The 61,920-nt window shown below is 32.4% G+C and overlaps 1 protein-coding gene across 3 annotated transcripts; it reads left to right on the plus strand.

Annotated features, from left to right (window-relative positions):
• The first annotated feature begins 732 nt into the window (after window positions 1-732).
• LOC140665236 (uncharacterized) lies at window positions 733-46,217 on the plus strand. 3 transcript variants are annotated; one of them, XM_072891103.1, is made up of 9 exons: window positions 733-1,106; window positions 19,119-19,379; window positions 20,392-21,340; window positions 25,484-25,638; window positions 28,475-28,724; window positions 31,745-31,966; window positions 33,058-33,253; window positions 33,484-33,565; window positions 34,232-46,217. In XM_072891103.1, the coding sequence occupies exons 2-8, from the start codon at window positions 19,140-19,142 to the stop codon at window positions 33,545-33,547; spliced, it is 2,076 nt and encodes a 691-aa protein (XP_072747204.1). In that variant the 5' UTR covers window positions 733-1,106; window positions 19,119-19,139; the 3' UTR covers window positions 33,548-33,565; window positions 34,232-46,217. The 3 variants fall into 3 exon arrangements, with proteins under 3 accessions (XP_072747204.1, XP_072747203.1, XP_072747205.1); XM_072891102.1 differs by having other exon boundaries at window positions 33,484-46,217; XM_072891104.1 differs by lacking the exon at window positions 33,484-33,565.
• Window positions 46,218-61,920: the final 15,703 nt, after the last annotated feature.

Genomic DNA, 61,920 nt, shown 5'->3' on the forward strand with positions numbered 1-61,920 from the left:
AGCTGCAAAGCGATTGTTAATTCATGCATAAACGATACCCTGTTAATATCGTTCCCAGTTAGTTACACGAATCTACTATACATTTAGAGCATTTCTCTATTTGCGGTAATTACAAAAGTGACAGGCGACTGTTCCTAGTTTATGTATGCACAGAGGTAGATTTGCATATCAACCATAACGAAATGCATTTAGTAACTGATATTCTTGTGATATCGACTTTAACATTATACATGTGATTATATGTAATAAGAGGGGAAGTCGTTTTACACAGTTTTAACAAGTATAGAAGATATTATGTAATTTTTTCCAAATCGAAAATAATTTCTACATATTTAAGGGAATATATATATGATATACTATACGAAAATAAAATTCATATATATCACTCTCTTTAATTTTTCCGATAATGAATCGCACTCTATTTTCAGCTAAAAACATTTTATTTTAATATTCTTGAACTCAATGTTAAAATAAGAAATTCGAAATGATCCATTTAAATCTACAGATGCACAATTTCAATTAAATCATCGATGGTAGAAAATGTGAGCTTTGCTTTCTCGACATAGTTTGTTTCTCAGAATCAGACTCAAGATAAGTGTTTTTCGCTATACCTTGATAAGAGCACCCCATATCATGGACAGGTCGCGTGTTAGCGCCGATCTGCGCCCCACGTCAAACACTCTCTGCCCGCACCCTCTCGCTCGGGGGTCGCGTTCAGTCAGCTCCGAGCCGCGAGTGGGGTAAGTTGTGCCGCGCGCCGGCTCGTCTAGCCCTTCTCACTGAACGAAGCATACACAACGCCGCTCCGCGTGCATCCCTCTTATTTTCATCGCCGACGATAAAAAGAAACGCAATTGACCGACAAGATCGGCACGAACGCGACGCGCTCGCGTAAAAAGCGCTCGCAAAGACGGGGTCGCGGGTGAATGCATGGGTCGTGGTGATCACGTTTCCGCGAGTTGCCTCTTCCGATTTTCGCATTTAGTTCTTTCGCGACGAGAAGAGTCTCGCTCCGATTTATGACGACCGAAAAAGAAAACGGCATCGGTGGTAGAGACGCGGGTCGCGTGTGAACGCAAGCGGAAAGTGAGCTTCATTATGTTGAGGTGAGTTCTCGCTTTTTTCCTATTCGATGTAGTTTGAACGTAATTGTGACTGCGCAATTTCTTATATAACGTAACCGTGGAAAGCCCCGTGAGCAGAAATATGTATATCTCGTTCTGTTATCGGGTTTTGCAATCACGGTTGTAAATTGGTTTTTGTTGGTTTTCTAATATGGCGCATTGTTTTTACGTTCCATACTTATGTTTCAGTTTCTTTTTACTTCTCTATACATTTTTTGGACAATTTAAAATTATTTTTTTTAATAAAATTGTTAAGGTGGTAAAACAATTGATGAATTTCGAATGATCGACAACCCATGATTTTTAATTTAAGCTTCATAAATGCATATAAGATCTTCTAAATTCAATTTTCTCTTAATAATCTTCGTTGAATAAAATTCGTGCTTAAGATATTTTCGAAGGTTTACATCCGTCTACAATAAATTATATAAATCGATGTTGCAAACATAAAAAATAAAATTTGTACTTTTAATTTTTTGAAATGAATAGGGTATCGGTATCCGAGAGAGTAGTCTCGCGCATCTTTTTACGAAAAAGTTTATGGTTATTGCCAACTGACAGTGGATCTTGTTTCGCGAAGCAGTTTAGAATAAAGATTTTTTCTAGACTTTGTGGAATAAGGGCTGTCTAATACATAATCTGTTATCAATTCTGTTAAAATGTTGGAATAGGAAATATGATCGACTAGGAATCAGAAGCGAATACTAAACGCGAATTGCAGCGCAGTTCTGTGACAATAGGAGCAAATCTCTCAAGTGGGTCAACAAGTTGAATACTCTATAGATACTCGGTTTTGTATTCGGGAGCTGTGTGTGATATGATAGGATAGAGAGAAGCAAGGAGGGTGGGAGAGAGAGGGGGAGATAAAAATCGAAAACGTGAGTAGCAATTATTGGTTTTGCTGCTCATTTCGTTTGCAGAAACTAGTTTGAATAAACGAAAAAAATCAATTAAACTTATTCTTTCTTTTAAATCATTGAAGATAAATTTAGGGATGGGCTAAAGAAATAAGATAATTATACAAATATTTAAAATACGTTATAAATTATAAATATTATTTTCTAGAAAGAAAAAGATTAATAACATTTATGTTATAATTTTACGTCAGCGATGCTTTAATACGTCTAATTTATTTATTACCTTTTAAAGAAAGATTATGACAATTCTTATGTACAATCGTCATCTTTATCATATTTTTTTATCTATTTATTTATTAATGCAATGAGAAAAAGGATATAAATCGATTCTCTGATATATTCGTAATATAAATGCATGCCTATATGTCAATAACGAATTATCTTAAAGTTGTCGGCGATATTACAGGTTTATAATATTATATCGTCACTGATGTTAGTATCACTTCTTTCAAGAAAAATCTCTAAAACTTCTTAAGATATTAATTTCTTATCTCCGTCCCCGAAGTTATTCTCACTTGTATTTCGCACGCAGCATACTCTCTGCGCAAAAATGATATCTTCCTCTGTAAATATTCTTTCTGTGTCAAAGTTCTAGACGATTCTCGACGATGGACACAGTATATACTATATGTGTACTTTAATATTTACGAACGGTACTCACCTGCGAGAACTCACATGTGCCGTATAACACCGTGGTCTTTATACATTATTCGGCGCTTCAAGATTTACTGTTAAATCTACGAACGAGTGATAGAGCAATCCAAGCTGTTTTTCGTACACACTAACAGAAGTTTAGATGATATAACATCTCAGAGAGAAAGAGAAAAAGAAAGAGAGAGAGAGTTCTTTTTTTTATTATATATTTTAAGGAAATATATAAATATGTTTCATATAATTTCTCTCTCTTTAACATCTTTATAATTAACTGCTCAAAAATTGAACTTTTTCTTTAGTTTTTCATAAGAATTAAAATACAAATACAATTCAATCATATATATATATATATATATATATATATATATATATATATATATATATATATATGGAATCGTAAACAGACGACATGACAATATGCATACAATATTGTACCGGATGATCCGCGAATATGAAAGCGATGTTAAAAACGAACCGATCAATTTCGTGCTCTATTTTTGCCGCGATCGATCGTAGGTGCCGTCGAACGCGCCACTAAAACGACGAGCGGCTTTGCATTCTCTTTCTCTCTCTCTCTTTTTTTTTTTTTTTTTTTCGTTCGTCCAGTTTACGCTTGTCATTCTGAAAGATTTCGTTGCGTTTGTGCTCGAAAATGTCACGCACAAGTCTCCCTAAAGATCCAAGTATCCCTCAGAGCTCGCCCACATAATACATGCGATTTTTTCATATTGTAGGAGTTAAATCTCTCGGCAGCCTTTAAAACACTTTAAATTCTCAGAGGAGAGACGGTCGCACGCAGAAGACGGATGATATTTTTCAGCAGTACTTTGTTACATTCACGATCTCGTATTGCCGGTATATCTTCTTGCACTAATTGTAAGTTCTATTTTTGTTTCGCCATATCGATTCCTCGTTGCGGTGTTTGAAGTCGTAATATGCCGAATCTCTTTTGGAAAACGGCGAAATTAAGCGTAGGTATTTATGGCGGTTAGTATGATAGAAAAAACGATGAGAAAAGAATGGTGCTAATACCCGGAGATATAACAATACAAGATGTATTTTAAATAAACGTTCGTTTTGCGGAACAATATACGCAAATAAATCATCGCTGATGCTGGATTAGATATAAACATTCATCATTTTATCGATGTATGTTTAATTCTCCTTTAGACATGTTCTCGATTCAAAATTGATATATTGAATTTCTATTAATGTTGAATTATGTATTTAAATAGGAAACAGAATGATAAGTATTTATGTGCTCAAAAATTGCTCGTTATTATCTTCACGATTGAGTGTTTGTAACGAGTGTTAAATGCAACATTACGGCTCTTTTTCTTTTTATGATAACTGAATGCATAGTTTTTACGACTTGGTAATTTTCTGCGAAATATAAATTGCAAGAGTAGTAAAAATTACCAAGTATGACTATAAAATCATTTTTTCTTTATCTTCTTTCTTATGCAATGTGAAATTCTTTTACTGCATAATGAATGCGAGTTTAAATCCACCATAGTGGTAAAAATCAAATTTAAAAATTCTCATTATATTTTTGAGTTTATCGAATCGAGTCTGTCGGAATGGCCAAGCTTGATAATAATTAAACGCGTTAATCCAGAATAACTACATGTGCACTACGTACAACTTTTTCCATGTAATCATTTACGCCTAAATTTTAATTAACAATCTCCATGAAATTAGTACGTCACTCTATTTTTAGAATTATTTGATGATTAATGAAATTTCGTCTACAAGATTGATACTTTTTAATTAACTATTTATTAAGTAAAGTTCATTTTCAGTCTTGAAGTTCAAATTGTTAGAGTCTTGAAATGTTTTACATTTATCTCCATAATGTTATTCAAATAATTATGTTACTCAAATTCTTGTTAAGTAGAAGTCTACAATTCCAAGAGAATTTTTTGAATTACATAGAGAGGAGAGGAGAGAAAGAGAGAGAGAGAGAGAGATAGAGATAGATTGAAAATAATAATAATAATAACGTCGAAAAAATCCTGTTCAACAGTTGTCAAACAATCTAGGGTATTTTAAATTTAAGATATTTTGCTCAGAATGTTTCTCTCGATGCGATTCTATCTCGAGGAATCGAGTATTTTGCGCATTCCTACAGAATTCAATTGTACATTAAATATGAATTAAACCAATGGGCGGGTAACGCTTGGCGATGGCATACAAAAGTCCCAGCTAAATGTTGAGTTCATCAATTAACAATCACACAGATCGATAGTCAGATTAATTATCGTTGTTAACAGTACGCCCGCTAGGGCAGAACGATCATTCCCATTTGCTGGAACGAAGTAATTAATTGCTAACTGGTAACAATGCTTGCGGACACGGTGGCGACGACAGTACTTGTTATTAATTGAGGATCCAATCGAAAGTTGCATCATATCTCGCGCGATGCAAGTCGGATTATAAAGCATCAACGAGTGCGTTTTAATGTTTGCTATTAAAATTTTTCACACATTGTTAGATTATTTATTCACAATCCTTCGCACACCAATATTTAAATTCAAATTCTTTATTAAATTTTTTATTTGGACGTGTAAAAAATAAATAAATTATTTCTGTCATTATTAGTATTTGTGGTTATATTTTTAATAATAGGTATCGATATTTTTAATTAGAAATATTTTTAATTAAAGGATGAATCTCTAATTTTAATCTTAATCATTATATATGAGAAAAAACGGAATACCATTTAATTTTTTTAAATTATAATCTGTACTGTAAGCACGAAAACTTAAGGAAACGAGATAGCGCACGGCTTATTTTTTGTTGCGTTCATTATTCTCTCGCGGAGACGAGATCTCTTATCTGCTAAAGATTTTTGCTACTCTCTCGGGAATATCGTTTACATCGTACATTTAAGCGCCAGTAAGATCTTCTGTCCGAAAACTTTCGCTTGAGAATTTTGCAACACGAAAATTACGAAAGCTAGCAGAAGGATTTTGAGCTTAATTTGAAATGTATCTTCAAATTGCCGCGGGAATAAGTCGAGTAACAGCGTTCCATGTGGAAGCTGACGGTAGCAGATTACGTCCAACACATCAATATGATAACGAGCTCGGGATATCAGAAGATTGTGTGTGCGCCGCACACTATTTATCTTCCGTCGTTTCTCTCGTTGATATCGCGATTGCCACGTGGGCGACCACCTTCGTAAATTTGCATACTAAAATTTATCGTTGTTGATTTATATCATCAAATTATACTATCGTAAAAGCTGAATAGACGACGATGGAATAGGTGATTTTTGTCGCGTCGTAAAACTTCTTTCGCAATTTCGACTTTCAATTCAATCCGAATGGTTAAAAAAATTGCATTGTAACATTTCACGTATCCAGTTACATTGAATTAGAATCTATTTGCTTATTGAAATATATTTATATTTGCATTTAATGCTTGATGCACGGTTTTCTGTCTGTCATAACATTGAATACATCTATTGTAACTCTCGATTCATTGTAGTTGAGCGTTATTGATTGATTGGTCAGGCAGATTCTCGCACTCTCTTATAGTTCATACATATCGCGTCCGTCGCTATTGTATACTTTGCGATTATCGTTGGGTTCCGGATGCGATTCTGAATAATTCGCGAACACCCGCGTAATCCCCGGTTGAACCCACCCTGGGATCCACACACATTATACAAACTCGGCTCGATACATAACAACTTGTTGGGACAGGTCGGCGTTAATGCCATTACATTACCCGTTTAATCTGAATACCATCAACATAATCATGTTTGCCAACATCTTGCCTTGGCTTGCCAGCCCTCTGTATCTCGTTTATTCAATTATGCTTCCATCTCTTTAGCAGAACGTCACGGCCGCAAGGGAAGATGTAGCGACGTTTAGCGAAGCTCGTGCGACGTCAGTCCTTAAAAGACGTCGCGATCGGTAGCCGCAGTATTGCAACTTTGATGGATTACTGTCTTTTCTCATCTTCTTGGTCGTCGGATTGGTAAAAAGTAACGGAGATGATTCTCCAGGTGCTTACTGAGAGTAAAACAGAGAGTCGAGTAGGACGTCACTTGGACAGATAAAAGGAATGAACTGTGTTAGTCGACTGCTCGTACTCTTCACGTTGCGTTCTTTTTGCCGCAAGAACCATGAGACGGTTCTTTTTAGAAGAATCAATCGTGGAAGAAGTGCGGTGCTTCTTTAACTATATGTATTGTATAAGTGAGTACTTTATTGGAGTGCTTGATATTCCGTTTCTGAAGGACCTAATGGCCGTTTTTATTTCCATTTACTTACTGAATCGTTTAATTTAATCTAACTTGCGAAAATGAAAAATTTTTTTTTCTGCCAGACTAATAAAATTTCTTCTTTAATCAGAGTTCAAGAATGGTCGACTGTTAACTTTTTCAATTGTATATATTCCCAAACTTAACCTGTCTTGAATTTTTTAAAAATACTTTTATTCTTGAAAAGATAAGACTCCTGAGAATCTTATTAAATGTTTCAATTAAGAAATTTCATCCTTTTCTTATTCAATTTCCGTTTTCATTTCCGAGAATTTCCGACATATATAAATATCAATTCACATTATGTATGAAGGTACATTAATATAAACTGCATTTATTAAGCGTATGCGTGTGTATCTGTGTATGTATGTGTATCGCTTTGTAGCGCGCTTGATGCACATTACTGAATACTTTACTATTTATGCATTAAAGTTGTTAGCATAATTATCATTTTTGAAATACTTAGAGAGAAAGAGAGAGAGAGAGAGAGAGAGAGAGAGAGAGAGAGAGAGGGGGGAGAGTCAATAAACAGAAATATATAGAAAATAATGACGTCGTCGAAAGAATTTTACAAATGTCAAAAAATCTTGTAATATAATAAACTCGTCCTTGTGTATATACTTTAATAACGTCAGATATTCTAATAATTTCAATGTTTTCAATTTCTCGGTGTTATTGCATTTTTTATGAAATATATTTTCACGCGTTCTGTTTTTGCTTTGTTTAATGCCGAAAGTTCTTGTTCTTATTTCTACCATTATTGTAGTCGTTTGTAGAAGTGAAAAAATAAAGTGATATGATTTTGACATTTAAAGTTTTAATAATGACAAACTATTAATTAAACATAGAAGCTTGAAACGTGACTCATAAAAAATAATGTATGCACGCTAATGAACTGCATGTAATAGAGATGAGAGTGCCTTCGTCATAATCTAAATAAATATTTTAAAAAAATTGTTTTTAGAACAACAGCTGTTGGTCATCTTTCTAATTGAAAATGACGTCCTTTTAACATTAAATTTTAGTATCTCGATTTCTCGACATTTCGCCTGCGAAATAACATAAAAAATTTTAAGAAAAAACTACTTTGCTCGCTCATTGTCAGTATTGCTCGTAAGATACGAATAACTTTCTAAAACAGAAATTACGATTTTTTTGTATATTTCATTATATAATTTCCCCAAGAGAAGTAATTAATTTAAGTGTCAAAAAGAAAATGTAGCAGTCATTACTCTAATTGTAAAGATATAATTATTAAAATTCCGAACTGCGTAGGAAAGATGCTACGTATATTTATCTTTTTTCTTTTTATGCATTATAACAATAGAAATAATTGTACGATTAAACTTGATTATTTATTAATAATAAGTATTTATTGCAATAGAATAGACTAATAAAATATAAAAAAAGACAAATCTTATTAGAGAATATCTTGATCTTTTCTTATTAAAATGCATTTATAGTGACACATGACTTCCGTTAAATAACCTCTAAAATGCATTTATAATGACATATAACTTCCGTCAGACCATATTGCAGAGTATAGGAAATAGCGAGTATTTAGCAAAGAAACTGATTTCCACGGAGCGATAGCAACGATTTTCTGTATCGTGTCTACCAGTGCGAATTCACGACAAATGGTACGAGAAAGCATACATGCGGGTTTTCATCTCTAAAATGATTTCCTGGTAGACGACAAAGAACGAAAAAGTAGTATTGATACGATACAGTTATATCATAAAGAAAAATATAAAATATAAAATGTTAATGTTATTTTTTAACGAATCTTTAATTTTAATTAAGGCAAATGCTCTTTCATTGTAATTTAATAGAAAATATCAATCAACGATAAAATACAATCTAAAATATATTTTTTACTTTTATGCTATTAACTCTTGCTATGTAAATGTATTTTTTCAATGAAAAAGTTATCAAAATTAATATTAAAAACATGTACCTTAACAAAATAAAATTGTCGCTCGATAATTCTCTCATCATTTCATTTTCTCCTTGTGATTATGTATTTTTATTTCTCTCATTTTATATCATTTCCTTTTCTCAGAATAATGGAGTGGAATAATGCCGCTGATCTATTCTGAGTAATAATGGCATCGATATTCTTGGGTTAGGTTGTGCAACCTATTTGATTATCTATGTTTCGCATAAAAATTTTTCAATATAGAAGAAATTTAGATTCAAAATTCTTAAATTTATAGTGAAATCAAATGTACAGTAAATGGACTTAAGTTTGTTGAAATAAATCAGCGTCAGTAATAAGCTTGTTTGAAAACTACAACAAAGCATCGTTTTGAGGAGATCCATAACTACTCTTGTGTTTCGTTGTAGTTACGTGATGACTTCTTCTCTCTCTCTCTCTCTCGACAACCACGATCCTCCAGCATTATTTCGTGCTACGTGTTTCTCGTTTATCCTCATCTCGTCAGAAACTCCCCGCTAATCCGTCTTCCGTCTTATCCTCGGAATAATTTTGCAGACGATAACAATTGAAATGAATCGCAGTCGCACGCATATACATGGCACCGCACTTCGTAGAATTGGCATAAATTCCGCGCCGTTAAACTTGCCGCTTCATTTGCCCGTCTTCCCTACCAGAAGATAAATGGTTCCTTCGGAAGCCCGAGAAAAATGATGAAGGAAAAAGGTGCGAGCGCGTGGTCGGAAGGAATGTGGCATATCAGAATAATCGCTGATCCGCTGATGTGTAGGAGTGGTTTTACTCTTAGTTTTTTTTTTTTTTAGAACTTGATTCGTGCGATAATTATTATATCGACAAAATCATTAGTTTTGATCATGCGTCTTTCGACTAGCTTATTATTAATTAATTTTTTTATGTGACTATGAGCAGCACCGATCAAAGTTTCATAAACGTTTTCACGTTATATCTGTAAGAGTATTACAAAGATTTTAATAGTGATGTATGTGATTAATTACATTGCCTTCATTTGCGCGCTGATACCGGTTTATTCCGGAAGTCAAAATGATTGATAAATGGTTGGACGATTAAGTTAAAATAATTTACTGCGGATAATAGTTTGTAAAAAGTTACTTTTTTTTAACAATATTTTATATATAATATAATAATCCACTATACTATATTTTATTATATCGAACAATGTTTTGACTTTATGTTGTCCTTTATTGATCTTATGCCATTGTTTAATCGATAAATTTTAAACTTGCTTGACAATAATTAATTATTGAATAAGCAATCAAAAGCAAATTCAAGATCGGAAATATTATATATAATTTCGGGATCATTGCCAAAACTGCCGACAAGTCTTGACTACATTGATCATATAAAATTGTATCGGTATAAAATTGCGATTCGAGAATTTAATGAAAGAGACGATTTATGGATGTAACAAATGTGAAGCTGAATCTGATATTTCGTCTTTCTAACAAAATAAACTAATGTATAAACTAAAAACTATACTACATATATCAAATTTTGCCGCGTGTTTCCCTACGTGCATTTTATTCCGAAGTCTAATTTTCACATTCGGTATTAAACATTCAACTGCTTAAAAACACCAAGTTACAGTTTTGCAAGAGAAATATGGAAAGAGAGAACACATTTGTTATTACAAGCTCATATCGTCTTTCATCTTCGTTAACGCCGTTCTTTGTTCACCTAATAATTCATACGTCTCTTCGAGCATGTACTACGACATGGTAATTACGTTCTAAGAAATTAGCCCGTAATGGACGTACGCAAGTCTCTGAATTGCCTTTCACAATCGCTCATCGTCGTGGATACGCAAAATTAATCTTCGCTGTGTAATTCAGATGCAGCGAGCATCGTATATACGTCGTGGTTCACAAGTATAGGAATGTTCGTGCCAGATAGTCGTAACCGGCTTGTAGAACGAGTAAAATACGGCACGGCCTACAATAGAGAGTCGATTCATCGAAGTATCGCGACGAATAATTGACCGCGCTCTGTTTGCTCCGATTAATTAACTTCTAGTTTGACATTGTCCTTCTGACCGCAATTCCCTAATATATCAGATATTTAATGAATATTCCCTGCATCCTTATGTGCTCTTCGATATTATAACCTTTTCTCTTTTTTTTTATCGAGAAAAAACCGAGGTGTATCTCAATGGAATTTTCCTATAGGATTTATAAAAGTTTCGTTTTTTTACCGATTTCTTTTTACATTTATTTACTTTCTTTATATTATTTACAAAACTTAGAGAATGTAACATGACTAGTTGTATTCCACGTGTTTTCCCACGCTGTTTTACAATCAGAATAAAACAGAAATTTTACCGTACTTAGAACACATTTTTCACACAGTTTAATTGCTGTTGATATTTAACAAATAGGAACATTTGTTGATGCTATTTTGTCGGTTTATTTTATGGTTCATTAATGGATTATTGCATTTAAATAGTTAATTATTCTGAACGTTGTTAGGCATAATTACAACATTGTTATCCTGTTGTATGTTAAATTTATTACGATTGATTTTAAGAGAATATTTATTTAAATCACAATTAATCAAAATTAATTCGAAAATTTATTTGGCGCGAAAGAAAATGTTATTTTGCTTTTTTTACAATTTTATTTTTTTTTTTTTAGGATTACATTTTATTAAATTTTTTTATTATTTTATTATTTTATTAAATTATGTAAAAAATACCATCTCGTTTGACGTTGTAGAGCAAAAATAATTAAGCTCCTAATTCTGTTATTGGATAATCTAACTAGTTAATCTGTACATTGTGCATCCATTAAAGCAATGTTGTATTTAAGCTGTATTTAAATTAATTAATTTCGGCGTGACATATGTAATCACAAAATGTATGTACTCGTAATAACATGTTGCAACGCACTGTCGTATGCTATTAATTACTCGCGTTTCTGAATCAGTATCAATAGAACATTGATTGGTTGGATTATCTTTGAAACTTGCGCATGATTTAATTGTCGACATAATCATGGACCATCGATGTCCGCCGAAGAAAATGCCTGATAACGTAAATAATCTTGCGACGATGCGAGAATTGCCAAGTTGACTTAACGCAGAGAGATTTTCACGTGGGCGATAAAATAACAAGCGTACGTCACGACTATTAAATGTCAGCAAAATGTTTTCAACGTTTCATCGAACGATGTCGTTGAACAAACATATCGTTCTTACACGGGATGATAACGATGTCGACAATTTCGTCTGAGATCGCTGAATTACGAAAGTCTCACTTTGAGATTCTATTGTGTGTCGCCTGTACTTTGATTATTTCGCGACGGATTTGCGAGGTTACTCAATAGTGTTCTTTGCTAAAACTTTGAACAAAGAGACAAAGACTGCGGTCTATCTTTGCAAGAAATATAACATCGCATACAGATGCATGTCTATAGAAACTTTTCACATCACGAAAATGTGTACACATGAATAGTATGTATATGTACGATCTAAGTTGCTTGCGCAGTAGATAAGGAAAATGTGTAGCCAGACATAATATCATAACGCTGTACGTGTGATTATTATGTTTTCATGCGAGGTTTTACCGAGAAGTTTCCGTCGAAAAATTTCTTTCAAAAATTGCACCTCCGTTTGGAGAGCGTAAAAACTAAAAACCAATATTAATGCCATCTTATCTTATGGCGGAAAGTTTTTCGTAATAACTAGATTCCACGCCGCTTTAATTAACGAGCCGCAAATCCACCGAATCGGAATTCCTCGCTGAATTTCACACTCGTGTCATCGGTAGACTTTATGAAATTTCTGAAAGACAGTCACCGGGAATATTAGGATCTTTCTAATAACACGGATTATTTGTATGTAACTGATGTAGAAGCTACTATAATAATGTTGGAAGCTGCAATAATAATATTCAATAATTTACGCGCCGCAGACTCATTTCAAAGGTATATCTTGTAAATTATGTTGATGCAAAAATTTCCATGAAGAGCCATAGAAACATAATTTGAAATGAAAAATTGACATAAGAAAAAACTACGCTTTAATCGAATATATATTTGTTTAACTTTTATATGAAATATACGAATAATTACTTTTGTGTATAATTAAGTTAATTATTTTAAATATTGTATCATTTCAGCTTTTAGCTTTGAAAATTACATTAATTGCTATTTATTGGATGTATATGTGGCAAGACATTATTATTATTCTTTCTCTCTCTCTCTCTCTCTCTCTCTTTCTCCTCCCTCTATCAATAAAGCCTTTCGCGATTCTAACTATTCAAACTGAATATTCACCATATAAAAATATTCGTCATATAAAACACGACTAAGTTTTATTCATCACGTTGATCGTGCCCAACAAAACAATTAACGATATTACAATCATTCATCCACATTGACAAGGGTCATATTTTCCGAATGCATTGCATTTCGTTTATATTCATATTTCTTGTTCAATTACGCAACATGAGAATAAACAGGTGTTTAATTTTCTAGTTATTATTCTGTTTTATTATACCTTTCGTTAAATAATCACATAAACTGATACTCGTTTTGATCAGAATATATGTTATTTCCAATTTTGTTTCTATTTAAATTAAATTGTAAGATATTTTTGTATGTTGTATTTGGAATGAAAAATTTTCTATATTACGTTTTGCTCATTTTCGTGACGTGCAATATCCGGCCGTAAATTAATCGTGAATCGATAATGTATGCAAGGCCTACATAGAAGAGCGATGGGAGCCACGCTCTTAACAGCGCATCAAAATGCATGTCGTAGTTACGGGTCGGAAAATTAAGAGGGTGTAATATAATGTACCGAACCGAGAGAACTGTGCATTTATCTGGGTCATCTTCCCAACATCATCCTGGCAGCATTTATATGCAGAGGATGTTCTAAGAAATCCCCATTGGACATTCAATTGGCTTCTTAGAACGTAGCCAAATGGATGTATTATATATGTATATATGTATAAGTATATATGTATTTTTGAATGTATGAGTAGTGCATGCAGTTATAAAGAAATTTTATTATAGAAGTTTTATCTCATACTATTGTATTTTTGTTTTAAAAATATTGTTAATAAAATATATAATTAAATTAAAATATATGTATGTGTAAATATATATTAATAATGATATTTAAATTGTATACAGGGTGTCACATTTTTAGAAATTTTAGAAATATGCTCAAATACCAAAATATGTCTCTCTTCGAGCCAAACGACTTTAGTACGATATTTTTGATACATTAGAACATATTTTTAAAAATGGGACACTATATATATGTATGTGTATTTATATATGTTTGTGTTGTATATATTTGTTATATCACAACACGTATGTGTAATATCATAAAACATATCGAGATGATTTTTAATATAGGGTATCTACTGTAATCTCGTAAAAAAATTGCCTAAAAATTTCCTGATTTTCCAGGTATTTTTATTCAAAATTCGAAATAAAAAGAATATTATTAATACAACTTTCTCTAAAATAAAATTTTTTATTATATTTTCTAACGTTTTTTTATTCATACGAAGAAAAAACAGAATCTGTTAAGTTTCAATGCTAGATTTATAAATGTATGTATTTAAAAAAAAACAGTGATAACTTTCATAATTTTTCATTAATATAAAATTTTCACTTTTTATCATTAAAAGTTACGAAGCGTATGTAGTATTTCATATTCAATATTAAATATATAAACAAAAAAATATATGTGTAGGTGTATATATATATATATTTATTTATTTATTTAATTTTCAGAGAGAGAGAAAGAGAATTCTACATATCAAAATTATTAGAATATTTATTAAATAAATTACAAAATAGATCGGCTCGAAATGCCAAACGTACAAGTATCGTGTTGACAATGGTCGTATTTCGATAGTTCTATCGACTTTAATGAGATTTCATGTCAGTCTAAAATAACTTTTAATTTTCAGAGAGGGTTTTATGCGTAAAAATTATTACAATTTATTAAACAAATTAGATTGACCAAAATGCCAAACGTACAAGTACTGATTGTGAGACGAGACGCTGGTTATATTTGGAATGTTCTATCTATACTTTAAATGAGATTTTGTGTTTTTTTTTGTGTCGTTTTGCAATCACTTATACTTTCTGAACAAAGTTCTAGATATGCATAAAAATTGTTAGAATATTTATTAAACAAATTAGATATCGAAATGCCAGTATAACATGAATTTCATTTACGTTTAGTGTCTCGGGCGATTTAATTTATATAATTATCTAATATAATATTCTAATTTTTACGCATATATAAAACTTTTTGTAGAAACTATTGCAACTATTGCAGCTTCTCAAGTGCTTGAAATTTGGCAAGAATGCTAAAAATTGTTGAAGGACAAAGTGAGATGCAGCCTCAATTAAACCTGGCGCTCCAGTTTGTCCCGATTTTCTCCCGACCTATTCTTTTAATGACTAGCACTATTTGTTTAATCTATATATCAAAAATTCTAAAATTACAATATTAAAATAAACCCAAACCTCTCAACTTAATTAATGAGTTTTCACGAAGTAAAGCGCCAGTTTTACATATTTACATCCAAATGGAATTGTATGAAATATGCTATGCGATAACTGTGACAAAAGAAATTAATTCCGCGAATACTTAATACGTAATAAATTACCTCATACGTAATAAATTATCTGCTTGTATCCACGAAGTCTAATCCCAAGTCTGCTCATCTTTTCCTAATCCTTCGTTGATACAGCTTGGTAAGAACTCATAAAACACTCTGGCGACATTTTGCACGACACTCCCGATTTCGATACGCATATTACGTTTATTGATACACGAAATCTATGTCGGATCGACATCTTCCCGCTTACGTATCGTCACGTGAAATAACAAAATCACGGCGTGCAGAGCGTTATGCATACAGAAAATTCGATATGTTAATAGACTTTTTTGCGGATTAATAAATACGTATAATGAAACGAACGTCCGTCTTTAATTTGGCAGTCCCAACACTCGTTCGCGCGTGATCTTCACCTCCCCCCGCAATCACTTGAACACACCGTTTCCGACGAAATTGCGATTGTTATGTAGATCTCTCCTTTGATACTTACGAATATTTGTCTACACTCCGATACTCTTTGAAATGTTACAAAACTCGCAACGTTCGTCGTTCAAGCAAATAGCATAGCCGCCGAATTACGCGTAAAAGCAACAGTGTATAAAAATATGGTGGCGGAACGACGAAGTTGCAGCATCGAATGACCTCGAAAATCGCGAAACGCTACCGGTTGCGACAATTACGTGCGGAACAATTCTGTGTTGAGACTATGGCCTGTACTTAAACCTCGATTCACTTCCGATGTACACGATATTTCGCCAAAATTGACGAAAACGACGCAAGGCAACTGTGACTTGTCTCGACTGTGCTCGGCTCCATGGACATTGTACGACTGCAACTTAACATTCGACTGTGCCGTGCGTATAACAGAGTTGACCTTTGTAGAGGTCATCTGTGGTGTAGATGACATTCGCGTCTTGTATCACTGCGCGACTGTGTTGCGTGTACAACCGTCAACCGGGAATCGTCTGCGATGTTTTTTTTCCTGTGCGCTTCGCGCCGAACATGTTCATTTTTTATATTCTTTGCTTCGCAACGAAATAATATAATAGTAATTTTTCTCTATACGGGAAAAATATAATAATAAAAATTATAATATATAATATTTATAATTGTGGAATATATATTAACATATATATAAGAAATCACGCGCGATATTTTTATTCAATAATATATAGACGAATATTATATACGAGTATTGTTTTAAAGAAATATATTGCAATTATTCAAATATTTTGATGTACAAACAAATAATCGTTAATCAACAATAGATAAATATATAATTTATCGTTTTTATAGTTTGCACAGGAAAGGTCATTAATGTCTTTATACATAAATTTATCCACATATTGGAATATAAATTTTCCATGTATGTATGTACAAAATATATAAATATATTGGTATGTATTAATATGCATAAATTTATTTATAAAGGCATTAATAACACTTTCTGTACATTTATGCACAATTAATTTATTATAGACGGAGCTTTGTGAACTTGGCACCTGACTTGCAGCAATTTTTTTTTTAATTATTTTTCGAAAGATTTTTGTATGTAGTTGAATGTAGTAACATTGATTTTGTTTGTAGTAACGCAGAAAAAAAAATATAACAAATTAAAAAAATGTCATCCCCCGACTTTGAAATTAATCAATTTTAACGATTGTTTCTTAAAGAGAATCGTTTGTAGTGGATTATAGTAAAATTATTTCCGTTTGTAGTTGCTCCGTTCGCGAGATATAATTATTTAAATAATTTCATAAAAAATAAATTTTTCTAATTTTCAAGATATTTCAAATCCGTTTGCGGATCTCGATTCGAAGTTTTAACCTGCAGCACACTCTCTCTACATTTTTATAATCCATCTTTTTGCAGTAAAATATAATACTTTAAACAATTATTAATATTTCCGAAATAATCTTGAAACACTGTAATTGACGAATAAAAAAAAAGAACTTGCAATATCTTTAAAATTAAAAAAAATTATTTTTTTCTAAATGCTTAAATAATTATTTCTCGGCAACGGTGCAACTACAAATACAAGCAAAAGCACTACAAACAACTACAATCGATTCTAAATTAGATCCCGCAAACGGATTTGCAATATCTTGAAAATTAGAAGAATTTATTTTTTATGAAATTATTTAAATAATTATATCTCGTCAAAGGTTTAACTACAAACGGAAATAATTTTACTACAATCCACTACAAACGATTATCTTTAAGAAACAATCGTTAAAATTGATTAATTTCAAAGTCGGGGGATGACGTTTTTTTAATTTGTCATATTTTTTTTTCTGCGTTACTACAAACAAAATCAATGTTACTAAATACATTTAACTACATACAAAAATCTTTCGAAAAATAATTAAAAAAAAAAGATTGCTGCAAGTCGGGTGCCAAGTTCATAAAGCCGACAAGCGGAGGTACGAACGTTTCAGTATGTTCGGTATCTCGAACGATTTAATTGTTTAATTAATATTTTAATAATTTTTACACATAAAACTTTCTGTAAAACTAACGTAGAATTTTCATGCGTTTAAAATCTTAGAAGAAATGCTAAAAAATGTTAAAAAATTGTCAACAAACAAAGCAAGTCGCAGTGAACTTAACATCTCAGTTTGTCTCGAGCCATTTTTTTTGTTTAATAGTCAGATCTATTTGTTTAATTTTATCAAAAACTTTAGAAAAATACTTTATTAAAAATAAAGCCAAAACTCTCAACAATTAATGAGTTTTTACGAAGTAAGACGCCAGTTTTACACACGGCTGACTACAATATGAAAAGCAAAATTATCCAAAAAAGAATTTTCAAGGAAATTTCTTAAACTTCAATAAAATTTTATGAGACTTCCCTGAATTTTTCAGATAAAAAAGAAATTCCTAAATATTTCCGGTTTTTTATATTTTTCCAGAGAGTAGACACCCTGTAATACGCTAATGCCATTGATTCAATGTAATTTTTTACGTATTCTTAAAGAAAAAATAAAGAACCAATTAAGTTTGTAATTCTGTATATTGCTGCGTTAATTTTTTTGTGCGATAAATCCAGAGAAAGATTTTTTAAAGAAATCTTATTGTTTCTTTTAAACTTTTAATAAATATTCTTAGTCTCTGGAAAACGTTTTTGTGATTGTATGCACTATGCTAATGATGCGGGCTCGCTTTTCGAAGTATCATTTTTTTGTCACAAAGGTGCACGAAACACAAGGTTTCTATCAGACATTAAAGCAAAATTTACTGCTTTAAGCAAGTACAATTAAAATTAATTTATTCAAATAATATAATATAATATAATATATAATATACTAAATTAACCTATTCAAAAATAACAGTCGTTCCTCGTTTAATTAGAAAAATAGGCTGTTTCAATCTATTCTACAGTCTAAAAAAAGATTTGTAACATATTTTTTAGTTAGAATATCTTATTTCGAATTATTCTCTTATAAAAACGTATTATTAACGTCTTATTCGATATTAATAGCGATGAATATTAATAATTAATGCTAAGAATTTTTGTGAATAATAATACAATATTTGTCAATGACGAAAAGAAAATATTCAGTGAATGGAAATGGAAATTATGTCACAGGGGTAAAAGAATATCACCGTGATGTTACACCGAAGTGCTTCGTCGCGACGTCGACGAGCGTCGCCAAGCATGGCAAACTCGAGCCAGCCGGCAGGGGGGGTATCTTCGACGATGCGGGGTCGACGAGCGAGCGTCGCCACCGAAAAGCCCTTTATTTTGCCGCCAAGCAGCCCCGGAGAAACGATGGAAAGACAAAGATCGCCGAGGGGTAGCATGGTTCCGAATATCGCTCTGGATACCGAGAGCGACTCCCCTGACGAGGTTAGTATTCACCCTCTTACATCTTTAGAATTTCTATATAATTTCTTTATATACATACTTTCGTGCCGTTAGTACTTTAATATATACAGTATACCCTCAAATTTGTCTTGATATATGTTCACCATAAGCCGGAGGAACATAAATTTAAAAGCTTATTTTCTCAGGAAAATTGTATGTGTAGATAAAAAAGCTGCCTGGATTTTTACAACCGTTACGAATAATTCGAGCAATTTGACTAAGCTAAATAATTTTGCGACGCTAGTTATATAGAGCGTAAATAATCAGTTCAATCAATTGAGATTCTCAATCAGTCGAGTTCGTCTGAAAAATACAGCAAAGATTTCCATTTTTCAATTTTTTTTGCCTTCTTTATAATATGCTATATATTACATAAATATTGCAGCCGGTCGATGTAAGCATATATCCATCAATGGAACCAAATATAAGCTTTTTTCATGTGTTATATGTATCATTTTATCCACAAAATTTTAACGTCATAAAATTTTCACGGCAGATAGGTTGCTATCACATGTTATTCATTAGCAGATGATTGGTACGCAATACAGGCTTGCGTTTGAAAGCTATCAGTTAGCTTTACACTATGATCGCTAAAATGATTAAAATCCATACATTTCAATCGGGTGTTTCGACATATTTCGTGAGCATGCGACTTTGCTTTCATGTACGGAGATAAATTTATCTGTTAATTAAACTATATATATATATATATATATATATATATATATATATATATATATATATAATTAATGTACACAATATAAACTCGAATAAAATATAAAAATCAATATTAATTTGAATAATAAAAAATTAAATATTTAGTAAAAGAAAAATCAAGCCAATCTCATGTCGTGACTATTTTTAACAAAAATTTAAAATATAAGTTAAAAGTTGATTTCTCTGTTCTAACAATTTTCCGCGTTTCCGTTTGCTTTATTAATAAGTTAAATAGATAGAAAACAATGTTCTATAGAGTCTCTACAATTCATTGCAGGGAGTCTGTCGTAGGATTTTGCCAGATCCCGAACAATACGGCACCGGTCGCAACTCTCTGGTGCCTGAGGCGAGCCGCAGCCCGCGAAATTCTCTGATACCTGATGATTACTGCAGAAGCCCGCGGGGTTCTCTGATACCAGATTCCAATAGAAGCCCGCGAAATAGTCTAGTGCCCGATGTGGCGCGTTCACCACGATGTAGCCTTACACCGGAGGTAACGTTAAGCCCGCGTCATTCACTGGTGCCGGATTCGGCGCTCAGTCCCAGGAACTCGCTTGTGCCGGACGTGGCATACAATCGGAGTCCGCGAAACAGCATAGCGGTCGGTGCGTCTAGGATCTCTCTGCTGCCGGAGAACGGTAATGCCATCGCGGCTGCTACCCGTAGTCCTAGACACTCGTTAGTACCGGATTTGACGAGGAGCCCGCGCGGTAGTATGGCAAACCTGGATTTCGATCGGAGTCCACGCGGCTCGATATGTCCAGACATACATAGAACACCTAGGGGTAGTATCACGCCCATGGAGGTCGTAGACCGAAGTCCCCGCGGTTCGATAGCTTCTGAGTGCCTGAACCAGAGCCCCCGCGGCTCGATTGCGCCCGATCCCAACAGATCACCCAGAGGATCGATATGTCCGGATCCTACGAATCGGTCTCCGCGCGGATCGATATGTCCGGAAAGTAACAGAAGTCCGAGAGGCTCGATAGTACCGCACGATCAGACGAATCGATCACCACGCGGTAGCATAGGCATGAATGATATCGAGAGGCACTCGAGAGGTTCTCTTGGAGCCATCAACGATGACGAAAATAGAAGCCCTAGAGGGAGCATTGGGCCTGAAGGAATCGATAGAAGTCCTAGAGGAAGTCTCGGTGGGCATCAAGATAGAAGAGCACCACGGGGCAATCTAGCTTTACAAGACCCTCGAAGAGCTTCCGCAGATCAAGGTAATAGAAAAAAATATATATATACGTATAATTTTTTTAATATTTATAATTATTAAATATTTTTTATAAATTTTTGAAATTTAAGTTAGCTTTTTATCTTTCTTCGTCTTTCTTCTATCTTGTTTTAATAGCGACAAATAATTATTGTTAAAATCGCTATTATTAAAAAAGAAATTGAACCTTAAGTTATAGGCTAATTTTTTTTTCTATTACGGCACAAGTAAACTAACAATAAGATTATAATGGAATTGTCGTTAGAATTGTTTCCCTACATTGCGACCGACGATGCGTAACTTTGACATGAGAACTACCGCGAAAATGTGGTTCTTGGACATATTCAAACCGCAATGCTCTGTATTCGAGTACTGAAATCAATGTATAATCTTCCTCACGAAATTATAGCGTCGCAGTGAAATGTAGCGCGATATTCAATGAACGTTTGTATTTGCTGCAAATTCGGTCGGATTGTTCCGATAATACGCCTACGAATACATCCATCATACCATGGCGAAATTAAACAATTGTCCGTTTATAGTATTGAGTCGAGAGAAATTATAGTTAGGATTAAAAAATGTTAGGATTAATAAATGTTAACTGTAGGATAGATTTGAGGAAAATAAAATTGCACGAGAATTTATACATAAATTATCGCCTTTCTATTGATATTCTTGATGTCAATAAATATTTAAAATAATCGACGCTTGTCAAATAAATTTCAAAAATATCCTCAACATAATAAGAAACTACTTTAAAAATATCTAGAATTTCACGCGATTATTCCTTACATTCCCGCTTTTGCGGATTGAAAATTTGCCTCGAGGCAGTATACATCTCTTCCTTCGAGACTACAATAGCAATTTGACGCTCATTACTGTACAATTCGATGTCAGGTTTCCGAGAGACCGATTAGGTCTTGTTCGTTTCACTCGGCGTGCCTGAGGCACATCGAAAGCGGATAATATATCTCGAGTGGCAGAAATTGGTTACCGAACGATACATTCTCGCGCGTACATACTCTCAATTGTCATACGATATTGTACGCTCGTACTCTTTTCGCAGATGAGACAGACATTCACTCTTTGAAGTAACATATAACGAAGGAACGGAAAAAACGATTTGCCAAGCAAAATAAAATAATATCGTCAAGTTGAAAACAATACGATAACATTATGATCCTGCAAATCTGTTATTAAAACGCAATATCGATATTCTTTTTTTTAGATTTTTTGTATTCTTACACAGTTAAATTTAAGTTGCAATTTAATCAAATCAGATAAATGTAATATCTTTGACTTTACATTGACTTTTGAACAATAGTAGAGTACATAAGTATGATATTCAACATTAGAAAACAAAATAAAGAGAAATAAGATGATATAAAAATAATTCTTTACCTGATTAATTTTACCTTAACGTTTTTAAATTAATTTCTAAATTATCAAAGTTTTCGATAAAAATTCAGTTTTCAACTCTAATAATTGTAATCGGCTTAAATGATTAATTATATTTTTATCATTCACATATAAGACTACTTAAATTATAAAACGAAAATATATATTATAATTAACGAGAATTACTCCTGTATTGGTAACTTAAAAGCCCACATTTCGTACGATAATATTAATAGTTTTAGATACGATACTAACCTTGAAAACTAACTTGTGCAATCCAAGTAGATCAGAAGCGACGGTCCATTACAAATTGCCCAAACTATGACGTTTCACGATAAACATTAGCACGCGCGAAGCGATGAACGACGATTGCAAATAATCGCGAACGCGACCGCGTAATTCAGAGGGTAAATCGTGACGATCGTTCATCGCTAGATACGACACTCCCGTCGGGGCACACGCGATTTCTTGATAACACTCGCCATAATTATCGCAGGATGCGCGAACCACGTGTTTGGAGAATGACGTCTCACGACAAACATTAGCACGCGCGAAGCGATGAACGGCGATTGCAAATAATCGCGAACGCGACCGCGTAATCCAGAGGGTAAATCGTGACGATCGTCCATCGCTAGATTCGACACTTCCGCCCGGGCACACGCGATTTCTTGAAGACACTGGCCATAATTGTCACAGGATGCGCGAACCACGTGTTTGGAGAATGACGTCTCACGACAAACATTAGCACGCGCGAAGCGATGAACGCCGATTGCAAATAATCGCGACCGCGTAATCCAGAGGGTAAATCGTGACGATCATTCATCGCTAAATACGACACTTGCACCGGAGCACACGCGATTCCTTGATAACACTCGCGATTTCTTGAAGACATTAGCCATAATTATCGCAGGATGCGCGCACCACGTGTTTGGAGAATGACGTCTCACGACAAACATTAGCACGCGCGAAGCGATGAACGGCGATTGCAAATAATCGCGAACGCGACCGCGTAATCCAGAGGGTAAATCGTGACGATCGTCCATCGCTAGATTCGACACTTCCGCCCGGGCACACACGATTTCTTGAAGACACTGGCCATAATTATCGCAGGATGCGCGAACCACGTGTTTGGAGAATGACGTCTCACGACAAACAGCACGCGCAAAACGATGAACGCCGATTGCAAATAATCGCGACCGCGTAATCCAGAGGGTAAATCGTGACGATCGTCCATCGCTAGATTCGACACTTCCGCCCGGGCACACGCGATTTCTTGAAGACACTGGCCATAATTGTCACAGGATGCGCGAACCACGTGTTTGGAGAATGACGTCTCACGACAAACATTAGCACGCGCGAAGCGATGAACGCCGAGTGCAAATAATCGCGGACGCGACCGCGTAATCCAGAGGGTAAATCGTGACGATCGTTCATCGCTAGATTCGGCACTCCCGCCCGGATGCACACGATTTCTTGAAAACATTCGCGATTTCTTGAAGACACACTCCAGTGATAATTAACATGCACATTGGTATGGATGTTTCGGTAATGTAAACTGGCTGATTTTGTTGCGCGTTCACGATGCTTATATTAATGTTCAACATGTATACCGAATTATCAGTCGCAAATTGCACATCTGATGATATATATTCTCACTTTTTTATTTCACGCTTTGAAAAGAGATTTCGTGTGTTCATAATCGACGAAATCGGCAGGACGTAGTGTGGTTCCCTTTTGGATTTTCTGAAACAATAAGAATGCAAATACAGAATGAATAATTCATTATATCATAATTCTGGAATTTTTTTCTAAGTTTATATTATGATAATTTTTGTTGTATGCTAATATATGTACATGTATATATATATATATATATATATATATATATATATATATATATATATATATATATATATATATATATTAAAACGTTTTCCTACGTTTCTATCGTGTGAATTTACTAGCTGTTCATATGATTATTCTTGTGAGATCAATATGATATGAGATTGGCCTCTTTACCAAACTACGTAGGCAGGCGAAGTCGATAAATTTCGCAGTAAATCGCGGTGAAGAACGTCGTAATAATCGAAATCTCTCCAACAGATGGGATTCGTGTAAATTGAAAGCGTGGATTTATCGCACGGAGCAGTATGCATTACGTAGAAGCTTGTTGACAAAGATATCTCATCTGAGTTTGCATGCAATCTCTTTACAACGAGTAAAATTTGTGTAGAAACACGTGAAGGGAGAATATAAATTAGATCACATATCAACATTGTTAATTGGAGCATTGTTCATAATTATTGAGTCTTAATAGTGATTTAGTATTCATTAATTACAAATATATCAAAACAAACAGAATCAGAGATTAATAGAATAATGATAAAAAATATAAACAATATAAACAATATAAATAAAATTTTATTAACCTTATCAATATTATAACTGTAACAATCTTATCGATTTTATATATTTAAAAAATATAAATTAAAAAGTTTAGGCATAATGTAAAATTTGCATAAGAAAGTTTCAAACTACAAATGCGGAAAAGAAATTTGAAACTGTTAGAAAATGTAGAAGTGCCTTTTATTGGGCCATATTGCCAAGTTTGAAATAGAAGACTCGATTTTGCAATTTCTTTATCTGCTTTTGCCGTACATACAGGCGTAAATATCCACACGAGAGACATCGTGTAAGACTGCTCGAGCTTTGAAGAGTAGTCGGAGAGATTCAAATATTTGCGTTTGTCCAGGGAGCACGAGAAACCGAAGTTCTTCGCCTTATCGCCAAAGAGAAGTGAGCTCGGGAAGTGTCAGATCGGGCGGAAGCGGAGGAGCACAGGTCAATCTGGGATATGGGACAAACGCCTGGGCCGATTCCAGGCGAGCCAGCAGCTCTGTTTCACAGGTAACCGTGCTTTCTTTTATATCACGCCCATTGCCGTTTTTCGATTTGCAATGTTCGAGGAATTTTCTTTCTGCCTTACGGCACACGCCCCAGTTGCAAATGTGGAATACGAGCGACTGAAAGACGTGCTGCCTTTCTGCCGGAACAGAATATTATATATATATATATATATATATATATACATGAATAATCTGAGAGGAAATAATTTATCACATTTATCATTCGTCGTATAGTTTATGGCGACGTGGAGTGCAGTATTTTTCTTTCTTTTATATCAATTATATATTATTATATTGTAATATATTTATGGAAAATGTATTGTAATAATTTATAAGACATATACATATAAAGCGTTTTGTCAAGTAAATTTTCATCGAGTTAAAATTCGATCGAGTACAGCGCGAAGTCGTGTAGGAGTTATTTCCTGTTTTTTTCCTCGTCGCTTAACCTCTCGCGCTTATCTTCAAAGTAATTTTCTTCGTTATTGCTCTAGAGACGTCGGCTTCGCAACTCTTTTCCATTTTTATTTTTACATAATTTGTTTAAGTTTGATTATAAAAGTAAAAAATATATTGGAAACGTGAAATGTTATAAAAAAAAGAGACAACTCATTTATTATTTTTTTTTATATTTTAGATTATATTTAAAAATTTTAAATTATATAATAACACGTAATATATAATTTAACATACAAAGTTGTAACACTAATTGAAGTATAGAAAATATTTTTCTTTTGTATCACTATCTATTAACGAAAGCAGGTCCTCTGTTAGAAAAATAACACGAGCTAAAATTGCATTCCGGACTGGTTTTCTGATGCAGATACAGCTTGGCACGATATGTTGCTAGAATGCACGCGAGGTTAAGTAACGATACTACCGGGGTAGCTTTGTCACGAGATTCTCCACACCTTTATTTCTCGTGCCTTGCCCTTTGCCCTTTGACTCAGAAAACCTTAATGAGTTCGAAAGAATTTATTTCTTGTTATTTTTTATTTTTGATTTTCACGCAAAAAAAATATCACAGAATATAACTATATCACATATAAAAAAATATGACATTGTATATGCTAAATCTTTGATTAATTTCGGTTTTACATATTCGGTTATATATATGTATGTATATTGCATATATATATATATATATATGTATACATACATACATACATACATACATACATATATGTATATATAGGGAAGAGTAACTAATATCATACTGATTTCCTAAATCTAAATCATATCTAAAAAATTGTTTGATTAAATTCAATTTTGTGCGTACTAAACATTTACAAAAATCAGGTATCATTGATGTAACTTGTGTGACCAATTTATCTTAGCTGATAATAATTTAACAATGCAGTTTTATTTTTTATGTCATTGAATTTTTCTTATAATTATTATATGTTATAATATGTTAAAATATTTAAGGAGATACAATTTTGGAAACTGATAGTTACAATTTGGGAGATCAGTTGTTTAAATCATACTTTTCGCACTGTCATAAAAAAGTTTATGATAAATTAATTTGTTCTTAAAAAGGTTAAACATCTAATAGTAGGGTAGTGTTTTAAACATCAAGCTAAAAAACCCAATATTTATTTGCGTACAAATTAGTGCCAAATAAGAAATGCAATGTAAAATATCTTAATACGATATCGTAATACGATATTGTCGGCTCTCTCTTATATACATATATGATTAAGTTTGATTATAATAACAAAAACTAAATAAATAAATAAATAAATATATATATATATATATATATATATATATATAATTTCAAGAAATAAATAATGATCGATGCGTTTTGATTCGACTACGAACGACAGCACAGATTTATTATGATGAAACTGACGCTTGCGAATTATTGAAATTTGTTATAAACGCGTACTGCTTCGTAGCGTGAGAATTAGAGTGTAAAAATGTGTGCGGAACAAAGGTACGGGCGTACTCTGTTCGTGACAGCTTAAATTTCTCCTGCACAGATCACATCCGCCGCTTATTTCCCACGTGAAAAATGTGTTCAAGACGTGTGCATGCTACCCGAGGACCTCTCAAAAGATCAATTCCGTACGACGTAGAACGAGAATCGACGGTGAGAAATAAGAGACGTGTCAGCAACCGTTCGACAAAATTGCGCTCGTGTTTTTTATGATCGCTTATTGGATCCACGTTGTACGAGTGGTAAACGGAATATAAATTGATCTTTAGTGCAAAATCTGCAGACTTTCGAAAATTTCCGACATCGATAATTAAACCGTATCTTAAAGTCTAAGAGAATTTTAAAACATAAAAAGAATATCGTCTCTCTCATTTCCCTCATTGATTGAATTACTTTTTATAACTCTTTTTATAACAGCATTAAATTTTTATTCATTTAAAAAAATGTACAAGAATTTTTGAGAAATCTTTGAATCGTTTTGCATCGCTTTTAAAATCTGGAGTTTGCTATTAATTTTTCTTTCTTTCTGTATTACGAGCGTGTTGGTTAACATGGGTTTCTAGCGAAAAAGGGAAAAAAACCGCTCTTTCTCCGTCACTAATTGGATTACTTCGTAATCAGCAAAATGCAGACAAAGTGGTACACAGCAAAGCACACTAATATAAAATAATGAGGATAAAATTTAGAAAAATAAAAATCATAATACTGAAATAAAATTACAATAAGATAAAGGAAGCTGGAATAAGTCTGTTTATAGTTTTGTTAAGTCGTTTCCATGGTAAAGTCTAACGTCGCGCATGTATATGTGCCATTAATCAGAATAAACTCGTCGGAACAAGATTGTATTATATTACAAGAGAAAATCTGATTTGAGTTGTCGCGTGTGTGCTTTCAGCTTTCAGGCGACGAGTCGCGTCGGCTTTGCGCCAGCGGTGCGAAGGTACCTGAAAAGGGCAACACGGAAACCGCGAATCTTGGCGTAGCGACATACGGCTCGGTCGTATTTCAGCTAAAGGATGCCCATCTCGAGGCAAACGGTATCTGCGATTTCGTCTTTCGCGCTTTGAGAGTTATCAGCAAGACGATGACGTTCACCATATGTCTGACCTGTCTGTCCACTGTGCCTATCTTGATGTTCATCTTTGGTGAGTAAAGATTTGAATATCGATGGTATTCGATTGTAATTTTGGTTGTGCAAAAAAATCAAAAAATTGTTGATCGATAATTGATCATGAATAATCGAATTATATTATAAAAAAAATTATATTATAAAAAATTATATGTATAAAAAAGTATTTGAGCAGCATAATGAATATTATATAATAAGTAATAGCGGAATAAGTGGGTCGAAAGAGTTGCTTTACCGCGGCTGTTCTCGACGCGACGGTTCGATCCGTTTTATATTTCCGCTTAGACGTAGCAGATCGATATTCGGTATACTTAAGAATTAACGACAGGCTCTCGTGAGACTTAGAGAGGTGATATAGCTTATCTCTACTCTTTGATCATCACAGCACTTTTTATATTCAAATACTGCCGATGTATCACTCTTTAATATAACGCCATTTAATATCTTTTCGTCTTGTTTAGTTTCCAATGCTATACCTTCTCAATATTACTTTTAGATTATTATATGAATATTCTATACGAATAAAAAGAGAAGTAGAAAAGTCAGTTCATTTAAAAAATGATGAGGAATAAATGTGATTGAACAAGATGCTCTCTTTAATTTTCTTCATGTTTCAATAAACTTTGCAAAATCTTCCAACTTTTTTTCATGTAAATTTCCCTTCATTACATAAGTCTCTAGAATTGAAGCTCTTTTATTAGCCTTTGACTTTTCTCAAGAAAATATCTTTACGCATTACATCCGATGGGAATCATTTCAAATATCAAAGAAAATTTTTAATACCCATCGGTACTATGGTGTTAGTCTACTACTCATAAGTTAATTTCTGAATTGAGACTTTTAAAAGTACGAAGTTTCTGATAGCTTAAAATGAATCTCAATGGTAGTTTATGTAAAGAATGTGTTAATTGAGAGATAAGATTCTTTTACTAGTATTCTTCTGACAAATATTTCGTATCACTAAACGATGCAAGTCTGGAATTTTATTGGGACAAATAAATGAAAAGATTTATTAGCTGACAATTTTTGCAGTTCAATCTGTCAATTAATAGTAATGTTTGCAATACGATATAATGCTATTTTTATAATTTATTAGATGCAAGTCATTAAATAATATATATTCTTTTTAGATGCGTATCTAACATAATGATAATATTTGTGAAAAGAGAATAATTTTTGAAATTTTCTGTTAACTAACTTTTGTTAACAAATTTTTCAAAATTTCTCAAAATAAGATTCGAGTCTGTTTCTGATGTTTTACTCTTGTGTAATTTCATATAACACAGTATTTACACGTAATTTTAATATACTTAATTTTCATGTACAATGAATTTGAGTCTTTTTAAACCAAATAAATTACGGTACCACATCTAGCAAAAATGCATTTGCTTTCTGGCCGGATTGAGTAAGGGAGCTCGAAATTCTACGAAATATACGACATCGTTTCCTAGTTAATTAATGCTGCCATGATTACGACACGCGAATCGCTAGCGTGTTGAGCTTACGGCATGCAAGCATATTTAATTTCTCGGCTATAGTCGGTTATTCGCGCTACAAGGGGCATGGACGCTCAACCTGATTTATTGCAGGCTCGGTGCATTCACCTTCCGGTAAAGTCAACCCGGTAAGAAATTGCAATCAATAATATAATGGCGTAGACGAGCCGCAAAAATGGCTGTAAATTGTCGAATGGAAAATAAGTCTCTTAAATCTTTCATGGATTACGACACAATAGCACGAAAGAATTATAAAAATGGCAGCCTGGACTGTAAAAGTTTGATAAGACATTTAAAATCTTAGATTGACGTAAAACGAGACTTGAGGAATAATGTGGAGCACATCGAAGATTCAATGTGTTAGAATGCCATTAAGAAAATTACCTTATTATCTATTCTAGTTTGCGGAAGGAAGTAAAGAAGCAATCGACATATATATCACGACTGTCAGTCGCTTGTTTTATGCAAAATTTAATCCAATCATGCGGTTCAGGTAGTTCGTAAATTGTTACAGCATTACAATCGAAAGACATTTAAACTGGAGTTGAAGTGATATAATTGTTTTAAAATTTGTTTCTTTTTCTCAAATAATGTACAATACACGTATATGTATATGTGTGTGTATAATTTTTTCAATTACGTTCTATCTCTACAACAATTATCAAAATATTTAATTTATTATTGATGATTGTATTGATTTATTTATTATAGCAAGTACACACAAAATAAATTTTCAAAAAACTGATTACAGTTTATGTCGCAGTAGAAATTTGATAATTTACAAAACAAGATGTGCATAATAACGATCTATTCAGGTGTATGTACATCGCAGTGGAGAACCTCTCCATGTTTGCATGTTATGTTATCCTAAGTTGAACGTCGAATCAGGACGTGATATACAGGATGGACGTCAAGCAACACGCAATTAATGCTAAATTATTCCTCGCTGGCGTTACAAAAAGTGCATAATAATGATGCACGTCATATATACGTTAGATCTTAATTGATGGGCAAGAATATCGATTAAAATGTGTTTTTATCTTTCTTAAATAAAACTAATAATTTAAAGTAATAATGAATTCATAGCGTTAAGCAAATTACTATAATACGTTATTGCTTGGTGCTGAAATTGTGAAATAAAATATTTGGGTCACAGATATTAAAAGAAATGATATAAAGGGAAAACATCATAAAAGATCCACTAACGAGGAAGGTTTCAGCGGGAAAACGAGAGAAACAAAAGTTGTGTCATCAGTTATCACATTTACTACTATATATATTCGATGCGACGTAAAATTGAAATTTTAATATGTAATGTTTACACAGAGACAATTTTACACACAGAAACATGCATGTGTATTTAAGCTAAATATTAAAAACATTATATATATATATATATATAATTATATATTATTTATTATATGTATATTATTATGTATATATCATAAAAAATTTCTAACGTGTACTTATAAGACGGATTTTTTTTCATATTGTAGTGAATAGCAAACGTATCGCGTCATGTTTAAATTTATCGTTATAGGTGTGCAGTTCATTAAGGATTGTCCGAAAGAGCCATACATTCCTGTCTACATGCTGATTGGAGGAGTTCTGGGCGCCGTGCGTATGTTTTGGGCGCTTTATTCACAGATACGTTCTCGCAGACCAGAGGTCCTGTCTGTTCCCACCGCTACACCATATGTCTCACCTATGAAATTACTCTCCATAGCTCTATCGTGCTTCCTGGTCGCATGGTTCGCATTAGGTAAGCAATTTGAAATTTCGGAATTACACGCATAGCGTTTTATACATCTCGCGCTAACACCAGCAACTTCCGAACTTTCCGAGCGTTAAAGCCACAGAGGATTTATTCAACAAGTGCAAAGCTGTATTACGAAAACATGTGCTTTAATATTCAATTGCATGATTCCATAATTACTTTACAAACCTAAATAAATGTTAGAAGATTATCACTACACAAGATAGAGAGCCAAATAAATGTCATAAAAATAACTGTCATTTTTTAATAATTTTTACTTATTCAATTTTTTCAAATTATTTTTTTATATTGACTCATACTTCGTATTATTTAGCAGAGTAATTTAAATTTTATCGCTATTCTATGTTTCCTACATAAAATTTTTTAAATAAAATTTTGCGAATCCAATAATGATGTGGATATAAGGATTTTCAATTTAAATCTGTGATACATAATATGTAGGTATATAAGATTGATAGACTCTTTATATTTTTCTATTTTTTGGGCTTCAGATTTATTTTGCTTCTTGCTGTATAAAGCAGTATAAAGTTTTAAAACGAGCGTAAATCTGCGTGCAAGAAAAAATTTCGTGATTATAAAAATCCAATATTATGACGATTGAACGTTCGTGACCAGGCATCATAGTTTTTGTATTTATATTTCGTGCAACGTGCCGTATTATCGTAAATGGCAAAATGCGACAATTCGTTGGTTGGAATGGAGTGCGGGGACGTAATTGCAGGCTGCTTAATCACGAGCACTTGATATGTGTGTCACGTAACTCCGCGCAATTGCTATTACTTCTAAAGTTTTTGGGTCGAATGCAAGAGCTAAGGTTTTGATTGAATGTGGAAATGAATAAGCGAGGAAAATTTTTCTACGTGTATTTCAAAAGAAATATTTTTTTCAAAACTATAGAGTTCCAATATTCTAGTTTTATCCATCCGGAAGCCCTTTCTCTGAGATTCAATATTTTTTTATAAACTTGATAACAATTTTACATACCTTTTTTGTGTTTTATTGCTCAGTTTTTAAAGATATTAATTCGTATGTTCATCATGTCAGCATGTCGTATTCTTTTTTTCTTTTTGTTCCAGGACATTATTGGATACTACATATAATGTGGCCGGAATACAAACTTTCGTTATACGCGCCCAATCGATGGTGTCACAAAACACTCTACATTTTTTCTTTGGTTCATCTGTGCGTGGTGTATGCGGTTTTATTTGTAATACTAATAGTAGCGATTGGTCTGGCTTTCTGCAGAATTTTGGAATGTCCTTTACCAGAAAGGTAAGTTATTTTTTTGGCGTATTCAGAATATCTGGATTTACAGGATTTCAAAGAAAAAAAAAGAAAGATTACGTTTATTAGAAGCTGATAACGTTAGATTTACGTGTAACACAATATCTTTAAAATGTATAAAAAATTTCTAGTCACATTATTTACAAAGACTTATATCTTGAATTATATTTTCGTGTATAAGTTTTTGTAAATAATTCGTCTCTTTTTGTGAATTGCAGATATAGAAAGCGGCAATTCCAATCAAGACTAATTTTCCTAAAAATTTTCAAAATGGGAGAATAACTCACAATTAGACACGTGGTACGAATTTTTCTTGAAAAATACTATAACTTATAATAAAAATAACGTGCGATGTTGACCTAATTTTCGCAGAATTAACGATGGAAATTTTTACGACGATAAATACGATTATGAAAAATGTTTCGTCGGCACCGCGTTTCAATTTGCTTATTACATTACTCGATACATTTATAGAGCCGAGTAGTATGAATCATGTATCGTATATACGCACATAAATTATGTTCCTATCATCAACGAAATGTGAATATCTCGCTCGTAGCTTGAATTGCGTGTTTAATATAACGACGTGATTAGAATATTCACAGCGATTATAAAGATACAAGTTAAAAGACTTCACAAAAATATCTGTATCGCGATACCTGTATAGCCGTTTTCTATTCCGCAGATGAATAATATACTAGGAAATGCTAAATGCTTGACTCGAAATTGTGTGTTGATACCGCCCGTTATCTAACCACTATTAAAATAATTGTTGAAACGATATATATATATATAGTTTCGATAAGGTTTCCCACTCCATCTATGTCAAAGCGATATAGAAAGTTCTATTAAAAAGTAAAATGAGATAAAATAAATTTTTTTTTTATACGTAAGACGATGCGTAACTCCCCCCGCAAGATCGATAAGAGCACACTCCAAAGTGCTCCCGTTCTGATCGACTTTCAGATACAAATAACCACGGCGATCAGTTCGCCAGAATAAAATCCGTGAGAAGAAGAAGTCGACGGTCGGTGGCAGAGGTGGCTGGCGTCTAGACAGACATAAGGTCTTGGAGGACTTGCAGGAGGAGGAGGACGACGACGACGACGACGACGACGATGACGAACGGACGACCAACGACCACGGAGAAGATTGCGATAACAAGATTGTGCAGGAAGTGAAGTACTGCAGCAAAGTACAGTTTCGCGCACCGGATATCATCGAGCTATGATGAATAAGCGATGATGCAACGGAAGAACCGCGGAGACATGTCTTGCTGCCGGTGGCAAAAAAATTAAGGAGGAAGAGGCTCGTAATCTTAAGTTTGTCACGTTAACGAGGAGAAAACGGAAACGGCTGTCCTTGGGGACATAGGAAGTTTTTTTGGAAGGAGGCGGAGAAGGAAAATGAATGAGGTCGCGAAAGAAAAGTCGCCGGAGATCGACGATGGTATATCTTTCATGAATAATCGAAGTCTCGATTCTGACACGTACGAGACTCCGGGATAGAATCTTCGTATTTTCTTCAGAGAAGATTTACGTAACGGAAACGTATTGGCGGGAATCCAAATTGATCGCAAAGGAATTAGTTGCTCGACAAGGGTAATGGGATCTACGGAGGCATGTAATTGTGACTCGATTTATTTATTCCGATTAATTTGTGGAAAATGTGATGTGGAAAAAAAGATAGTATAATTGATATTTTATAATAACATTAGAACAAAATATTAAATGCATGATGATTTTTAACAACACTTATTTTTCAGAATCTATTAAAGTGTTAATATCAAAATCAATCATTTTTAATCTTAATTTTGAGTAAATCGATGTGGAAAGTTTACATAGTTTCATAGTTTTTGGATTCAGTCGTATTCGTAGCAGCGAAAAAAACGGAATGAAATATTTATTGGTAAAAGAAGATTATTCGAAGATCCTTCCTGTAAGAACAATACCGGATGGAGCACGTCTCTGCTTCAGTAACAAAGAATATTTTCTGAAGAAATTCGTCTCCGAAAGTAATTTCGATTTAAGCGTACCTTAGCTGCGGTTCAGCGAGGAAATCGATACGAAGACCTTCACTCGTATCAAGAATCTCCGATTCCGTTCTTACAAAAACAATGCTTCTTTTTTTTTTATAAAATTAATACAGAAATCTACAGCACGTAAACACAGTCTGATTAATTTGAATTATAGCATGACTAAGCCGTATATTTTTTGCCTCCTGAGAATATTTGTCGAGCAATTCTATATTGTTTCAATAGCGATTTGTCCGAAAGATTCGCCAATTATTGATCTTCCAATATTTTTAATTCGTCTCAATAAAGAAGTTTATCGATTTTTTTTAGTTTTATCGATTTATTGATGTTTTGTTGTTTTTATTAATTTTAACTCTCTCAGCAAACAAACAAGCAACTGTAAAACATGTGCGTGTTTCTTTTTATTTTATATCATATACAACTTTGAAAAGTTGATGAATATTTCTGAATACAATTATTCCGCAAGATTCTTCTTCACAGCTTGGAAGTCTTGAGCTCGAGTTTCATTAGTTCCCACGTAAATCCGCCCCCGTGTAAAACGCGCCGCGTGGAAAACTCGTTGAACCACGTTTGAAGATCGTGTAAAGTTGAAGAAAATTCGCGGAATTTGCACGATTGCAGTTTTACCGCGTATTGTCATCCGCAAAGTTGTGGTTCACCCAAACACGAGAAATTCGCAGCTTTCCAAGTTACTTACTTTCAAAGCAGAAAATTGTACGGAGGGGAAAACCGCCATGGGCAAAAGAACGAAGCCTGGTATCGACTTATCGAGCGACGTCGACATCGACGATGACGACATCAACGAGGACGACATACTCTCCTACTGGCCGTACCGACGCGCAAATCCGCCTCGTCGAATCAAGTCTGGCAAAAGTAGTTATAGTGACTGCAGCAACTGTGTTCGCTCAGTGACGGAATTTCGATATCGAAATTTTGCATCTCAGTTACTCAATGCTCTTTCTTTTTTTTTTCACCCTTGAGGGAATAATATCATGCAAAATTTCGTCGAAGGAATATGAAATTTAATGCTCGCTCGTTGCGATTTGTCGACATGTCAAAGCTTCCAATCGTTTCTCATTATCTCTCGATAGTATTGAGCGCCGGCTGCAGGTAAGTGGATCTGATTAAGGATACTTTAATATAGGATCAAACGTATAAAGTATAGTACATTATTCCTTAACTTTCATTATCTCCTCTCGTTTTTTTCTCTTGTCTCTCCCAATTATATTATAAAAAGTTGCAAATTTTCTAATAAATTTCCTTTTTTCATAAAGGCATAGATCATGCGAATGATAAACGTTAAAGTGTACACTTTGTACTTAATCTTTCGGAAAAACATAATTTTTCGTAATCTTATTTGTTTCACGCTCTCGCGTTCAAGATTCAATCGCAGCATTTTATAGCTCTCGTTTCAAATACAGTCTATCAAAGTAGTATGTTGGAATGAGAAAAGTCTCGCATCGAGTCTCGAAAAGAATCAAGCACACTTCGAAGCGTGTAAAACCTATTAATTGTGTACTATAATACGATCGACTAAAAGTCAGTATATATATTTGTCTTGAGTGACACTTGTCGACCGTGGAAGGCATTATAAATAGATTTTTACACAACTATTACACATATCCGTGCACATATACAAAAATACTCTGACACACAACTTTTTTATGAATATTTGTATCGTCGAGCGTGGTATTTAGAATTGTTTTTAGATCTCGTCTCATTTTTCAAATTTCACGAGGTAACGATATAAATAATATGATTCTCATGTTACATATATATCATTCAGTAAAGAAATAGCATAATTAAAAATATAAAAGTTAACGAACCAATTAATGATATGCCTGAAATTCTTCTACATCGGTGCGATGCTCAAAAATGTTTTTCGAATCCGACAATTAAATGTTTAAAAAAAATTGGTTTTCATTATTTCTTGTGAAACAAACAAAGAATAAAAGGTACGATGACGCATTGCACGACAGAAGTATAAGAATGAGGATTCAGCTCGGTATCGGGCAAAAATGAAATATATCGATCATTCTGAATTTATTATAGGAATATAAATAGACGAATAGAAAAGTAGAATGAATCAGAAATCGAAGTTAAAAATCTCTTGTTCAAATAAGATGTAAGAACTGATGAGATGGTCAGATGAGTTAGCAAAGTGGGTTAAATCGAGCGAAAGTGGGTCAATGAGTGGGTTTCTCAGTAAAAATGCGATTCACCCTACAATCCCTTTCATTTTTATCTATGTACAATATTCTGATGTTATAAAAGTTGTTTAACAAATTAAGGGTACACGTATAAATGCTACTGAACGTAGACACTCATAAATAGTCGTTAGTCTAATTATAAAGAAACTTAAAACACGAAATTTAAATTTTTTTGAAGTTTTAAATTAGTGTTTTTTTATGGGTTTTATAATATTTCTCCTGCTGTATATAAAACTTTTGACGCAGAGACGATTAATCTTAAACTTACGAAATTTATCATGGGTGTTAGTAAAGAAAAAGTTACCATTTTACTAAAATAAACATTTTTAAATTTGGAAACTTTATAATTAGACTGACGATTTATTTCATTTCGTCGACATATCGCATAATACATGTTACATCAATCTAACTTGTTTTTAATCTTTTAGTAATAACACGATCAATCACATCTCAATTCGCATGCTCTATCATGCAAAGTGTATCAAAGAAAAAATAGATAGTAAAAGATGGAAGAAAAAGAAAGACACAATACGTCAATTAAATCATACATCAACAAATTTCGCTTTAAGCTGTAATATAACGAGGGTCATTTTCTTTACAAACAAAAAAATACCAAGTACATAGATATATAAAGATTGAATAGACAGTAAATAAACTTTCTTCATTTAAACGAAATCATTTAACAAAATTTCATAGCAAACGTGCGAAGCTGTTAATATTTAATTTTATGATAGAAAACATGCATATTCGTGCGCACAAGTATTTATATATTTTGATAAATATTATTTTTATACGATCTAAATATTTTTTTGGCAATAATTTACATTGTTTTTTATATAGAAATAATGCAAGACTCATGAATGTTAATTATTATAATCGTTCTTTATATAATATATTTATAATCATTATACTTATACAAGAAAAATCACGAAGTAAATGCTTTTTACAAACAGACGAAAGCAACTACATTTATTTGTATAACACATATACACAAAATGTGCGTGTAAATATAGGTATACTTTTACGCACGCAAGAATAAGAGTAATTTCTCCAATAAAAATCTGACCAAACGCAACGATAGGTGATCTATGTGAATTAATGTTTGAATGGCCGTTAATTTTACTTCATTATTCTTATGTTTGCACTTGCGACTGGTTCGAAAACGGGTCCATACTTAATCGTCTATATACAGAATAAATAAATACAGTAATTGTGTCGTAAGTAAGATTGTAGCTCAACTCATCGCATGTGTGACCGTAAAATAAATTTCCACTGGGAACGCGCCTTGCACGATATTTCCATACTCGTCATTTATTCATTTATCATTATTTCAACGAGTGAAAACTCTATTCGATTTCCAATTGAACAAACACTGAAAAACTGAAAACTACGTTTTTTTTTATTATTTTTTTTACTTTTTTACAATGACAATTATTACGCGTAAAAATAACTTCAATAATAATATAAAACATGAAGAAAAATATAAAATAATTATTCGCTAATATTATCATTCTTTAACAAAAAATAACTAAAATTGTATCGATTAATAAATCGAAAGCATGGTTCGCTTACTTTAAAATATTTTATGCAACAAAATATTTTTCAACAAAATGTTATTATTAAAATTTTCTTTGTCAGAAGGAACATTTTCTTCCTTGTGAAATAAAAGTCTTTGTAATAATAAAACTTACTTCCTTGTGTGTGCTATTTGTTGGACAATAGTGTAAAAATTTCAATTGAGATTATGATGGATAGCGATTAAATGGAGGTTTTGTCTCCAGTGTAAAAATGCGATTTTTATCACAGCAGGTTTTATAAAAGCAATGACTATATGTCACAGTCAAACGTGACAGCTACGGATATAAATCATATGATGACCAGAGACACGTGCACCTATACATATAAAACTCACGTGTAACTAAGGAAACTTTAGACAAGTTTGATACGTGAATGTGAAAATCCAATTCTAAATAAAATCATGTTGAATTAAATTCATCAAGTATCTTTATGATTGATTTATTATATTATAAAAACTTTGTGCGTTATTTTTGTCTAATTGGTCACGGTAATATTAATAATTATTATTACTTTTTTTTTCCTGTTTTTACATTTTTTAAAAAATATATCACTTTGAATCGTATTCCAAATCGCAATTGACAAATGTATCTATAATATCTGATATTACCGAATTACTTACGAATTAATTACGATGCTACATTTAACATAAATAAAATTCGCATTGAGAGAGTGCTGAGTGCAGTGAGAACATGGAGTTAAAGTTACGCATTTGTCAGTTTTATGCATATCGATAAATTGCGTATTGATTTTATTGATGAAAATTCAACGCCCATTTTGCACTTCTGTATTAGTATCTATGTCGATATCACCACACGTAGAAATCACAGAATGGAAAGAGAGAAGAAAAAAATATATATAAATCAATGCATCGCACTGTATTTACCGTGCATATTGAATCCCCAGTCTAATAGAACTAATTTGAGAATAAAAGAGTTAAATTCATCAAAAGTATGTAAATTTATACAAGTGAATATAAAATTAAAATTTTATTTAAATAACATATCTATAATTTTTTTTTTGCAAAAAATTCAAACTGCGAACCATGCATCTTGATTGATAATTAAGAGAAACTCAAAAAGTTTTATAATATTTTACATAATATATGTATATGTAAACTCTCTGCACTACCAGGGGAAGCCGAGATATTTATAAATATCTTAAAATATCTTAAAATATCTTAAGATTATCTTAAGGTTTTCATATCTTAAGATTCAGTTTTATAAAACTTGTGCGATAATTGAAATAAATATTTCATGTCTGCATTCAAATATCGGTAATTTTTATTTTTAAAATGTTTCTCTTTGTCTTTTAACTGTCATATACAAATAATATTTAAATAAAATTATTAAGAGATATAATTAAAACTCATTATAAAATTTTAATCTGGAATACAAAAGATATTTTGCTATGAATCCAAATTAACAGTTTCCGTCGTGCATGCAACTGTCATGTTGTCCGAGAGTTAAATAATATGTGGTACATTATGATACGGTAATAATGAGAGAAAAATTATGTAAAATATATTTTCCAATAAATCACGTATCTTTCATCCTTATAATCGCGCTATGGTGTCATAACGCGACCATATGCATTCTTAATAAATGTACAAACGACAACGAAAATATTAAAAAATCATAAATTACAACGAGAGTATGGGGATACCGTTAACCGTCCGATTTTGTTTTGATAGCTTAGTCACAATTGATCGCGATTTAGGCTGTCTATAAGGATAATTGATTGTACTATCCGTCGTGTATTCTGTATAGTTGTGCCAGTCATTATGTTATATCGATTCACTTATATCTACGTTATCGTCAATACTATTCAAGTTTGATGTATGTCATTAACGTGTGTTCCTAGATGCGTGAATGAGAGTGAATGTCTATAATGGATAGTGTCTATGATTTTTTAATTTACTCTTGATTATGTTATTTGTCTTTAGATATAATATTGATTTGATGCAATATTTTTAAAATTTGTTCCAAAAACTTATGTAAAAAAATTGTGTCATTTTTGAACATCAAATTATAATAGAAAAATATATGAATACCATTTTAAAGTTAAAACAATTCGCGAATAGAAAAAAAGAAATAAATACATAGAGTCACGAACATTTATCTCCGATTAGAAGAATTTGTGCGCTTGCCAGTTAATAAGAGGCAGTGATCTGACTTTTTGTTCTCATTCCATTGGTACTACGTTCACAACATTATGCGTTTTCTATTCCTTCTTGGAAAATAATAACAACTTATTACAATGCCCAATTGTAAAAATCGATAAAGTGACAAGATATAGGATATAATGATATATCGAATGATAAATGATATTTGTAATAATTGCGCGAATGCAACATAATTCTGTATTCAAGAATGAGTTGGCAGCGGGACTTTGTGATATATATAACCGTGTATACATATATATGTATATCGAGCGAGTAATTTGGAACACCACCGAGATGAAACACAAATCTCGATCCGAGATTACGGTCCTCTCCTCTACATAGCTCCACTTAGCTATAAGTAATGTCGTCGATTAGTAATTATATTAATAAATGTACTGTTGAGAAAAATGTTGAATTTCGATAGAATATTAATAGAATAGAGAGTAGAGAATTTATTTATTTTTATACTGGACACCTCGACAATGAGCGTCCGCTGTATTTAATTGGACGTATTGAGACGTCCATTATCAACGATCGCGATGTTTTCCTCGGTTGACTCGGAATTTACGTGTCAGTTTCTTCATTGATTCTTCGTAGATAATTGCAAATTCGGTTCAACGCTGATTATCATTAAATGCGCGTGTGTCATTTGACTGTTTAACGTATAATATTTACAGCGTGAAATGAATAAACGGTAAATGGTATTAACATTAATGATTAAAACGCGATACGATATTAATGGTACTTTATCTACCATGCTGAATAATCTTGCAAACGAGTGAACGATTCCAGTGGCAGTATCGGTATTCATTACGAGATGTTTCCACTCCTAAATTACTCGGGCATCAATGTGTGTCAGAGGTAGATTTGCCGAATACTGCGCTATGTGTTTAGTGATACGTGTGTTTTAGCTACTAGGAATATAATTGCACGCGTCAAAAGTCGCGAATTGTGGTCCAGGCTTTAACGTAGAATTTACATGGCAGAGCCACGCAGATCGATCTCGTTCGCTGTGACAGCGAGACGAGACGTCTCGTGCAAACATAATACATCGATCGTACTTTTCTACATCTCGTTTTCGCCTTGTCTCCTTTCGGATGACTTATGGTTGATCGCTTCGGTCCAATTTCGTAGTTAAAACTAGCGTTCTCTTTCAATCTCTTTACGAGCCACAAATGCGATAATGGCGTAAGTCAGGAGCATAAATCGCGCAATGAATTCGCAAAGTATAGAAAGACACACACATACACACACATTTGTATGAAATTAAAATATGTTATACTGTATCAAATTATATATCAAAAAAAGACCGACATTAATAAGATAATGGTGACATATAATAGTCTTTCAAAATTTATGGTTTATGTTTATAAGAAAGATGTATCCTTGAGAATATAATTACAAGAGAACTATTAAATATATACGTTATCGAATGACTGTTAAATTTATATGTTAAATTTATAAAAGTTAAAACCATGCAAAATTTCAATTCCTCGAAGATATTAATTAGTCACGAAAGAGAATTCCAAAAACGATAATATCAGTGCAATGAAGAATACATAATTATTCGATGAATGCATACAAATGTAAAGACGAAATATTAAAATTAAACTCTATTTCTCGTGAGAGTTTAAATTCCAATTGATGTATACATTGACTGACGTTGATTGTATTACTCCACGTGTGGAAAATCGGTATTTATTTCAACGGAAATCGATGCGTTCGTTCATATTCATTTCACGTATGCTGAATCAATTTCCATCGAAAAAAAATCGCGTCAATTGAACGTCACGAAACAAAAAAAAAAAACCAACGCCGAAACTTACTTACAATTCTTTGTTACATCGAAAAACATTCTAAGACGATACGTCTGTCATTTTGCAACGGATTATTATTGTGCTTACGTAAATAAAATTTATAAGTAACAGAAAAAATTCTCTCGCTTCAACGAGTTATTATCTTTAAATAATTCGAATAAAAAAAGTAACTATTGTACAAATTCTCCCATCGTACAAATAACTTACCAAAAGGTATTAAATGAAATTATCGCTAAATTTAATTTGCGTCTCTACAATTTATGTATATATATATATATATACATATATATATCAATGTGGTACTACAACTATTGTACCGTGATAATTGTTATTGTAACAACATCGTAATATTGAATTTACTTCGATAACTGAGTTATTAACGAGAGTTAGCCTGCGAGTACGTACACGAGCAACTTATTGTTAGTCGTGCCACTCAATCGCGTGATTGAGCAGCATACTGATTTTTCCATCATTACAATATTTCATTATTATATATTATATCATATATCGATTATTTCATTATTATTTTATTATATTGTATTTTCTATCAATATTATTTCTATATTTCATATATCGATGATTTAGTCACGTCGTTCAGTAGCACAAATAAATCGCTCGTGTACTCGCAGCCTTATCGATAAAACAAGTTTCGATGATTTATATGCGACGCGGCGGGACCATCATACCGTAATAATCGTTATCTTCCTGTAAAAACAACAAATCGCATCGACGCATCGACTTCGTATAAACTGTCGTTATTATCGACTTTGTTGCTGGAACGTTTCATTATTTCGCGATGTAGTCGTTTGAAACGGAAAGCACGGACTATCCGATGAAAATCAAGAATCAGATAACGTTGTGTATCAAACCATTAGTACTTATTGATTACACACGTCGATGCGATTTCGATGCTATCTTCTTAAACGCAAAGAGTCTTTCGTTGCGATTTCCAATCCTTTCGCCGCAGTCTAACGAACCATACTCATTCCATATCCAATAAATGCCGACTCGATCATTTATGTATGTGTGTGTGTGTGTGTGTGTGTGCGTGTGTGTGTTACCGTAATATGAAGACTTCAAGGGTCCAATCACAGCTTTGACTCAGTATAAGTCACGCTATAAAATATGTGCGATATCTTTTCACTTCCTTATATTCAAGTAAGTTCTGTATACAGTTTTAGAGACCTAATGCCTAATCATATCCTTTACATACTTGAATGAAAAGAAACTTAGCGGCATTTAATTTTCTAATTTTTCGAAATTAATTAAAAAAAAATTTTTTTAAATTTCTAATAAAAATATATTCAAAGAAAAAAATTAATTTAAGAAATAGATTTTACTTTCTTTTGTCATAAATTTTCTAGTAATATTCTCTTACGAAACACTTTATTATAGCATTCGAATTTATGATCATTTAAATCATTAAGAAGTTAACCAAAAAAATTTAATTTTTAAAAAAATCGCTAAGTTTTTGTTTGTTCGTATGTTATAATATTGTAACGATTGTGATTTTAATGTTGTAACAATCTGCCAAATTTAAAAGACATATAGTCTTTCGATCGTTGCAACGTTATAAATCATTATAATATGCAATTCAAACTTCACCAAATTATGACATATCGCTTTAAAAAGTAGCTACACAGTTGATTTAACCGCGATACGCGCGTTGCAAAATATTATAAAAGCTCGCATTCTTACCGCACATTTAGCGCTAATTGCGGCTGTCTATTTACGAATTTATTCTATATTCAAAGAAACGCAACAAATCACATTTAGCACTAAATGAGCGACGAAGATACGGACCAAAGTATCTTAGAGTGGAATACAGGTAGCGCTCGCGATTTGCGCGATTATTTAATGGGTTTCTGGAAATTGTATAAACTACATTTTGAGGAGAACGATTCTGCCAGACATAATTCGCCCTTTTGCACGTTATTTGCGCTCACGAAACAGCCATTTACGGTGACAAGGTGATCGCGCAGATCGTCAACTGCCTGTAATGAGCCTCGAACTCATCGTCGTAGTAGATGTAAAAGAAACATTCTCCAGTAGCACGTTTCGGCTTTTTGTCAGAAACTTAATCCATCTCTAATGAGAGCATTTATTGATCCCTGTCGAAAATCTTCAATTTCATGTCATGGAATTGGGTTACAACATATCAGCAAATAGAAGCAATTTCGTTGGATCACACGATCTTATAACTTTTCGTTACATATACACGTATGCGCACGAAGATCTGCTGCACATTCTGCATACTAAATGTTTCCGCTTTTGTACAGCCAAGATGGAGATGTAAACGTATGAGCTGTAATTTTCGTCGTTGCTCTAATTATTCCGTACGTTTCTCGGGTATGTAATCCGAATATTTGAGTAATTCTGCTGAAACTCCTTTCCAAGATAACGTGTATATATATATATATATATATATATATATACATACATATATATATATATATACTCCGCAAATTTATCAACATGCAGTATTTTATTTATATTTTTTTTGTATTTCGCGTAATACTTTTTTGTATTAGATATATATTCTAAGTAATTTGTATGTCATTTGAATTGATAACTTCTTACTGATATAAAAAAAAAGTTTTAACTTTTCAAAAGAGAAATATTATAGTATATATATATTATAATATTATAGATGCATATTATTATGTTTTCATTATCACCGCTTTGATTCAATTATAACTTTTATATCAACTTCAAATATCTTTTAATGAAATATTGAGAATTGGAAATAACTGTATGTAATATTAAAAGTGTAGTAACGTATCTATAGTAGTACGGATGTAGTACGGATCATGTTTTATTTGAACTTATACAAACAGCCGGAACGTGTTTAAAGATGTACTTGGCGTAACTGATGAAGGATGCTAACTAAATAATCGAGCAGTGCCAGTGCATGTACCACACATTTGTATAATATACATATAATATAGCGTAATATAATGTATATGATAAACATATATATACTATCTATTCCCGTAGAATTATCGACATAAAAGAATAGTAATTATATAAGTACATTTATATAGAATGTATATTGTAAACAAAGTGACTGTAAGCGGTATGGTGGACTCGTATTGTGACCTATTTATAACGTGACCGCCGAGTGCTGAAAATATAAAATGTCTACATGGTATATACAGTGATGCGTCTCACTTTTTTCCCGCAAACAGACTCTCCCACCGTCTATTTTTATACAGTATTATGTTCACCATGTCCTTTGTTTTCGCAAAATGCACCTACTTTTTTTTTAAATTTAACATGTTTTCTGCCGTGTGGGTCGCATGCGCTTCACTTTAAATATTTCAAATCATTTGATATTCATGCTATTAAAAATGTATAACATTATCATAAAATATTTTATAAATATAATTGATATGTAAATATTATGGGCAGTTATCACACTATGAGGCGTATGCCAATATAACGATCCATTTTTTAAATGTTTTTGTTGTCTTTTCATATGTCAAAACTATTTCATTCGCATCAGCTGAACAACCACTTGATTACAATTGTTGTGCTAATATTGTATAATCCAAAAATTATATAATATTTATTCGTTAAATATAAAATATAGAAAATAAATATATGTATATAAAGAAAAAAGGATGACACTATATATATGTGTATATAAAATAAACTGTATATGCATATTTATCAAACAATTATCATAATTATTAAGAAATCATTTTTTTTCGTTTTATAGAAATCATGTTATAAATTTATCCATTTTATTTGCTTACTTTTTGCTTTTGTTCTGTAAAACATTTTAAATGTGCGTTTTATCATTTTTCGCTAATAATTTTTAATTGTTTCATTTTTGTACATATTATGTAAAAATTATTAAAAGTAAAATTATTAGCATGACAATATAAAGTGCATGGGACTCATGTGACATGAATGTAAAATCAGTGCAGCACAAAATGCGCTAACATATGTAGATAAGAAATTATATATATTTATAATATATATATATATATATATATGCATATATATGTGTAATTATGCATATATATATATATATATATATGCAATTATATGAATATCAAATAAAATTTAGTAAAGATTAAAAAATATCGCTTAAAAAAGAGCTTTCTTGTATAATTATAATTTTGATATGTTCGATACATTGTTGTCTATGATGCGATTATAAGAGGTTCGAATAACATCAAGTAAATATAAATATTACATATAAAGACTGTTGCTTTTGCAAACATAAAGTTAATAAACATCTTTCACAAAATTAAGATGTCAAAATAATTTTAGTTGATATTTTTATTTTTTATCTGATTTTAAGCATATCCGTAAATTCATACTAATTTTTCAACAAACAGCTATGTGAATTTGTACGTATAGGGTGTAATTGTATACTATTCTTGTCAACTAAATTAATCACGTTAATTGAAGCGATAACTTGAACTGATACAGTATTACGAATCTGCTCATTCAAACTTCTCGTAATCACATCATAGACGAATGATACCGAGCATATTAAAATTATAATTTTTTAAACCTTTATTAGCGTCACATAACTTCTACGAAGAGAAATCTATGTTAACTCGTTTCATGTAGATTTTTCATAATTTTTAAATTATGTCACATGAATTGCATGCATCCCATATTATCAAGACTATTAATTTTATTTCTAACAATCCTTATAATATTTATAAAATACAAAAATTATTATTATTATTATTAAAAAAAGGTAATATTTATTTTCATTTAATGTTTGTTTATTAACTTTCAATTATGCTAAGCAAAAAATATTTCTAACGCAAAATCTTTATAAAAATAAAATTTCTCATTGTTTTTAAAATTTATCCATGATAAAACTCATTAATTACGAAAATATTTCTTATTAATACATACAATTTGATATATATACATAAAGCAAAAAGACATATTTATCATTATTATTGGAATTGTGTGCTGTCGTGTAAATGAATATTTCGTCGATAATCATAACTGCTGCAAAATATCGTATGTATTAATTTAATTGCGTACCATTGAACACACGATTCTATCGTAGATGTCTGCATCTGAATTGCTATTAGATACAAACCAACAGTAACCAACAATGCCGATACTATATAGTCAAGAGACAAAGTGATCGAGCAGCGATAGCCAATATATTAACAAACAATGTAGCTTCCGCTACTAACTCTATACAAAACTCTATACAAAGCGACGTACGATGATAAACACAACTCTTTTAATTAAAATTATTCATATCAGATTTTAATGTAAAAAAATGATAAAAAAAAGTAAAAGCGCACGAAGGGTAATATTTCTTATCAAGAATATTTCTGTAAATTAAAGATGTAGAAGAGAGATTAAATTTTCATTTTTTGTATATGCTTCTCAGATTTCTAGATGAATTGATGAAGTACACATTATATTTGGATAAATCTTTTACACAGCTTTAAAGAAGAAATCGCGTCAGATTGTTCATTCAAACAATGGCTACGAAAATATAGAACTCTATCTAAATGTAAATGCGTGCCGCCGCAAAATATTCGTCAGAACCGCGCGACAAGAGAACTCTGAAAAAGAAGTCGGTTTGCCAAATCCATACCACGTCAAAAGTTTTTTCACTAAAGTCTGTCAAGCACCTGCGATTATCGATACACATCTCGCAACAAGAAACTTGGAACGTGACGAAAAACATGAAGAAAAAGATTCTTTTCAATCCGATATTGACAAATTACATGCGTGGGCGCAATTGCAATTGCAATTGTAATTGCAGTTATTTATCGAAAATATGATAGACGATTCGGCTTTGAAATTATAAATGTATCCCTCTTTTAAAATACGATATCTTAGAATTATTTAATTATTTACTTAAAAAAAGATTAAAAGTGTAAAAGAGAGAATTTACAAAATATTATAAATATGTATCTACTGTTAACTGTGAAATTCTTCCAAAATTTGAATTTTTATTAAATTCAATTTTTTCTTTGCAATATAATTCTTTCAGCATTTTAGTTATCTAACACTTTAAAATATCTTGATAAATTAACAAATCTATTGATGTGTATTGATAAAGGAATTGTTATTTTATAAAATTTGATTTCTATCATACAATAGCAATATAAATTTTCTGATACAGATAATATATGAGACTTGTGCAATAAACTGTATGAAAGCGGATCGATATGATGAATTGTGAACTCTGTACAGACGTAGCTTGTATATACTTTGTGCGCTTTTCTAGAATAAATTTGACGGACCTAATATCAGATTCTATTGATTTCGAAGTTTCTTTCTGTACTCGGGTACGTCATATTTTATTTCCATATTCCATTTGTATTTTTATTCTCGAAGACAGTACAAAAAAAGCATTTCTGCACTCCAACATTTTCTATCTCGGTAAAGCCGGCAATTTCAAAAGTATGGCGTATTGTATCGATTATTGCTAATGGTGGCCATGCAGAAGCTTGATACAATTTTTCAGAATCGACACTACGTGTCCTTAAATTGCGAAGATTTTATTGAACATTTGTCCCGATTTATCACAATGATAGTTATTTTCAGTCGCAATATTTTTTCAACATAAAAATAAATGCTATTGTTTGAGTTTCTTTTGATCGACGTTATCATATTATATCGAAACTTTATTTAAAAAAAGCAAATATTTATAGTAAAAAAACTCGTAATTCTTGAATAATAATTTTTACAGCATTTTCAAGAAAAACTTCCTCTCATTTTAATAATTAATAAATTAATTACGTGTATTGTTCATTATAAGATTTTGCGTCATTATTATTGAAAAACTTGCATAAATTTCATTGCTGAGAACCAATAATAAAATTATATGAATCTATCGTCTGCTTCTAGAGACTCATATTTCTCTTTTGAGTAACTCGAGTGGTTGCGCTTACGGGTTGACATTTGACGACGAGACGATTCCCTTTCGTCCCCAGGGCAATTCTACTCTCGTCACGTGACGAGAGTATGACCTACAGAAAAAAGAACTTAACAAAGCCGATGGAGAAACCTCAAAAGAGATGGCATTAATTGTTCAAGAACAGAAATGCGCGCATTCTTGTTGTGACAGAACGTTAATCGTTCGTGCACCCTTATTGTGATGAGAAGATCGAAGCTGTGAGAACTGCTTGGCTTCATATTGAATTTGTGTGTGTGTGTGTGTGTGTATATGTATTTGTGTATTCGACATATAATAAAAAAATAATAATTTGCTAAAATATATTAACGCATGTATAAATAGGAACTCTAATATATTTCAGCTCATTAATAACTTCAATCTATTTTAATCGATCTAAAATTTGCGATAAAATTCAAAATCTATTTATAATATTACATGTATATCTCATATTCTAATATGTAAATGTACTATACATCAATATATATGTATAATTCTATATATGAATATATGTAATTATATATGTGTACTTATATGTATACATATGTGTACTTTATAATTCTTTAAAATTCTTTAAATTTTTTACATTGCAGAAATATATTATGACAAATAAAATAATAAATAAAATGTCCTAAATTATGTTAAAAATTATAAATTATCTAAAAAGATAATCTTTAATATTTGTACATGCACGACACACAAATTATACTTAGGATTAATGAATATCTTGAATGTTCATTCGTAATTTGCTGATTGCTGCTTTCACTTAATTGATTAATTTCAAAGAAGTAAATAATGACTTTAATTGAGCAAAAGTTCAAGGTAAGTATTTCTATTATCGATAAAAGTTTAGGAGAAGTATAATGAAAAATGTAATAAAGGAAGAATTATTAACTTTATAAATATCTTTAGAAGTAATTTAAATATTAATTATAGACATTATTTAAATATTATTTTAATATAATTTATAATTGATTAAATATAATAATTTCATACATTAAACATTAAGTTAGAGAAAAATCTTTGGAATTTTGTTTAAAAACTTTTAGATTGTATTTAAAATGCACTCTGTTATGGAAACAATAACATATAATAATATATGATACACATTTTAAAATACTATTAGTAACAGATCAAATTTATTATTGTACACATATGTTAAATCAATATATATAGATACAAAAAAATAGCTGTTATATGATTTCTATCTTGTTATCGGCTCGAATAAATGACATTTTAGATTTTATCGTTAAAGGCTAATCTTTACTCTGCAATTTATGCCGCTACAGATTACACACATTAGATTTCCTGATTGGAGAGCAATAACACGTGGCCGGATCATATTACCATTGAGCAGAATAAAGTTGTCAATGTTATTTTAAATGCATTAAATCGTTAAATACTTTTAAAATTTTTTTGATAAACTTATAACAAATTTATTTTCCTGTTAGCTTGTGGATGTACTATATATATTGTATACATAATATATGTATGTATAAATATATATATATATATATATATATATATATATATATATATATTGCTCTTGATTTTATAATATTTCAGAGTTGAAATTTGAACACCCTCAGTTAATATTCATATTTATATATGAGAGCCAGTTGCGTCGGTAACGTTATCGCAAGATCTGGCATCTGTCCAAAGTGCCTAGCGCTCTAATTCAGCTACTAAATAACAGTGCATGAGAGAGAAAGAAAGAACAAGAGAAAGAGAGAGAGAGAGAGAGAGAGAGAGAGAGAGAGAGAGAGAGAGAGAGAGAGAGAGAGAGAGAGAGAGAGAGAGAGAGGAAAGAACCGTTTGTCGTCCGGCGAGAAAACGGATCGGGAGGGTTAAACTGCAATGTCAAAACGAATTAAGTCATCGAGAGAAGAGATCCGTCTCTCATGTCGACCGACACTTCCATTTGGGTCGGCTCCAAGATCGCGCAGATGAACCCCTAGCGATCACTCTTGCATTCGTGTATATACATTATCTTCGAAGAATCCGATCGATCGCCTGTGAAAGGATACACTCTAGCCGATGGGTAAATCTTGAAGCGCTGACAATACTATGATTCTCGATGTCGATTATGCTGAGAAACTGTTCACGACCCCTTCATTGTTCGCGATTGTCAGACAACGACAACGTTGCCTCCTTCCTTGAGTAACTCTTGCCTCCAGAAAGAGAGGGGCAAAAGAGAAAAAGAGAAAGCTAGTACTAGATCAAACATGAAACGATCGGGCTAGATATTAGAATAAAGCAGACAGAGGCGTCGGTTTAGTTTTTTTCAAGAATGCTCCTTCGAAGAAGAAAATCCGCCAGAAGAAAAAAATATTTTTTAATAAAAAACGGTAGCTGCGTCTTAATTATTAAGATCGTCACGCAAGTTGTAGTTTTAAAAGTTGAGTTGTTCAGTGTGTTAAGCTAAATCTAAGAAACAGTTTCCTACTGGTGCTTCTTCGCTTTTTGCTTTTATGTGTTTCATGAGACGCGAAATTACGCAGCTACGGACGAGTTTCCGCTTGAGATAGAGGAAGCAGCTGCATTAATTATACCGCTTCAGATAGGCGTCGCTTAAAATGACTTGGGAAAAGCGATCTGCGTTAAAGCAGGGAAAGATGGCGAAGCAGAGAGAGCATTCGGTTCTTTTTATTTACGTACACGTACATCTCTGGACAGCAAAAGGAAAGCTCTTCGTTTAATGGAAAGTGGAATTTCTTCACTATTTTGAAAAGTTATATTATTTATTGTGCAAAATGTGCACGTTTAAGAAGACATTCAACCAACATGTGGATGTTTATCTTATATATACAGTAAAAATGATAGTGAGAAAGGCGATAAATGACTATTTTTTCCCTTGAACATATACATGTATATACCTATATAATATATATTATATTAATTATATTAATTATAATTATACATTATACATTATATTAATTATAAGATATAAAAATAATAAAACAAAAATGATGTATTAATATAGATTTATTCAATTAATTAATAAATGATGCGAATTACGAAAATTTTATTGATTCAACATTAAAATATATAACTTGTTTCAAACCCTCGTTTAACTTCAATTAGTTATGATCGATGACAAATTAACGCATCGCCGTTCAACTCGGGAATCCAGATTGAAAACAGAACAAATATTTCAAACCATAATCATAACTCGGGTGCTTTTTATATACCGCAACCCCTTGTTTTCGCGACGAGTTTCCTCAGTCTAGTCTTTCCCATTCGAAATCATTCAGGCATACATCGAAAGACGATTTGCGCTGTGCACCACGCCTACCATAAAGCACTACGTGTATCCGGTAGCCGGAGCGGTCCGGAAAACCGGATCCGCTGTCAAACGAGTCCCCACATAGGGTTTGGCTTAAGACCGCAACATTTCCCCTCCATTGTCGTTTAAAGCGTGACGGAATTGTGAATCTCGCTCGCCATCGGCTGGCCATGACGACACAGTGGCCAACTTTCCGTTGAATCACATTAGTGTATTAAAGTCGCCATGTTGACTCGTTTTTGGTATGGAAAAGTAAACCTGAGTATTTAACACAGAGCGAAAGTTTGGCGAGTAGAGATAAAAGGGACAGAAAATTTTCACCAACTTTAGAGAAGCACAACCTTCTTTGTTTACAGAGATGATAATAAATGTAAAATGTAATTTGATAGTTTTCACAATTTTTAATTAATGATATGTATTTCATTAGTTTTATACAAAGATATAAGCTTGAAAGTATTTTAGATATGAACATAAAAAAGTCGAAAGACGGAATAATTCGAGAAAGATTTGTTTTCGCGCTAATGATTACAATCTTACAATTAGGGACGATATAATCTGCTGACGCGCGGGATAATCAACTTTGAACTGTTCAAAGATATAGAAAATGAGCGTGACAGACGATAAAATGTATGCTGAGAAATAATTGAATTATCTGAATTTACGCGAGCCAGACGATAACATTGATCTGCGATGCCGTTTTTAGCTTTCGGTCGTCAGCCTGCAGCATTCTGCTTGCGGTGACGACGACCTCGTATTAGCTATATCTGTGTTCTATTTCTGTTACATATTTGAAGTGATCCGCGCGGTCTCAACTAATCCTTTCAGTAACAAGATTAATATACAATCAATTTTACAAATTAAGATTTGTCAGAGAAACTAATTTATTATACATATATATCCGCAATATATATATGATAAACTATAGTTTCTCTCTCTGACAGATCTTGTAATTTGTAGAATCGACATATATTGAATGAAAAATATTAAATTTTATCTTCTAGATTTATTTTCTAGATTATTAAGTTTTATTTTCTAAATATAATAATAAACAATTTTTAGAGAAAGCGAATTATTTTCATGTGATAGGAGTTATAAGTTTCTGCAAGAAAGAAGAGAGAAAGAGAGAATATTTTTTAATTGATATATCTATAGATATATCTATAGATCTATGAACAATTAAATTTTTATTTATACTCATATTTTCAAATCAGTTTAGTTACATTTTCTGTGAAATAAACGAGAAGCCAGAAAAAACCGAAGGGAAGAACGAGAGGGGGAAAACAACCACTGTGAAATCCTTGAAATAGTCATAAAAAAAGATATTAAAAAAAATATATATGTTTCAATCTGTATTAAAACTCAAAGAATCTCATATACATTATTTATTTCGAAATGTTGTAAAAAAAATGCATCAAGTAAAATGTAATAATATTTATTAATTATATGATATTATTCCTTTGAATTAACAACTAATACGTTGAAATGATACAAAATGGGACTATCAAGAGATATTAAAGATTCTAGAAAAACGAAGAATTAGAAAACTCTGTTACTTGAATTTTCATGTAAAATAAAAAATGCTCGAGGCTCGTTTCCACATAAAAGCAGTTTCTTTTAGTCACGCAAAATTGTGTCAAGTTTTCGTGGACAGAGTATCGCCAAGTTGCGGAATGTATTATGTATTATTTTCGCTCTTCTTTTTTTGTATCCGACAGTTTTTCAATTCTGGCCTAGAGTATTCCGCGTCCCTTTGTTTCGGTCAAAAGCACTCGCGAAAAAAAATAATGGACATGCGAATAGAGAGCGGCAAATGGAAGGCAAAAATGTACAGGCGCTTTGACGGGTGTCGACGAAAAAGTTCATTTAGTGCGATTCATGTGCAACGACAATTTGTTACAATGTGAAACTTTTGCGGCGAGTCCCGTGATTGTAGTCATGTATTTGATACTTGAAACGGAATAAGTCTTACCTGTGCATAAACTTTGACAAGGCAAAGTTGAAATTTAGATTGATTGCGAGAATGAATAACTTGTAGAAAATCAATAAAATGAAAGCTTTTTTTATCAGAGTAAAAATATAAAACAAAATAAAAATTAAAGTGCTAGTTTTTTTTACCAATAAGTCTTGTATGAATTTATATAAAAATAACAAATTAGAAAATCATGAAATATCGATTATTAAAAGAGATATTGCCCTCATGATAAGAAAATTATGTGGTACATGTCTGGGGACATGCATTTATGATGCACCTTAATAGAATTTGCGAATACATGTTTGTTCATAAAGGGATTCGTCGCGTCTCTTGGGTCTGAATTATACCTGTCTACAAGCTCATAATTATAATTAATGCTTTCAACTACCTTGTTGTTTACTACTAAGTGCACCAGCATTGTAATATTATTACATATTTCTTGCAAATAATAATTGTTTATAATTATCGATTACTTTGTAATATTGTGTAATATACATTGCATACGAATTCGCATTTGCATGTCAACAAGTATCGCGCGATAATATAGTATAACAGTATCTGTCATAGTTGATCATCAACTGATTTTTTTCTGGATTACTGTCACTCTGATCGAGCGCATATGCGCACATATAAATGTTCACTGCAATTTAACCTAATTACAGCGCGCGACAGAGAGCAATTACTTTTCTACATCGAATATATCCGTCTGTCATGGAAAACAGTTTCCGTTCGCTGCTGCGAGTGACATCGGCCGCGGTCAAATCAAACCGACGCGGTCTAATAACGCGATTAGCACAAAATTCAACACTCGTTCGTGTTCCGTAAATATCGCTTTAAATTGTTGGCCAGGCGAGAGGAAACGCCCACGACCCGGAAATTCGCGTGGGTGAATGAAGGCACCATCGTGTAAATTTACCACGGCGATTCAGATAATCCGAAATAGGTTTCATATCATCAATTAGTCTTAACGCTACAGTGAGTCTATTTATAAACTCCTATATACGGATGTACCACTTTTTACAGATCAGTAAACAAACATCGAGTTTTTTTAAATCGCGAAAACAATGAGCTTTTGTAATTTTATCACTACGGAATTATAATTGACTTTTAATTTGATAAAGAATTATATAGTATTGTTTTCACCTCTTATTGATTCTTGGGCATCGTGGGCATTTGACATACGAGAAATTTAAAATATTTCGATGAATATTTTGCTATTAAATTCTTTGAGAACATTTTTAGAAATGATTCGCCGTCGACGAGATTATTCATCCAATTAACGTTATCCCAGAAGCCTTCGAAACATGTGAGTCTGATGTTCGACAATACGGGTCTTCCACAATCAGTAAGAATGTCCTCGAAATTCTACGGAAACCATATACTCACGTAACTCGTACGGTGTCACGCAATGGAACATGTATGAGCCTGTACATACACACGTAAAATACACGCATATATATATATATATATATGTACGTCATATTGAAAATGTGCAGAATCTACGATGATATTGCTATTTTTGCTATTTCTCTCTTTCTCTCGATGTGAAATACATCTTTAATAAAAGCGAGATCGCGCAGAAACCAAGTAAATAAAATGCGGACGTGTCAAATTGTAAAATTTCCGACGTCCGGCAAAATTGCTCACGATAGTTTATATTTATTTTAATCTCGTAGAATTTATCATTGTATAGATAATTAAAATTTTCACTCGTGTAATACAACGCCGTTTCACAGTGTTAATTTCCTCCAAAAATTATATTGCTCTTTCGTCACTACATTAATAAAGCAACTCAATAAAACGATTTAATTAAACGAGAACAATGCGCTGCTTTAAATAAATTAAAATATTTTACGAAATTATTAATACATCGATTGCGTTTATTTTATTTTACTTAGTCTTCGTATATAGATAAATAAATTTGCCACAAATAATTTATAGCGCAGTTTAAGGCAAATTCAACCGAAAAATTATTTCTATCTTTAAGTCATATAGATTTATAAATAAATAAAGTAAATATATAAAATATCAAGATTTTCTTTCTTAAAAATTTATTTTCTTAAAAAAATCTAATCGTGGGGACAAAAATGTGTTTTAAAAATATGTATTATTATCTGATAAGACAGAAAATTTATTTCTCTTTCCAAGAAAATTATTCTTATTTATAAAATTCCTTCGAAATTGTATCCTTACAAGAGATTTTCGAACTATATAAATTAAAATTGCTCGCGGATTCGAATATATTGTCTAGTAGTAATCTCGACCCACATATCGAACGTAGAGTGGCCAGATCAATATATGCGGAGACACGATCAAGCTGATGTCAGCTGTCCCTTCGACCACTTCCTCATCAAGATCTCTCGTAGAGGTTTAGGTAAAGCAAACCAGTCAATTATCTTCTATCTGTGCTACTATTAGTAACATAGCTCAGAAGGGGATTTAGAGATGTAGCACGTGTCTGTCAAATAGGATGGTTAAAGGCTATAAACTGAATTTCTATTTGAGAGAGAGGCAAAATTGTCCAATGGAAGGTTTTAAAAAAATGAGTTCTTAATTTTAATTTTATAGATATAAAAAGAGCATAAAAAGTCAATATAACTGTTAGTCGTAAGTGTTCAGCAATGTTTAGAACGTTGTAGTGATGATACCGTTCGTGTCATCGATACAACAACCAAACGAGCAAAAGCCGCAAAGCAAAATAAATTAAAAAAAAAAAAAAAAGAATATTCGATTCGCACCCACGCGAGATCACATTGTGATTCTGGATGTCCTCGGGGCGAAAAGTCATCATTCGCTCGCCTGCGCTTATATCCCTGCTGTTCGTCGACATGCATATGCATACGTGGATTCTCGTACATACATTTGCGTGTAATGTGTACATACATGTGTCGACGAAAGACTGTCGAGTGCGACAGTGTCGGAAACGAATAGTAGAAATAGTTTATTCACGCGCGTGGATTGTCGGAACGAGAAATTGCGGGTAACGGCGGTTTGATCGGCAAAAAAAAAAAAAAATAAATGAGAATGTACGGAAACGAGACCGGAAAAACAGAAGTTGATGGCGCGGAAATAAAAAAATAAATAAAATAAAATAAAAAAAAGGAAATCCTCTTTGCTGTGAATTGGCTTCTCTGTCTATCTTGTTTTTGTAGAAATAACGGAAAATCAGAGATAAATGAGAATAACGCGCAATTTTACAAATGTAATTAATAAATGTTTTTTTCTCTAGCATGTGCTCGAATTAAATATACTTTATTGGCGGATTTGTCAACCACACAGATTTATACAAACAGTTTTCACACTGCGTTTTTTATCGCCAGTTTAGCACAGTGCAGTTATTCGGCATTTTTCTTGTAACAGATTCAAAAATTCCCACAAATACTGTTGCCAACATGTCAAACACGCGCATGTTTTCATGCATATTGTGAAAAGAAAGGAAAAAAGAAAAGATAAAGAATAATTCGTTGAATATGTCCGTTTTTATATTTTTGATCTCTTTTTTCAGCTACTGTTGGTTTTTCTAAACGTATGCGTTTATGTTTATTTTTCGTATCTGTCTTGTTTTTCTTTTCTTTAAATATTGTAAAAATATACAAATAAGTTTACAGTTAATTCTTTTACAAAATATTTATAACTCTGTGGACTAAAGAGAGTACAAATTTAATAAATAAATGTATCTAATGTTATTAATTTGATATTTTTGTTATCTGATTAAGCAAAGCTCATTAAGTTACTTTTATATTTTTCCTAATGTTTAAATATGTCGTCTAATCGCATCACGTTTATGTCATTTTTTTATACGGCAATAAAAGTACACAACGCGATTCTTTAGACCTAAGTCGACCGCGACACGGGTGTGGGCCATTAATAAAATTGACCACGCGCCAGTAGTCCCCTTCGCAAAGGGCACCGGTAGCATCCAAGCGAGAGATAAAGAGTCGGTTCGGAGAATAGAAGAAAAAAAAATGTATGTCGGAGAGATTGCCAGGAGATGAAGAGAGGTTCGTGAGGGCAAGCAGGCACAAAAGGACGAACATATGTCTTCGAAGCGTGCTACCATCGAAAACGAAGGTGCTATAACGGCGCTATTTTCTTTCTCGAAAATACCTTCGATTTCGGTGTCCGAATGGAAGGGCATCCCGGACTGTCCCATCCATGGTGATACAGGCGTTAAAATGACTCGACTTCTCGCGACTTTTATAATAGCATACATGTATACGTTGTATATGAAGTTAATGTCCTGGAAAATTGCCAGATTAACCATATTATGCTGGAAACTCGCCAAAATATATAGGCGTTACTGTCATTTTGTAACTGCCAGTGAATTCTCTCTTTCTCTTCTAACATTCCGGGAAGTCGGATTTACGATGACCTATTAAATTTCCAAGCACGCGATCGCAGTTGCTTTTTGTTCAATGCGCAATGCTTTGCCAGTCGTCTGGTTCACGTGTAAGCGATAACGTCGGTGGTTAGCAAAGCGGCATGGTTGGAATAGTTTAGAATCATGATAGTAGTTAAGCAAAGCAACATAGGTTGTTATCATACTCAAGTTACTTTGTCTTTATATGTATACATATATATACATATATATATATATATATATATATATATATATATATATATATATATATATTTTGTCTTCAATAAAATGATAAAAGCCGGCTAGGAGCCCAATATATGCAACTTTTGGTTTTGCTGATAAGAACTAAAATATAAAATACAAATGTATACAGCGTAATTAAAAGTTAAAAATCATCATTCAACAAGGCACATTTTTACAAAGGAACTTGAAAAAAAGAAAAAAGTAAATTAATAGAATATTTAATAATCAACCATCTTCGCGAAGAGGCAAACTTCGACTTGGACAAGCTATCGATCCATCCGCACTTTTCCGCAACGAGTTTTACTTCGTGAGAGTTAAGATCGAATAATTTATCGGCATCATGAAGTTCTAAGTTCGAAGTACTTTGGAATCACTCTTTTCGTGATATAACTCTGAATGTTCGTAGAGGAGTTTGAGCCGCTGGCTTTTGGATAAAAGAAGAATTTATGAAAACACGGCAGCCTAAATCGGTTTAATTAAACGAAAATAATGCACTTAGAAATCGCATGGCATATAATTGATGCCAGATTACAAGTATTACATATTTAATTTATGTGAGTCAGTTATCGACTAAATAATAAGACCTTAGTACTTCTAATCGTTATATCTCTTTACTTTTGGGAAATGTTTATGTGATGACGATTTACTTTACTCTTTATATATCAATAATTAGTTTTTGTAATTTTGTTAAAATGAAATAAATATTTTCCTTCTTTCCTATTAGCTTATCTTGTATGTAAAATCATTTTATATTTTGTAAATACCATATATTAATTTAATAACCCTGATTTTACTAACAGATTTATAAGATTTATACTTGAGACAAAAGATATTTGATTAATTCTTTATATATTATATTAGTTAATTAAATAAAAATTATTTTTGGCGCTTAAAGCATTCAAATAAGTCGATTAGCGAATCAAAGTTCGAATTACATGCAACATTTAATGAACCGTCTCGTAGCGACGGACACTTAAATCAACCAAGTGCTGTCGGCAAAGCTGGCTTTCCCACCAACGAAAGGGGAGAAATCCCCGGGACGAGAGAATCGATTCTCCCGAGCTACCTACGCTGTACGTGTATTCCACGAAACATTAAATCACATGGCTCAGCGGGCTGCCATCGGCAATATGCTACTTGTTTACTAAATCACTTCTCATTGACTACTTCACCAAGCAAATAACCGCTGACAATAATGAGGGACACTTGATTGTGCAGCAAAGCCGAAGACGCGTGCATCGCGTGCTGCTCCATCGAAAGAGTGTGTAAGTAGGTATATGTGGTTAATCACGTATAATGCCACGAGTATGTGTATTCGTAGATATACTTTACGGATGTGCCTCAACGCGACCGATCACGTATAATACCGAATGAATGTATATATCTGTGTGTGAAAGTAAATACATGTAAATATAGTTATATATGTGCATGTGATATGTAAGTGATCCCCGGAAGACAATAGTCGGATATTTATATATTTAAGAATAATATTTTGCAATTCCGAATCAACGGAATTTTTGTAAAATGTTGTCGTTCGTTTTATTAATTTTTTTACGACTCTTTTCTTCACGTTTTTACTGTATAAAAAAAAAAAACTTTATCGTAACACATCGTGAATTCTGCGACAATTGGGTGCCGTGAGAGTTTCACAAGCGGCATTAGCGGTGAAAATGTTCTGTTTTTATTTGTCCGTTTCTGCGAATTTCTAATTCGATTTAATCCGTGTCAGTAACATTGAGTTTCCAGGCAATACCACGTTCTAAAAGCTAATGCTAATTACTTAACTACATTGAAATCATGAATATCTCATTGTTATATTCTAGCTTCATTAAGCACAGTGTGCAACTAAAAGTCTAACTTTAACGATAATGAGAAAATGGTAGTCTGAGATAATTAAGAAAAAAGAGATGTACATGTGTTTATGTGATAAAATTTTTTAAAATCTACATGATAAGAATATTTTTTATCCGGTCTATGATATTTTTTCACGTTTTGATTATATATAAACGAGCGACGCGTATGATTGCATGTGTCATATTGAACATACAACTATACGCTGTTATCGATTGTCAGCGAAATCTACATGACAGAAGTC

Source organism: Anoplolepis gracilipes, chromosome 4 (genome assembly GCF_047496725.1).
Source record: "Anoplolepis gracilipes chromosome 4, ASM4749672v1, whole genome shotgun sequence".
Classification (NCBI taxonomy): Eukaryota; Metazoa; Arthropoda; class Insecta; order Hymenoptera; family Formicidae; genus Anoplolepis; species Anoplolepis gracilipes.

Excerpts from the sequence above, each read along its gene's own strand:
- LOC140665236 (XM_072891102.1), top strand. The coding sequence starts at position 19,140 with ATGTTACACCGAAGTGCTTCGTCGCGACGTCGACGAGCGTCGCCAAGC. Across the intron at positions 21,341-25,483 it reads AAGAGCTTCCGCAGATCAAG|GGAGCACGAGAAACCGAAGT; the intron begins GTAATAGAAAAA and ends GCGTTTGTCCAG. Across the intron at positions 25,639-28,474 it reads CCAGCAGCTCTGTTTCACAG|CTTTCAGGCGACGAGTCGCG; the intron begins GTAACCGTGCTT and ends GTGTGCTTTCAG.